Below are 72,089 nucleotides of genomic sequence, written 5' to 3'. Positions count from 1 at the left end.
ACGAGGGCTATTGAGTGTCGACAGAGGATCATCCACTCTCGGCGTCATGAGAGGAATATCCCATGTGTTCTTGCTCAGACAAATCCCTGGCTAGGGTCATTCGGGTTGAGAGAGAAAGAGTTCTCCGGGAGAATCCGATTAGAGCGAGACTTGAGTAGAAACCGTATGGGTCTGACAGCACCATGCTCGATATATGGTCTCTGGGATATTAGATGGATGAGGGACTATAGGTACATGGTAACTGAGGACAGACAGGTCCAATGGATTGGATTCCCCTGTATCGTTTGGGGACTACGGCGTAGTGGCCTAGTACGTCCGTAGTCGATGAGTCGAGTGAATTATTACAGAGATAATAATTCACTGAGTTTGAAGGAGTTCTAACAGGTATGACTCACGGCCAGCTCGATATTGGGCCTAGAGGGTCACACACATATGGTAGGCATTGCGATGAGTAGAGGTTTGGATATGAGATATCCGACGGAGCCCTTGTCTTATTGGATGCAGATCCAATACCCACTAGGGAAGGACCCATTAGGGTTTGACACGGGATCTCTATAAATAGGAGGGATTCACAGCCTCATAAGCTAGAGTCTTTGCTTGCCCTTCCTATTCTCCTCTCCCTCTCCACCTCAGAGTAGGCCTGGAGTTTTGAGGAGCGTCGTTGCAACCCTGCTGTGTGGATCACCGCTAGAGAGGAGGACGCTTGACCTCCTTCACCCTCTCCTAAGGATCTGCAAGGAAACAGGGATATACGATCTCCCTAGGTAACATAATCTCTATACGCAGTTTTGTGTTTTGCGGATTTTTGCGCACCAATCTTCGCACGATGACGAACATCTTGTTGGGAATCGGGGAATTTTGTTTTCTTGTTCTTCCGCTGCGCATATGATGTCGCCCCCCATGATTTCCCAATAGTGGTATCAGAGCTAGGTTGTTCGTGCGAATGATTGGTTTTGAACTGCGTGTATTGTGTTTAGGAAGAATTTTGACGTCAAAATCGTTGACGCAAAAGCGAGAAAGGGCAGCAACAGTTGCTGCCCTCGATCTGCATGCCTGCAGCCACCTGCAGCGGCAGCCGCAACCACAGCCAAGCAGCACAGCGCCGGCGCATGCGCAAGCGTTGTACCTGCAGCAGCCGGCCGGCGGTCTGCTTGCAGCAGGCTTGCTGCTGGCGGGGCTGGCAGCCCCCGGGCAGAGCGCCGCAAGGCAGCGGCGCATGCCGCCGCTGCTCCCGAGGGCGAAACCCCCCCACAGGGGCGGCCGCCCGGCGGTACAGCACCGTCTGCGGAGGCAGTGGCGCCCGAAGGGGGCACCCAACCGCAGCGGCATCGCCGCCAACGGGCGTGCCGCCTGCAGGCGAGGGCAGTGCCCTCGCCCCACCGCACAGGCCGCCGCCGGTAGGGTGGCGGCGGCGGCGGCAGCAGCGAAAAGGGGAAAGGGTATTAGGGTTTTCTAGGCAAAAGATAGTTTTGCCCCTCGGAATTTGAGAAATTCCAGTTTCTGTCTTTTGTCCAAATTATGAAAATACCCTTAGGAATTAAGAAATTCCCTATATGTCCCTGATTTCATAAAAATATTAATTAATTAAAAGGTTTAGTTGATTATTATTTTTATTATTATCTAGTAGTCCTACATGATGATGATTATTTATACATGTGATGTATGATGTGTGGACGGATGATCTTGGACCGTGTGATGTGTGTACTTGTGATTATTATTATTGAGGTCTGCGAACCTCCATTATATTTCTCGTTTATTGTCGGGCCTGCGTGCCTATGATTAAGTTGTAATCACATGAGGAGGCGCAGCGGGAGCGTGGATGCGATAGCGGGACCCACGAGACGGACGATCGTGATGCTTGGAGATGCATCAAGATGTCGACGGAACCGACGAGGATGAGATGGACGATCACAGGGCATGGAGATGCACCGTTGCACACATAGATCTTGATGTGAGTGATTAGGCCTACTCACTCGGGCCTAATCATATTAGGTTGTGGTCCATGATCATCTGATGTGATTTCTTATACACATACTAGATATGTATATATATTTGCATGCGATATAGATATATATTAAATATGTATATGTGTGACATGTCATATTAGGAGACCAAATTATAGAAACATCTCTCGATAATATTAAGTCGGTAAACGTGAGACAATTAGATTGACCCACGTGGCCTTCCATCGTTATGAGTAGGAACCGATTCCCGGTGTAGGTTGAGTTGGTCGAGTCCCTCGAGACTCACCTATATCGCGATTCGCTATCTTGCTTACGACATAGAGATGTCACCGGTGACTTGAGGGCATGGTATGCTTAGTCGAGTCCCTCGAGGCCATGGTGATTCGGAGGCCGAACAGGACGGGAATCACAAGGAGTTGTGATCGGCAAGAGTTGCCTACCTTTTAGGCTTAGTGTGATTGGTCGAGTCCCTCGAGGTTACACTAAGATGCTGATTGGATCCAGATCCCCACTAGAAGTCTACCGGAGACTTCCGTTTCACGTGCTGAGGGTGTCGCGTGACTCGTTAGTAAAATAGTGGGAGCATATTAAGATAGAAGTCCATATCTTGATAGTTTATTTCTTGCAAAATCTGCATGTTATTCATTTCTGCTACATCTTTATTTTCAGAAAATGTCGCTTTCAAATCCCTTACGTGGCATACTTGATGTCAACCGCCTCACTGGTCCAAATTATACGGATTGGCTCCGTAACTTGAGAATTGTTCTCACAGCGGAGAAAATTGTGTACGTCCTTGATATAGTGATGCCTACGCCCGAAGAAGGGGCAAGCGAGGATGAGATCGCTCGCTACGTGAAGTACATTGATGACTCCACTCTTGCTCAGTGTTATATGTTGGGCTCTATGACTCCAGAGTTACAGAGAAAACATGAAAAGATGGATGCCAGATCCATTCTCCTACATGTCCGCAAATTGTTGGAGGAACAGGGAAGGACTCAACGATATGAGATATCCAAGAGCCTTTTCCGCGCTAGGATGACTGAGGGGACACCGGTTCAGAACCATGTCCTAAAGATGATTGAGTGGATAGAGAAACTCACAGGTCTAGGAATGGTCCTAGAGGATAACTTGTGTGTTGACATTGTGCATCAGTCCCTGCCAGATTCCTTTTCACAGTTCATAATGACTTTTAATATGAACAAGCTTGAGGTGACTCTCCCAGAGCTCCTCAATATGTTGAGGGAGGTAGAGAGTACTATTAAGAAAGAGAAGCCAGTTCTCTACACTGGTGAGACCAGAAAGAAAAGGAAAGCAGAAAGGTCCCTTAAGAAGGGAAAGGGCAAGGGCAAACAAGATAAAGCAAAGGTTGTTAAGAAAGACCCAATAAAGGACAAAGGCCAGTGCTTCCACTGTGATAAAGATGGGCATTGGAAGAGAAACTGCAAAGAGTACCTTGCAGAAAAGGTGAAACAAAAGCTTGATGAAGGTTCAAGTACATTCATGATCAGTCTCCATTTGTCAGACTCTTATGATAACACATGGGTATTGGATACCGGTAGTGCTTATCATATATGCAATTCGTTGCAGGTTCTAGCAAAGCCTAAGAGACTAGAGAGAGGCGAGATGGACCTCAAGATGGGTAATAGAGCAAAAGTTGCTGTATTAGCTGTTGGCGAGGTTGCCCTACATCTGCCTAGTGGAGCTTTTATTGCATTAGATGCATGTTATTTTGTTCCTTCTATTATCAAAAAACATTATCTCCATTTCATGTTTAACAGTTAGTGGATATAAATTTGTTTTTGAGAACAATGGTTGTTCGATATTATTAGATGATAAGATCATCACGAAAGGAACATTGCATAATGGTTTATGTTAGACACCACTCCACATATCATGAATGTAAATGTGTCCAAAAGGAAACGAGATGAGTTGAACAGTGCATACCTGTGGCATTGTAGGCTAGGTCACATCCATGAAAGAAGGATTCAAAAGTTGCTAAATGATGGATATCTAAATCCATTCAACTATGTGTCATATGCAACTTGTGAGCCCTTGCATTCGTGGAAAACTTACCAAATCTCCATTTAGTAGAACTGGAGAGAGAGCCAATGAGTTGTTGGAACTCATACATAGTGATGTATGTGGACCCATGTCAACTCATGCCATTGGAGGTTACTCCTACTTCATTACATTTACTGATGATTTCTCAAGGTATGGATATGTGTACTTAATGAAGTACAAGTCCGAGGCCTTTGAGAAATTCAGAGAGTATAAGAATGAGGTAGAGAACCAGACTGGAAAGAGTATCAAAACTCTTCGATCAGATCGAGGAGGTGAATCCTTAAGTATAGAGTTTACTCAGTTCCTCAAGGACCATGGGATATTATCACAATGGACACCTCCTTATACACCTCAGCTCAATGGTGTCTCTGAAAGGAGAATCGTACATTATTAGATATAGTACGGTCCATGATGAGTTTCGCTGACCTACCCATCTCATTCTGGGGATATGCCCTAGAAACCGCAGCTTACCTTCTGAACAGAGTTCCAACTAAGTCAGTAGTGTCTACACCATATGAGATATGGAAATGGAAGAAGCCTGATCTTAAGGTTGTTAAGATTTGGGGCTGCCCTACCCATGTTAGAAGACACAACCCCGATAAGTTAGAATCAAGGACAGAGCGATGCAAATTTGTGGGATACCCCAAGGAAACTTGTGGGTATTATTTCTATCATCTCGAGGACCAAAAGGTCTTTGTAGCTAAGAGAGCAGTGTTCCTTGAGAAGGAACACATTCTTGACGGAGACAGTGGGAGAATGATAGAATTGAGCGAGGTTGGAGAACCAAGCTCAAGCACCACTCTATAGCCCGAGTCTGTTCAGGTACCTAATACACAAGTATCAACTTTACGCAGGTCTGATAGAGTATCTCATCCTCTTGAGAGATATGTGGGACATATTAGAGCAGAGGATGTATAGGATATTGATCCTCGGACCTCCGAGGAGGCTATTATGAGTATAGACTCCGGGAAGTGGAAAGAAGCCAAGAATTCTGAGATGGATTCTATGTACTCCAATAAGGTTTGGAACCTAGTTGATGCGCCCGAAGGTATTGTACCCATCGGTTGCAAGTGGATCTTTAAGAAAAAGATCGGAGTAGATGGAAAGGTAGAGACCTATAAAGCAAGGCTAGTGGCTAAGGGGTATCGTCAAAGGCAAGGTGTTGACTACGACGAAACTTTCTCACCCGTAGCAATGCTAAAATCCATCAGAATTCTATTGGCTATTGCAGCACACTATGATTATGAGATCTGGCAGATGGATGTGAAAACCGCATTCGTCAATGGGAACCTCGAGGAGGAGGTGTATATGATGCAACCTGAGGGATTCGTGTCCAAAAACTGCCCAGATAAGGTGTGTAGGTTGCTTAGATCTATTTATGGACTAAAGCAAGCTTCCCGAAGTTGGAACATAAGATTTGATGAGGCAATCAGACCTTATGACTTCGTTAAGAACGAAAATGAGCCTTGTGTATACAGAAAGGTAAGTGGGAGCGCTATCACCTTTTTGGTGTTATATGTGGATGACATCCTCATCATTGGGAATGACATAGGAATGCTATCCACCGTAAAGGCTTGGTTATCTAGACACTTCTCCATGAAGGACATAGGGGAAGCATATTATATCTTGGGGATTAGAATCTATAGAGATAGATCCAAGAGGATGCTTGGCTTATCCCAGTCCAGGTACATAGAAACTATTGTCAAAAGGTTTGGCATGGAAAATTCCAAGAGATGTCTCATACCGATGAGACATGGGATATCGCTTTCTACGAGTATGTCCCCAAAGACTCCAGAAGAAAGGGCGAACATAGATATGATACCTTATGCCTCAGCAATAGGGTCTATCATGTATGTCATGCTATGTACTAGGCCTGATATAGCGCATGCTCTGAGTGTCACGAGCAGGTATCAGGCGGATCCAGGCTTGGAGCACTGGAAAGTAGTAAAGTGTATCCTTAAGTACTTGAGAAGGACTAAGGATCTTTTACTAGTATATGGAGGTAATAGCCTTAAGGTTGAAGGCTACACTGACTCAAGTTTTCAGTCTGATGTCGATGATAGCAAGTCGAATTCAAGGTATTTGTACACCTTGAATGGAGGAGCAGTGTGCTGGAAGAGTTCCAAGCAAGATACCACTGCTGACTCGACCACAAAGGCGGAGTACATTGTTGCATCAGATGCAGCAAAGGAGGGAGTCTGGGTGAAGAAGTTCATCACAGATTTGGGAGTCGTGCTGGGTAGCGAGGAGCCGATCTCCTTATATTGCGATAACAACGGGGCGATTATTCAAATAAAGGAACCCGGGTCTCATCAAAAGTGTTCTGAGGAGGTTCCAACTTATCAGAGAGATCGTAACCCGAGGAGATGTAGCAGTGCAAAGAGTTCCATCCGAAGATAACATTGTAGATCCACTAACAAAGCCGTTGTCTCATATTGTATTTGAGCATCACAGGGGTCTGATGGGGATTAGACACAAAGATGATTGGCTTTAGGTCAAGTGGGAGATTGCTAGTCATAGGTGCCCAGCAAGCCAATCACATGAGTGATGGCACGTGTGACTTGATACAGAATCTTTTTGCTTATTATATTTTGGCATATATCACTTTATATCTATTGCATAAATGCAAATATATATTGTGATGTCCTTGAATTTGTGCAATGGGAATCGGATCGTGATGAGATCACGATAATGAGATCGATTCAGCCTTAAACACATATCTTAAATAATCCCGGTCATAGGTTACTCGAGAGGGACATCGTGATAACCGGATAGACTGGTGTGCTGTATACCCGTCCATATGATGGATGCAGCTGGTCTTATAGCTGCTCGTGTAGGGACACTAGGGATACAGTACAGGTGCTCATTGGAGAATGAGTTCACTGATAGATCCGCTTACGGAATGCTGGATGGTTGATGATGCCTTATTGTCAGACAGCGATTCCGTAGTCCTAGTGGTGTATCTGGTCCTTAGACTTGAGACACCAAGGATGTCCTGTATGAGTGCTCCACTCTTTGATACCAGACTTATAGGTTAGGCCGTCCCAGATCTAGTACAGCTGGTCATTGGGAGTGGTAGTCGACCTTACGAGGGCTATTGAGTGTCGATAGAGGATCATCCACTCTCGTCGTCATGAGAGGAATATCCCATGTGTTCTTGCTCAGACAAATCCCTAGCCAGGGTCATTCGGGTTGAGAGAGAAAGAGTTCTCCGGGAGAATCCGATTAGAGCGAGACTTGAGTAGAAACCGTATGGGTCTGACAGCACCATGCTCGATATATGGTCTCTGGGATATTAGATGGATGAGAGACTATAGGTACATGGTAACTGAGGACAAATAGGTCCAATGGATTGGATTCCCCTGTATCGTCTGGGGACTACGGCGTTGTGGCCTAGTACGTCCGTAGTTGATGAGTCGAGTGAATTATTATAGAGATAATAATTCACTGAGTTAGAAGGAGTTCTAACAGGTATGACTCACGGCCAGCTCGATATTGGGCCTAGAGGGTCACACACATATGGTAGGCATTACGATCTCCTTAGGTAACACAATCTACAATATACGCAGTTTCATGTTTCACAGATTTTTGCGTACGAACAACCTCTACTCATCGCAATGCCTACTCTGAGGTGGTCAAGCGTGAAGGAGGTCAAGCGTCCTCCTCTCTAGCGGTGATCCACACAGCAGGGTTGCGACGACGCTCCTCAAAACTCCAGGCCTACTCTGAGGTGGAGAGGGAGAGGAGAATAGGAAGGGCAAGCAAAGACTCTAGCCTATGAGGCTGTGAATCCCTCCTATTTATAGAGATCCCGTGTCAAAACCCTAATGGGTCCTTTCCCTAGTGGGTATTGGATCTGCATCCAATAAGACAAGGGCTCCGTCGGATATCTCATATCCGAACCTCTACTCATCGCAATGCCTACCATATGTATGTGACCCTCTAGGCCCAATATCGAGCTGGCCGTGAGTCATACCTGTTAGAACTCCTTCTAACTCAGTGAATTATTATCTCTGTAATAATTCACTCGACTCATCGACTACGGAAGTACTAGGCCACTACGCCGTAGTCCCCAGACGATACAGGGGAATCCAATCCATTGGACCTGTCTGTCCTCAGTTACCATGTACCTATAGTCCCTCATCCATCTAATATCCCAGAGACCGTATATCGAGCATGGTGCTGTCAGACCCATACGGTTTCTACTCGTGTCTCGCTCTAATCGGATTCTCCCGGAGAACTCTTTCTCTCTCAACCCGAATGACCCTGGCCAGTGATTTGTCTGAGCAAGAACACATGGGATATTCCTCTCATGATACCGAGAGTGGATGATCCTCTATCGACACTCAATAGCCCTCGTAAGGTCGACTACCACTCCCAATGACCAGCTGTACTAGATCTGGGAACAGCCAAACCTATAAGTCTGGTATCAAAGAGTGGAGCACTCATACAGGACATCCTTGGTGTCTCAAGTCTAAGAACCAGATACACCACTAGGACTATGGAATCGTTGTCTGACAATAAGGCATCATCAACCATCAAGCATTCCGTAAGCGGATCAATCAGTGAACTCATTCTCCAATGAGCACTTGTACTGTATCCCTAGTGTCCCTACACGAGCAGCTATGAGATCAGCTGCATCCATCATATGGACGGGTATACAGCACACCAGTCTATCCGGTTATCACGATGTCCCTCTCGAGTAACCTATGACCGGGATTATTTAGGATATGTGTTTAAAGGTGAATCGATCTCATTATCGTGATCTCATCACGATCCGATTCCCATTGCACAAATCCAAGGACATCACAATATATATGCATTTATGCAATAGTTATAAAGTGATATATGCCAAAATATAATAAGCAAAAAGATTCTGTATCAAGTCACACGTGCCATCACTCACGTGATTGGCTTGCTGGGCACTTATGACTAGCAATCTCCCACTTGACCTAAAGCCAATCACCTATGTGTCTGATCCTCATCAGACCCCTGTGACGCTCAAAGACAAAATGAGACAACGGCTTTGTCAGTGGATCTGCAATGTTATCTTCGGATGGAACTCTTTCCATTGCTACATCTCCTCGGGTTACGATCTCTCTTATAAGCTGGAACCTCCTCAGAACACTTCTGATAAGACCCGGGTTCCCTTATTTGAGTAATCACCCCATAGTTGTCGCAATATAAGGAAGTCGACTTGTCGCTATCTGTATCGACTCCCAAATCTGTGATGAACTTCTTCACCCAGACTCCCTCCTTTGTTGCATCTGATGCAGCAATATACTCCGCCTCTGTGGTCGAGTCAGCAGTGGTATCTTGCTTGGAACTCTTCCTGCACACTGCTCCTCCATTCAAGATGTACACATACCTTGAATTCGACTTGCTATCATCGACATCAGACTGAAAACTTGAGTCAGTGTAGCCTTCAACCTTAAGGCTATTACCTCCATATACTAGTAAAAGATCCTTAGTCCTTCTTAAGTACTTAAGGATACACTTTACTGCTTTCCAATGCTCCAAGCCTGGATCCGCCTGATACCTGCTCGTGACACTCAGAGCATGCGCTATATCAGGCCTAGTACATAGCATGACATACATGATAGACCCTATTGCTGAGGCATAAGGTATCATATTCATGTTTGCCCTTTGGAATTTTCCATGCCAAACCTTTTGACAATAGTTTCTATGTACCTGGACTGGGACAAGCCAAGCATCCTTTTGGATCTATCTCTATAGATTCTAATCCCCAAGATATAGGATGCTTCCCCTAAGTCCTTTATGGAGAAGTGTCTAGATAACCAAGTCTTTACTGTGGATAGCATTCCAACGTCATTCCCAATGATGAGGATGTCATCCACATATAACACCAAAAAGCTAATAGCGCTCCCTCTTACCTTTCTGTATACACAAGGCTCATCTTCGTTCTTAACGAAGTCATAAGATCTGATTGCCTCATCAAATCTTATGTTCCAACTTCGGGAAGCTTGCTTTAGTCCATAAATGGATCTAAGCAACCTACACACCTTATCTGGGCAGTTCTTGGACACGAATCCCTCAGGTTGCATCATATACACCTCCTCCTCCAGGTTCCCGTTGAGGAATGTGGTTTTCACATCCATCTGCCAGATCTCATAATCATAGTGTGCTGCAATAGCCAATAGAATTCTGATGGATTTTAGCATTGCTACGGGTGAGAAAGTTTCGTCGTAGTCAACACCTTGCCTTTGACGATACCCCTTAGCCACTAGCCTTGCTTTATAGGTCACTACCTTTCCATCTACTCCGATCTTTTTCTTAAAGATCCACTTGCAACCGATGGCTACAATACCTTCGGGCGCATCAACTAGGTTCCAAACCTTATTGGAGTACATAGAATCCATCTCAGAATTCATGGCTTCTTTCCACTTCCCGGAGTCTATACTCATAATAGCCTCCTCGTAGGTCTGAGGATCAATACCCTCTACATCCTCTGCTCTAATATATCCCACATATCTCTCATGAGGATGGGATACTCTATCAGACCTGCGTAAAGTTGAAACTTGTGTATTAGATACCTGAACAGACTCGGGCTGTAGAGTGGTGCTTGAGCTTGGTTCTCCAACCTCGCTCAATTCTATCATTCTCCCACTGTCTCCGTCAAGAATGTGTTCTTTCTCAAGGAACACTGCTCTCTTAGCTACAAAGACCTTTTGGTCCTCGAGATGATAGAAGTAATACCCACAAGTTTCCTTGGGGTATCCCACAAATTTACATCGCCCTGTCCTTGATTCTAACTTATCGGGGTTGTGTCTTTTAACATGGGCAGAGCAGCCCCAAATCTTAACAACCTTAAGATCAGGCTTCTTCCCTTTCCATATCTCATATGGTGTAGACACCACCGACTTAGTTGGAACTCTGTTCAGAAGGTAAGCTGCGGTTTCTAGGGCATATCCCCAGAATAAGATGGGTAGGTCAGCGAAACTCATCATGGACCGTACCATATCTAATAATGTACGATTTCTCCTTTCAGAGACACCATTGAGCTGAGGTGTATAAGGAGGTGTCCATTGGGATAATATCCCATGGTCCTTGAGGAAGTGAGTAAACTCTGTACTTAAGTACTCACCTCCTCGATCTGATCGAAGAGTTTTGATACTCTTTCCAGTCTGGTTCTCCAACTCATTCTTATACTCTCTGAATTTCTCAAAGGCCTCGGACTTGTACTTCATTAAGTACACATATCCATACCTTGAGAAATCATCAGTAAATGTAATGAAGTAGGAGTAACCTCCAATGGCATGAGTTGACATGGGTCCACATACATCACTATGTATGAGTTCCAACAACTCAGTGGCTCTCTCTCCAGTTCCACTAAATGGAGAGTTGGTCAGTTTTCCACGAATGCAAGGCTCACAAGTTGCATATGACACATAGTCGAATGGATCTAGATATCCATCATTTAGCAACTTTTGAATCCTTCTTTCATGGATGTGACCTAGCCTACAATGCCACAGGTATGCACTGTTCAACTCATCTCGTTTCCTTTTGGACACATTTATATTCATGATATGTGGAGTGGTGTCTAACATAAATAAACCATTAAGCAATGTTCCTTTCGTGATGATCTTATCATCTAATAATATCGAACAACCATTGTTCTCAAAAACAAATTTATATCCACTAACTGTTAAACATGAAATGGAGATAATGTTTTTGATAATAGAAGGAACAAAATAACATGCATCTAATGCAATAAAAGCTCCACTAGGCAGATGTAGGGCGACCTCGCCAACAGCTAATACAGCAACTTTTGCTCCATTACCCATCTTGAGGTCCATCTCGCCTCTCTCTAGTCTCCTAGGCCTTGCCAGAACCTGCAACGAATTGCATATATGATAAGCACTACCGGTATCTAATACCCATGTGTTATCATAAGAGTCTGACAAATGGAGACTGATCATGAATGTACCTGAAGCTTCATCAAGCTTTTGTTTCACCCATTCTGCAAGGTACTCTTTGCAGTTTCTCTTCCAGTGCCCATCTTTACCACAGTGGAAGCACTGGCCTTTGTCCTTTGTTGGGTCTTTCTTAGCAACCTTTGCTTTACCTTGTTTGCCCTTGCCCTTTCCCTTCTTAAGGGACCTTTCTGCTTTCCTTTTCTTTCTGGTCTCACCAGTGTAGAGAACTGGCTTCTCTTTCTTAATAGTACTCTCTGCCTCCCTCAACATATTGAGGAGCTTTGGGAGAGTCACCTCAAGCTTGTTCATATTAAAATTCATTATGAACTGTGAAAAATGAATCTGGTAGGGACTGAAGCACAATGTCCACACACAAGTTATCCTCTAGGACCATTCCTAGACCTGTGAGTTTCTCTATCCACTCAATCATCTTTAGGATATGGTTCTGAACCGGTGTCCCCTCAGTCATCCTAGCGCGGAAAAGGCTCTTGGATATCTCATATCGTTGAGTCCTTCCCTGTTCCTCAAACAATTTACGGACATGTAGGAGAATGGATCTGGCATCCATCTTTTCATGTTGTCTCTGTAACTCTGGAGTCATAGAGCCCAACATATAGCACTAAGCAAGAGTGGAGTCATCAATGTACTTCACGTAGCGAGCGATCTCATCCTCGCTTGCCCCTTCTTCGGGCGTAGGCATCACTGTATCAAGGACGTACACGATTTTGTCCGCTGTGAGAACAATTCTCAAGTTACGGAGCCAATCCGTATAATTTGGACCAGTGAGGCGGTTGACATCAAGTATGCCACGTAAGGGATTTGAAAGCGACATTTTCTGAAAATAAAGATGTAGCAAAAATGAATAACATGCAGATTTTGCAAGAAATAAACTATCAAGATATGGACTTCTATCTTAATATGCTCCCACTATTTTACTAACGAGTCACGCGACACCCTCAGCACGTGAAACGGAAGTCTCCGGCAGACTTCTAGTGGGGATCAGTATCCAATCAGCGTCTTAGTGTAACCTCGAGGGACTCGACCAATCACACTAAGCCTAAAAGGTAGGCAACTCTTGCCGATCACAACTCCTTGTGATTCCCGTCCTGTTCGGCCTCCGAATCACCATGGCCTCGAGGGACTCGACCAACCATGATGCTCGGTTAAGTCAACACCTTCGTTACAAGATGAGTCTGATTTGATGATATACCCTCGAGGGACTCGACCAAGCATATCATGCCCTCAGGTCACCGGTGACATCTCTATGTCGTAAGCAAGATAGCGAATCGCGATATAGGTGAGTCTCGAGGGACTCGACCAACTCAACCTACACCGGGATTCGGTTCCTACTCATAACGATGGAAGGCCACGTGGGTCAATCTAATTGCCTCACGTTTACCGACTTAATATTATCGAGAGATGTTTCTATGATTTGGTCTCCTAATATGACATGTCACACATATGCATATTTAATATATATCTACATCGCATGCAAATATATATACATATCTAGTATGTGTATAAGCAATCACACCAGATGATCATGGACCACAACCTAATATGATTAGGCCCGAGCCAGTAGGCCTAATCACTCACATCAAGATCTATGTGTGCAACGGTGCATCTCCATGCCTTGTGATCGTCCATCTCGTCCTCGTCGGTTCCGTCGACATCTTGATGCATCTCCATGCATCACGATCGTCCGTCTCGTGGGTCCCGCTATGGCATCCACGCTCCCGCTGCGCCTCCTCATGTGATTACAACTTAATCATAGGCACGCAGGCCCGACAATAAACGAGAAATATAATGGAGGTTCGCAGACCTCAATAATAATAATCACAAGTACACACATCACACGGTCCATGATCATCCGTCCACACATCATACATCACATGTATAAATAATCATCATCATGTAGGACTACTAGATAATAATAAAAAATAATAATCAACTAAACCTTTTAGTTAATTAATATTTTCTGAAATTAGGGATATATAGGGAATTTCTCAATTCCTAAGGGTATTTTCGTAATTTGGACAAAAGACAGAAACTGGAATTTCTCAAATTCCGACGGGCAAAACTGTCTTTTTCCCAAAACCCTAATTCCCTCTTTCTGCTGCCGCTGCCGCCGCCGCCACCCTGCTGGCGGCGGCCTGTGCGGCGAGGCGAGGGCGCTGCCCTCGCCTGCAGGCGGCACGCCCGCTGGCGGCGATGCCGCTGCAGGTGGGCGCCCCCGCGAGCGCCGCCGCCTCCGCGGGCGTTTCTGCCCGCGAGGCAGCGCCCGCAGGCGGTGCTGCCTTGCTGGCGGCCGCCCCTGCGGGGTTTTTGCTAGTGGGAGCAGCGGCCACAGGCGCCGCTGCCCTGCGGTGCCTCAGCCCTCGCTGCTGCCCCGCGGCGCCTCTGCCCGCGGGCTGCCAGCCCCGCCGGCCGCAAGCCTGCTGCAAGCAGACCGCCGGCCGGCTGCTGCAGGCACAGCGCTTGCGCATGCGCCGGCGCTGTGCTGCCTGGCTGTGGCTGCGGCTGCCGCTGCAGGTGGCTGCAGGCATGCAGATCGAGGGCAGCAACTGTTTGCTGCCCTTCCTCGCTTTTGGGTCAACGATTTTGACGTCAAAATTCTTCCTAAACACAACACACGCAGTTCAAAACCAATCATTCGCACGAACAACCTGGCTCTGATACCACTGTTGGGAAATCATAGGGGGAGCGACATCATATGCGCAGCGGAAGAACAAGAAAATAAAAATCCCCGATTCCCAAAAAGATGTTCATCGTCGTGCGAAGATTGGTGCGCAAAATCCGCAAAAACACAAAACTGCGTATAGAGATTGTGTTACCTAGGGAGATCGTATATCCCTGTTTCCTTGCAGATCCTTAGGAGAGGGTGAAGGAGGTCAAGCGTCCTCCTCTCTAGCGGTGATCCACACAGCAGGGTTGCGACGACGCTCCTCAAAACTCCAGGCCTACTCTGAGGTGGAGAGGGAGAGGAGAATAGGAAGGGCAAGCAAAGACTCTAGCCTATGAGGCTGTGAATTCCTCCTATTTATAGAGATCCCGTGTCAAAACCCTAATGGGTCCTTTCCCTAGTGGGTATTGGATCTGCATCCAATAAGACAAGGGCTCCGTCGGATATCTCATATCCGAACCTCTACTCATCACAATGCCTACCATATGTGTGTGACCCTCTAGGCCCAATATCGAGCTGGCCGTGAGTCATACCTGTTAGAACTCCTTCTAACTCAGTGAATTATTATCTCTGTAATAATTCACTCGACTCATCGACTACGGAAGTACTAGGCCACTACGCCGTAGTCCCCAGACGATACAGGGGAATCCAATCCATTGGACCTGTCTGTCCTCAGTTACCATGTACCTATAGTCCCTCATCCATCTAATATCCCAGAGACCGTATATCGAGCATGGTGCTGTCAGACCCATACGGTTTCTACTCGAGTCTCGCTCTAATCGGATTCTCCCGGAGAACTCTTTCTCTCTCAACCCGAATGACCCTGGCCAGGGATTTGTCTGAGCAAGAACACATGGGATATTCCTCTCATGATACCGAGAGTGGATGATCCTCTATCGACACTCAATAGCCCTCGTAAGGTCGACTACCACTCCCAATGACCAGCTGTACTAGATCTGGGAACAGCCAAACCTATAAGTCTGGTATCAAAGAGTGGAGCACTCATACAGGACATCCTTGGTGTCTCAAGTCTAAGAACCAGATACACCACTAGGACTACGGAATCGTTGTCTGACAATAAGGCATCATCAACCATCCAGCATTCCGTAAGCGGATCAATCAGTGAACTCATTCTCCAATGAGCACTTGTACTGTATCCCTAGTGTCCCTACACGAGCAGCTATGAGATCAGCTGCATCCATCATATGGACGGGTATACAGCACACCAGTCTATCCGGTTATCACGATGTCCCTCTCGAGTAACCTATGACCGGGATTATTTAGGATATGTGTTTAAAGGTGAATCGATCTCATTATCGTGATCTCATCACGATCCGATTCCCATTGCACAAATCCAAGGACATCACAATATATATGCATTTATGCAATAGTTATAAAGTGATATACGCCAAAATATAATAAGCAAAAAGATTCTGTATCAAGTCACACGTGCCATCACTCACGTGATTGGCTTGCTGGGCACTTATGACTAGCAATATATGCCAAAATATAATAAGCAAAAAGATTATGTATCAAGTCACGCGTGCCATCACTCACGTGATTGGCTTGCTGGGCACCTATGACTAGCAATCTCCCACTTGACCTAAAGCCAATCACCTATGTGTCTGATACCCATCAGACTCCTGTGACGCTCAAAGACAATCTGAGACAACGGCTTTGTCAGTGGATCTGCAATGTTATCTTCGGATGGAACTCTTTCCACTGCTACATCTCCTCATGTTACGATCTCTCTAATAAGCTGGAACCTCCTCAGAACACTTCTGATGAGACTCGGGTTCCCTTATTTGAGTAATCGCCCCATAGTTGTCGCAATATAAGGAAGTCGACTTCTCGCTATTCGGAACGACTCCCAAATCTGTGATGAACTTCTTCACCCAAACTCCCTCCTTTGCTGCATCTGATGCAGCAATGTACTCCACCTCTGTGGTCGAGTCAGCAGTGGTATCTTGCTTGGAACTCTTCCAGCACACTGCTCCTCCATTCAAGGTGTACACATACCCTGAATTCGACTTGCTATCATCGACATCAGACTTGAAACTTGAGTCAGTGTAGCCTTCAACCTTAAGGCTATTAACTCCATATACTAGTAAAAGATCCTTAGTCCTTCTCAAGTACTTAAGGATACACTTTACTGCTTTCCAGTGCTCCAAGCCTGGATCCACCTGATACCTGCTCGTGACACTCAGAGCATACGCTATATCCGGCCTAGTACATAGCATGGCATACATGATAGACCCTATTTCTGAGGCATAAGGTATCATATCCATGTTCGCCCTTTCTTTTGGAGTCTTTGGGGACATACTCGTAGAAAGCGATATCCCATATCTCATCGGTATGAGACCTCTCTATTGGAATTTTTCATGCCAAACCTTTTGACAATAGTTTTGATATACCTGGACTGGGACAAGCCAAGCATCCTCTTGGATCTATCTCTATAGATTCTAATCCCCAAGATATAAGATGCTTCCCCTAAGTCCTTCATGGAAAAGTGTCTAGATAACCAAGCATTTACCGTGGATAGCATTCCTACGTCATTCCCAATGATGAGGATGTCATCCACATATAACACCAAAAAGGTGATAGCGCTCCAACTTACCTTTCTGTATACACAAGGCTCATCTTCGTTATTAACGAAGTCATAAGGTCTGATTGCCTCATCAAATCTTATGTTCCAACTTCGGGAAGCTTGCTTTAGTCCATAAATAGATCTAAGCAACCTACACACCTTATCTGGGCAGTTCTTGGACACGAATCCCTCAGGTTGCATTATATACACCTCCTCCTTGAGGTTCCCATTAAGGAATGCGGTTTTCACATCCATCTGCCAGATCTCATAATCATAGTGTGCTGCAATAGCCAATAGAATTCTGATGGATTTTAGCATTGCTACGGGTGAGAAGGTTTCGTCGTAATCAACACCTTGCCTTTAACGATACCCCTTAGCCACTAGCCTTGCTTTATAGGTCTCTACCTTTCCATCTACTCCGATCTTTTTCTTAAAGATCCACTTGCAACCGATGGGTACAATACCTTCGGGTGCATCAACTAGGTTCCAAACCTTGTTGGAGTACATAGAATCCATCTCAGAATTCATGGCTTCTTGCCACTTCCTAGAGTCTATACTCATAATAGCCTTCTCGTAGGTCTGAGGATCAATATCCTCAACATCCTCTCCTCTAATATGTCCCACATATCTCTCAAGAGGATGAGATACTCTATCATACCTGCGTAAAGTTGAAAATTGTGTATTAGGTACCTGAACAGACTCGGGCTGTAGAGTGGTGCTTGAGCTTGGTTCTCCAACCTCGCTCAACTCTATCATTCTCCCACTGTCTCCGCCAAGAATGTGTTCCTTCTGAAGGAACACTACTCTCTTAGCTACAAAGACCTTTTGGTCCTCGAGATGATAGAAATAATACACACAAGTTTTCTTGGGGTGTCCCACAAATTTGCATCGCTCTGTCCTTGATTCTAACTTATCGGGGTTGTGTCTTCTAACATGGGCAGGGCAGCCCCAAATCTTAACAACCTTAAGATCAAGCTTCTTCCCTTTCCATATCTCATATGGTGTAGACACTACCGACTTAGTTGGAACTCTGTTCAGAAGGTAAGCTGCGGTTTCTAGGGCATATCCCTAGAATGAGACGGGTAGGTCAGCGAAACTCATCATGGACTGTACCATATCTAATAATGTACGATTTCTCCTTTCAGAGACACTATTGAGCTGAGGTGTATAAGGAGGTGTCCATTGGGATAATATCCCATGGTCCTTGAGGAACTGAGTAAACTCTGTACGTAAGTATTCACCTCCTCGATCTGATCGAAGAGTTTTGATACTCTTTCCAGTCTGGTTCTCCACCTCATTCTTATACTCTCTGAATTTCTCAAAGGCCTCGGACTTGTACTTCATTAAGTACACATATCCATACCTTGAGAAATCATCAGTAAATGTAATGAAGTAGGAGTAACCTCCAATGGCATGAGTTGATATGGGTCCACATACATCACTATGTATGAGTTCCAACAACTCATTGGCTCTCTCTCCAGTTCTACTAAATGGAGATTTGGTCAGTTTTCCACGAATGCAAGGCTCACAAGTTGCATATGACACATAGTCGAATGGATCTAGATATCAATCATTTAACAACTTTTGAATCCTTTTTTCATGGATGTGACCTAGCCTACAATGCCACAGGTATGCACTATTCAACTCATCTCGTTTCCTTTTGGACACATTTACATTCATGATATGTGGAGTGGTGTCTAACATAAATAAACCATTATGCAATGTTCCTTTCGTGATGATCTTATCCTCTAATAATATCGAACAACCATTGTTCTCAAAAACAAATTTATATCCACTAACTGTTAAACATGAAATGGAGATAATGTTTTTGATAATAGAAGGAACAAAATAACATGCATCTAATGCAATAAAAGCTACACTAGGCAGATGTAGAGCGACCTCGCCAACAGCTAATACAGTAACTTTTGCTCCATTTCCCATCTTGAGGTCCATCTCGCCTCTCTCTAGTCTCCTAGGCCTTGCTAGAACCTGCAACGAATTGCATATATGATAAGCACTACCGGTATCCAATACCTATGTGTTATCATAAGAGTCTGACAAATGGAGACTGATCATGAATGTACCTGAAGCTTCATGTTGGAACCCTTACAGATTCTAAACTTGGGGTTGATCTCTTTAGGGGATCGGCCTCCTTGGAACTCTATAGGGGTTCCTCCCTCCAAGTTGCTGCTCAAAGGCTGCAGAAAATATTCATCTATTGCTTATGAAAAGAGAAGGAATACATGGCTATTTATAAGGCTTCTAAACCCTAACTCCTAATATGACTCCTACTTAAGAATCTTACTTCTAACTAACTCCTAGTAGGACTCATAGTCAAGACTCTTATTCCCTTACAACTCCTAATTCTTCTCTAAGAAAACACCTCCTACTTGAATGCCCCTCTCAATTAGGACTCTCCTAGCTAGAGTCCTAACAGAATATCCCTCTCAATTAGGACTCTCCTAGCTAGAGTCCTAACAGTTTTACATGAATGTCCCTCTCAATTAGGACTCTCCAAGCTAGAGTCCTAACTGACCCGCCCTCTTCAAATCAGCCTTGTCCTCGAGACTGATGATTCGTGAATTCTGGGAATTTGATCTTCAAGTCGTCATAGTTCTCCCAAGCGGCATCTTCTATTGGTAGATTCGCCCACTTTATTAGCACTCCTTTAATGGGTCGTCGTCGTCGAGTCACGATCCGTCGATCAATAATGGCACTTGGCTGGGTCTGGAGTTCTCTTTGGGTAGTCATATTTGGTGGGTGGCTTTGGGCTGTCTCCAAGCACCTATTTAAAACTTTCATCTGGCTATTGGTTTGTGGGTGATATGTCGTACTCCTTTTCAATTTAGTACCCTGCATATGGAATAACTTTGTCCAAAATCTGCTCTTGAAGATGCAAGTATAATCTGTCACAAGCACAATGCGACCCTTATAGCATAATTCTTTTGAGTCCCGATTGTAATGAGTCATGGGGCTTAGTGCTTCCTCCAATTTTTTTATAATCTTACTAGTATCTGAATCTTCCTGCCATTCCATCTTAATATCCTCAAGGAAGTCACTGGTCGGAAGTGAAACGGTCGAAACTTCAACTTGCTCGGGTAGTTGCGAAAGCGCATCTGCAAGAACATTCTCTTTCCCTTTTTTGTAAGTTATTTCAAAATCAAATCCAAGAAGTTTTGTTACCCATTTTTGCTGCTCGGGGGAAGATATCTTCTGCTCCAAGAGATATTTTAGGCTTTTATGGTCGGTCTTGATTTGAAAGTATCGCCTGATCAAGTACAATCTCCACCTCGTTGCTGCGCGCACAATGGCGAGCATCTCCTTATCATATGTTGACATATTTTGATCGGAGGGAGATAATGCCTTGCTAGTGTATGCGAGTGGTCGACCATCTTGTATGAGAATGGCTCCAATTCTGACTCCAGATGTGTCGGCCTCAATAATGAAGGGTCGGTTGAAATCTGGTAGTTTTAGCACCGGCGTCGTCGTCATAGCTGCCTTAAGTTTGTCGAAGGCAGCGGAGGCTCTGTCCAACCATTGGAAGACATCTTTTTCTAGTAAGGAAGTAAGTGGTGCACTGATCTTTCTATAGTTTTTCACGAACTTGCGGTAGTAGCCTGTTAAACCCAGAAAGCCATGTAGCAATTTTATGTTTCTCGAGGTCGGCCAGTTTTGCATTGCTCCAATTTTGAAGGGGTCCACTGCCACACCTTCATCTGATATGATATGCCCAAGATATTCCACCTTTTGTTGAAGAAAGCAAAAATTCATGGTTGTTTTGTGTTCAAAATGTGGTTTTCCGTATGTCTTCTTCGCATGCTCGTATTTGATGATACCCGGATCAAAGGTCCAGCTTTGTAAAGATTTGTGCTCCCTTTTATCTAGCAATTCATCTACTATTGGAATAAAGTATTTGTCCTTGATGATTATGCCATTGAGAGCTCGGTAATCAACACATATTCGCCTTGTTTCGTCCTTCTTGCGTACAAGTAGCACCGGGGAAGAGTAGAGGTTGCAACTTGGCCGAATAACTCCTGTTTCGAGCATCTCTTTTATAATCCTTTCTATTTCATCCTTCTGGAGATGTGGATACTGATATGGCTGAGCATTTGCTGAAGATTTGCCTGGAAGAATCATTATACAATGATCATGCCGACAAGTAAGAGGTAGGTTGCGCGGTTCGTTAAATATATTTGAAAATTTAGCAAGCAAAGGAAGTAGATTTGGATCTTCAAATTCTGTTGGCTCTCCCTCAGTTTGCTGCTCAAGTTGTACCAAAAAGCCGCTACATGCTTTATGCAAAACATTCTCCATTTGTTGTGTGCAAATCGTTGTTATGTCGCCCCCACGTTTCCTGTGCAATGTCACCTGTTTCTCCTTACTGTAAAATTTCATAATTAGTTTCATAAAATTCTAAGAAATATCACCTAATGTTGTCAACCATTTAATTCTGAGCATGGCCTCATGATTGTTAAGAGGGAGAAGGAAGAAATCTGCAATTATATCTTGGTCCGGCAGCAATAGTTTCTCCTGCAAGCGCCTATGATCACAATTCAAAATCCGTCCGTCGGTGACCTTAACATCAAACCTGCAGCGATTCTCGATAGGTAATGATATCCGAACAGCAAGCTTACTATTTAGGAAGTTAGTAGTACTGCCCATGTCGATGAGAACAGTGATTGGTTGTTGTTTGTGAAGGCCTCCAACTTTCATCGTTTGCGGGTTTGAGTAGCCAGCTAGTGTTTGTACCGTAACTTCGGTCGGTTGTGGCTCTTCTTCTGTATCTTTTTCTTCATGTTCAAGGCTCTCTTCTGAATGTTCAATGACCTCTTCTTCTATTGGTTCAATCATAAGAAGTCCCCCTTTACTACAACGATGCTCACGGCTCCACGGCTCATCACAATGCCAACATAACCCCTTCGCATATCGCTCCCGAAGCTCTTCTCTTGTTAACCTCTTTGGTGTAGGGACTTCGTCAATAGTAGGGGGGGCTGAGGGCTTCAATATTACTGGTTGAGGAGCAACCCTAGTCCTCCGAGCTTCATGGTTCAATTGCTCCTCTTGATGTTGTGCGAAAGAGATGGCTGCCATAAGCGTATACGGTTGTTGCGCTTTAACTTCTCTTCGGATCTCCGGCTTCAAGCCCTCAATGAAGATCCTCAATAGCTATTTTTTAGACCAATCATGAGTTTGATTAGATAACCTTTCAAACCTAGTTTGGTACTCCTGAATGGTGGAAGTTTGTTGGATCTTTGCTAGTTGTCCATCAATATTCTCGTAATCGGTTGGTCTGAAGCGGATCAGCAGTCCTTCTTTGAATTGTTGCCATGAAAGGACTCCATAAGTATGTTCAAACCAGTCAAACCACTGTATAGCATCCCCTTCAAGATGTATAGCTGCAATTTTCACCATAGATGCATCCGCGGTTTTGTGGTACTGAAAATATCGCTCCGCGCGCGAGATCCAACCAATCGGGTCTCCTTCTTCCCATCTAGGGAAGTCCACCCTTATGCATGGATAGTTGGGATCGATCATAGAGCCTCTCCTCCCTTGGAAGTCATCTCTTCGAGCTTGGTGTGATTGGGCAAAGCTCTCTCCTTGATATGATTTTTTCGGGCTTAGTGGTCGGCCCAATCTGAGTTCGTTAAAGAGCGTCCGAATCTTATCCTTCATTCGCGCCTCCAAGGCTTCGAATTTAGCATTGATTGCCTCCTTAGATGCCATAGTATATGGCCCCAAATCAATGATGTTAAGATCTCTCTTTTGCTGTTGGGTTAAAGGCATGTATAGGTTGAGGGAAGTGATGGTCGAAAGTGTTGGTGGATTGGTGGATGTAGGCTGCGGTTTAGGCTTGTTTTGTGGCTGTTTTGGGTGCAGTTTGAGGGTGTGGTTTAGTAGAGTTTTAGGGCTGTGGATGAAAGTTTTGGATCTGTGGTAGATGGTAGCAAAGGTTTGACAGAAATCCGTGGAAGTTGCAGCAAGTATATGCTGTCTTGTAAGAGTAGAATTGTCGTCGAAGAAACAACGGTTTCTCGACGTAATTTCCACCAAAAACATGGGAGAATTGAGGAGGGAATTGATAGAAAAATCATAGTTTATATGACAGCAAGGATATCTAATTTAATCAAGAAAATTTCGGCAGTATAACAGCAAGGAAATTGGTGCAAGTTGCAATTACAGAATTATCGTCAAAAAAATTTCAGCGGGTTACGATGAAAATTTGCAGCAACATAAAATTGTTTTTAGAGATAAATTTCTTAATAGATCAATCTTAGATGGAAGCCAAGATGATCTATGAAGTGTATAAGAAATTTCATTCAAAAATATTGCAAATAGATGGATTAAGGCAACGATATGCAGCTGAAATTTTCTGCAGCATAGATTTTCAAGTGCAGCAGATTGGACATAAAAGATCAGTAGTTTATATTGAGAATTTTTCGATTAAACCAAAGGGAAATCTACTGTTAGGAAGTGTCAAAGATGTCATAAAAATTTCGTAGAAATTTGGATAGAAAAAGCACAGTAGCAAGATCAAACAGATGGTGCTATGCGGCTTGAATTCTGCAATTCAAGTGCAGCAGATTGGACATAAAAGATCAGTAGTTTAAATTGAGAATTTTTTGATGAAACCAAAGGGAAATCCACTGTTAAGAAGTGTCAAAGATGTCATAAAAATTTCGTAGAAATTTGGATAGAAAAAGCACAGTAGCAAGATCAAACAGATGGTGCTATGCGGCTGGAATTCTGCAATGTATCTTTCGTCGTAGAGATGAAAACTTTGTGACGAAAAGTTTATGCAGCAATATAGGAACGATTTTTTTTTTTTTTTTTTTGGATTTTCGAATAAGGATAACTAAATTACAGCAGCAGTAAGGTAGGAAACCAGAACCTGATGCAATTCACGGGGAGATTAAAGGATGATCCGTGGTGGTGGAGATGATGACGGAATTCAGTGACGATCTTTTAAGCAATTGTGGGAATTGCTTTGGATGGTTGTAGAGGGTTGATGGATGGCTGTAGAAGGGCAGCGAGACGCCAAGAACGCTGCTCTGATACCAGGTGTTAGAACCCTTACAGATTCTAAACTTGGGGTTGATCTCTTTAGGGGATCGACCTCCTTGGAACTCTATAGGGGTTCCTCCCTCCAAGTTGCTGCTCAAAGGCTGCAGAAAATATTCATCTATTGCTTATGAAAAGAGAAGGAATACATGGCTATTTATAGGGCTTCTAAACCCTAACTCCTAATAGGACTCCTACTTAAGACTCTTACTTCTAACCAACTCCTAGTAGGACTCATAGTCAAGACTCCTATTCCCTTACAACTCCTAATTCTTCTCTAAGAAAACACCTCCTACTTGAATGCCCCTCTCAATTAAGACTCTCCTAGCTAGAGTCCTAACAGAATGTCCCTCTCAATTAGGACTCTCCTAGCTAGAGTCCTAACAGTTTTACATGAATGTCCCTCTCAATTAGGACTCTCCAAGCTAGAGTCCTAACACTTCATCAAGCTTTTGTTTCGCCCTTTCTGCAAGGTACTCTTTGTAGTTTCTCTTCCAATGCCCATCTTTACCACAGTGGAAGCACTGGCCTTTGTCCTTTGCTGGGTCTTTCTTAGCAACCTTTGCTTTACCTTGTTTGCCCTTGCTCTTTCCCTTCTTAAGGGACCTTTCTGCTTTCCTTTTCTTTCTGGTCTCACCAGTGTAGAGAACTGGCTTCTCTTTCTTAATAGTACTCTTTGCCTCCCTCAACATATTGAGGAGCTCTGGGAGAGTCACCTCAAGCTTGTTCATATTAAAATTCATTATGAACTGTGAAAAGGAATCTGGTAGGGACTGAAGCACAATGTCCACACACAAGTTATCCTCTAGGACCATTCCTAGACCTGTGAGTTTCTCTATCCACTCAATCATCTTTAGGACATGGTTCTGAACCGGTGTCCCCTCAGTCATCCTAGCGTGGAAAAGACTCTTGGATATCTCATATCGTTGAGTTCTTCCCTGTTCCTCAAACAATTTGCGGACATGTAGGAGAATGGATCTGGCATCCATCTTTTCATGTTGTCTCTATAACTCTGGAGTCATAGAGCCCAATATATAGCACTGAGCAAGAGTGGAGTCATCAATGTACTTCACGTAGCGAGCGATCTCATCCTCTCTTGCCCCTTCTTCGGGCGTAGGCATCACTGTATCAAGGACGTACACGATTTTCTCCACTATGAGAACAATTCTCAAGTTACAGAGCCAATCCATATAATTTGGACCAGTGAAGCGGTTGACATCAAGTATGCCATGTAAGGGATTTAAAAGCGACATTTTCTGAAAATAAAGATGCAGCAGAAATGAATAACATGCAGATTTTGCAAGAAATAAACTATCAAGATATGGACTCCTATCTTATTATGCTCCCACTATTTTACTAACGAGTCACGCGACACCCTCAGCACGTGAAACGGAAGTCTCCGGCAGACTTCTAGTGGGGATCAGGATCCAATCAGCGTCTTAGTGTAACCTCGAGGGACTCGACCAATCACACTAAGCCTAAAAGGTAGGCAACTCTTGCCGATCACAACTCCTTGTGATTCCCGTCCTGTTCGGCCTCCGAATCACCATGGCCTCGAGGGACTCGACCAACCATGATGCTCGGTTAAGTCAACACCTTCGTTACAAGATGAGTCTGATTTGATGATATACCCTCGAGGGACTCGACCAAGTATACCATGCCCTCAGGTCACCGGTGACATCTCTATGTCGTAAGCAAGATAGCGAATCGCGATATAGGTGAGTCTCGAGGGACTCGACCAACTCAACCTACATCGGGAATCGGTTCCTACTTATAACGATGGAAGGCCACGTGGGTCAATCTAATTGCCTCACGTTTACCGACTTAATATTATCCAGAGATGTTTCTAAGATTTGGTCTCCTAATATGACATGTCACACATATACATATTTAATATATATCGACATCGCATGCAAATATATATACTTATCTAGTATGTGTATAAGCAATCACACCAGATGATCATGGACCACAACCTAATATGATTAGGCCCGAGCCAGTAGGCCTAATCACTCACATCAAGATCTATGTGTGCAACGGTGCATCTCCATGCCCTGTGATCGTCCATCTCGTCCTCGTCGATTCCGTCGACATCTTGATGCATCTCCATGCATCACGATCGTCCGTCTCGTGGGTCCCGCTATCGCATCTACGCTCCCGCTGCGCCTCCTCATGTGATTACAACTTAATCATAGGCACGCAGGCCCAACAATAAACGAGAAATATAATGGAGGCTCGTAGACCTCAATAATAATAATCACAAGTACACACATCACACGGTCCATGATCATCCGTCCACACATCATACATCACATGTATAAATAATAATCATCATGTAGGACAACTAGATAATAATAAAAATAATAATAAACTAAACCTTTTAAATAATTAATATTTTTCTGAAATCAGGGACATGTAGGGAATTTCTCAATTCCTAAGGGTATTTTCATAATTTGGACAAAAGACAGAAACTGAAATTTCTCAATTTTCGATGGGTAAAATTGTCTTTTTTCAGAAAACCCTAATGCCCTACTATCCTTTGCTGCTACTGCTGCCGCCGCCACCCTGCTGGCGGCGGCCTGTGCGGCGAGGCGAGGGCACTGCCCTCGCCTGCAAGCGGCACGCACGCTGGCGGCGCTGCCGCTGCAGGTGGGCTCCCCCGTGGGCGGTGCTGTCCCGTCGGGCGGCCGCCCCTACGGGAGGGGGGGGGGTTTCGCCCGCGGGAGCAGTGGCGACAAGCGTCGCTGCCCTGCGGCGGCAGACGCCGCGGGAGCAGCGGCGGCAGGCGTCGCTGCCCTGCGGCGGCAGACGCCGCGGGAGCAGCGGCGGCAGGCGCCGCTTCCTTGCGACGGAAGACCCCGCTGCCCTGCGGTGGCAGGCGCTGCTTCCTTGCGGCAGCAGGCGCCGCTGCCCTGCGGCGCCTCTGCCCGTGGCCTGCCAGCCCCGCCGGCAGCAAGGCTGCTGCAGGCAGGCCGCCAGCCGGCTACTGCAGACGCAACCCCTGTGCTGCTCGCCTTCGGCTGCGCTTCACGCACGCAGATCGAGGGCAGCAACTGTTGCTGCCCTTTCTCGCTTTTGCGTCAACGATTTTGACGTCAAAATTCTTCCTAAACACAACACACGCTGTTCAAAACTAATCATTCGCACGAACAACCTGGCTCTGATACCACTGTTGGGAAATCTTGGGGGGCGACATCATATGCGTAGCGGAAGAACAAGAAAACAAAAATCCCTGATTCCCAAAAAGATGTTCGTCGTCGTGCGAAGATTGGTGCGCAAAAATCCGTAAAACACAAAACTGCGTATAGAGATTGTGTTACCTAGGGAGATCGTATATCCCTGTTTCCTTGCAGATCCTTAGGAGAGGGTGAAGGAGGTCAAGCGTCCTCCTCTCTAGCGGTGATCCACACAGCAGGGTTGCGACGACGCTCCTCAAAACTCCAGGCCTACTCTGAGGTGGAGAGGGAGAGGAGAATAGGAAAGGCAAGCAAAGACTCTAGCCTATGAGGCTGTGAATCCCTCCTATTTATAGAGATCCCGTGTCAAACCCTAATGGGTCCTTCCCTACTGGGTATTGGATCTGCATCCAGTAAGACAAGGGCTCCGTCGGATATCTCATATCCGAACCTCTACTCATCACAATGCCTACCAAATGTGTGTGACCCTCTAGGCCCAATATCGAGCTGGCCGTGAGTCATACCTATCAGAACTCCTTCTAACTCAGTGAATTATAATCTCTGTAATAATTCACTCGACTCATCGACTACGGACGTACTAGGCCACTACGTCGTAGTCCCGAGACGATACAGGGGAATCCAATCCATTGGACCTATCTGTCCTCAATTACCATGTACCTATAGTCCCTCATCCATCTAATATCCCAGAGACCGTATATCGAGCATGGTGTTGTCAGACCCATACGATTTCTACTCGAGTCTCGCTCTAATCGGATTCTCCCGGAGAACTCTTTCTCTCTCAACCCGAATGACCCTGGCCAGGGATTTGTCTGAGCAAGAACACATGGGATATTCCTCTCATGACGCCGAGAGTGGATGATCCTCTATCGACACTCAATAGCCCTCGTAAGGTCGACTACCACTCCCAATGACCAGCTGTACTAGATCTGGGACAGCCAAACCTATAAGTCTGGTATCAAAGAGTGGAGCACTCATACAGGACATCCTTGGTGTCTCAAGTCTAAGGACCAGATACACCACTAGGACTACGGAATCGCTGTCTGACAATAAGGCATCATCAACCATCCAGCATTCCGTAAGCGGATCAATCAGTGAACTCATTCTTTAATGAGCACCTGTACTGTATCCCTAGTGTCCCTACACGAGCAGCTATGAGACCAACTGCATCCATCATATGGACGGGTATACAGCACACCAGTCTATCCGGTTACCACGATGTCCCTCTCGAGTAACCTATGATCGGGATTATTTAGGATGTGTTTAAAGGTGAATCAATCTCATTATCGTGATCTCATCACGATCCGATTCCCATTGCACAAATCCAAGGACATCACAATATATGTATGCATTTATGCAATAGTTATAAAGTGATATACGCCAAAATATCATAAGCAAAAAGATTCTGTATCAAGTCACACGTGTCATCACTCACGTGATTGGCTTGCGGGGCACCTATGACTAACATTACCTTCACTGCAAACGTCTCAATAGCTTACTGCCTTCTGCGATTTTACGAAGAAGTTTCTAAGTTCAAAACTTTCCGAATCTGCGTTTAGACGTAAATCGTTTTTCTGTACGATCATCATATTTCAGTTTACGTTTACGGTTTAATTTCAATCATAATTGTTTACTGCCTTCTGCGATCTTACGAACAAGTTTCTAAGTTTAGAACTTTCCAAATCTGCGTTTAGACGTAAATCGGCTTTTATCGTACGAACGTCGCTTTTCAGTTTGCGCTTGTATTCTGCTTTCCATCATAAACTGCAAACTGCCTTCGTAGATCTACTTTAACGTCTTCTCGCTTAATCTCAAGTTAAAGTAATCTTAGAATCGGCTTTCACATCGAAATCGTTTTTATCGAACGAACGCAGCTTTCGTTTTAATCGCTGAAAAATTTCCGCTGTACTAATTCACCCCCCCCCCCCCCTCTTAGTGCTCTTGATCCTAACATTCAGGTTATTCCATATATGCCTCCTCATGGATGTATCCATTTAGAAATATCATTTTGATATCCATTTGATGAACATAAAGAAAAAAAATTGATGCTAAAGTAAAAATAATTCTAATAGATATTATCCTAGCCACAGGAGCATATGTGTCAAAATAATTTATTCCTTCCTTTTGTCGAAATCTTTTAGCAACTAACCTTACTTTGAATGTTTGGAGAGTACCATTTGTATAATCCTTCCTACAAAATACTCATTTACAACTAATAGGTTTAGAGGCAAAAGGTGTTGAATCTCGAATTTTGATAATGAAACTAATTGATTGTGTTTAGATGTTTAACTGCATTTTGAGTGATGCAGGTCTACTCGATCAGGATTAGACAATTAACGTAGGAGGAATTGACGTTGAGCTGGAGGAGAACACGTTAGGATATTGGATGGTAGAAGGCTTCGGACATCGGGCATCGGGCCAAGAGCGGAATTACGCCAAGGATATCGGGGTTACGGAGGTCAACCGCCGATTGGGCAACAAGCTGCAAGAGAGGACGATGCACCGAAGAATCGGACGAAGCGCCAACCAATGACGTGTCGGGCAACAGAATGTCAATTCGTTTTGTAATAATTGTCTAGATCGGAGTAGAGTTTTGGCTTGTGTGTGCAGGATTAACTACGATAACAATGAAAACATAAAGCGAAACAAAGTGTCGGAGTCAAGCGCGAAGGATTTATTGTGAGTTCGAGAGTTCGACGAAAGTCCGAAGGTTCATCGGGAATGCTGCCGGAACTAGCTGAGAATGAGTAGAGAGCTTGCCGAAGGGTTTTTCGGAAGCTCGCCGGAAGGTTCGTTGGAAATTCGCGGAGCTAGCCGAGAAAGATCGGAGCTTGCCGAAGAAGCTCATTGGAACTCGCCAAGATCAAATCGTGAAGTCTAGGAGCTTGTCGGGAGTCCGTAGAATGGTTTCCGAGAGTTCGTCGGAAGACCGTCGGAAGTTCGCTGGAAGCTCACCGGAAAAAGTCTTGACTTGCGGACTTTGTAATAGCTTAGAAAATGTCTTTAAATTCATAGTTAGCACATTAATTAGGGTTAGGATTAGGTGTTAATCTTATAACTCGAGTAGGGACCAATTGGGCCCGAGTTCAGACTGGTTTGGGCCAAGTTTGGAGCCCAACCAGTGAGCTGAAATAGTGTAGGCGGTAGCACCGCCTAGAACCCAAGAACCAAGCGGTGGCACCGCCCAGCACCCAAGAGGTCCGGCGGTGGCACCGCCGGACTGGGCAGTGGCAACACCAGTACACTGTTAGTGTCAGACACTGATAGGCGGTGGCACCGTCACTAATAGGCGGTAGCACCGCCAGCATCGGGAACCAAATAGAATTCAATTTTTGGAGCCCAAATTTGAATCCTCTTGAGGCCTATAAATACCCCTCAATTCTCAGCTGAGAGAATGTTAGGACTCTAGCTAGGAGAGTCCTAATTAAGAGGGATATTCATGTAAAACCTAACTAAGCCAACCCCTGTTAAAGAGGTGAAGTGGCCGACTAGGGTTAGGAGGTTATTTCTTAGAGAAGAATAAGGAGTTGTAAAGGAATAAGAGTCTTGAATAGGAGTCCTATTAGGAGTTGGTTAGAAGTAGGAGTCATGAGTAGGAGTCCTATTAGGAGTTGATTAGAAGTAAGAGTCTTAAGTAAGAGTCCTATTAGGAGTTAGGGTTTAGAAGCCCTATAAATAGTCATGTATTCCACCTCTTTTCATAAGCAATAGATGAATCTTTTCTGCAACCTTTGAGCAGCAACTTGGAGTGAGACCCCTATAGAGTTCCAAGGAGGCCGATCCCCTAAGGAGATCAACCCCAAGTTTAGAATCTGCAAGGGTTCTTGTAATATCCCTCACTTTTGAAAATTATCAATAAGAAACTATATTTAATTTGAGGACCTATATGTAAATATAAAAATTTCAAGGACTAAACTGCTAAGTTACAAAATGAAAAGAAAATAAAGAAAACCGAAAATTTCGGTTTTATCCCACCGCCGCCACGCTATCTCTGTTTCTTCGAGAAACAGAGAGAAGCGGTGGGGCGTGGGGAGAAGAAGAAGAGAAGTAGAGGGAGAAGAGAAGAAGAGGGAAAAGAAGAGAGAAGGAAGAGGGAGAAGAGAAGAAAAGAAGATGAAGAGAGGGAAGATGGAGAGGAGAGGGAGAGGCAGCAGCAGCAGCTAGGGCTGCTGCACCTCTGTTTCCCGCAGGTGGAAACAGAGGAGAGGATGTGTGGGGCGTTGGGGAGGAGAAGGGAAGAAGAAGAAGAAGAAGAAGAAGAAGAAGAAGAGAGGAGGATAGCTGCGGCAAGGCTGCAGCGAGGAGGTGTGTGGCGTTGGGGAGGAAAAAAGGAAGAGGAGAAGAAGAGAAGGAGAAGAAGAGGGAAAAGAGAGGGAAGAGGGAGAGGAGCGAGAGGTGGCAGCAGCTAGGGCTGCAGCACCTCTGTTTCCTGCAGGTGGAAACAGAGGAGAGGTGTGGGGCGTTCGAAGAGGAGAAGAAGAAGAAGAGGAAAAGAAGAGGAAGAGGAAGTAGGAGAAGAGGTTGTGATACCTCTGTTTCCTGCAGAGGAAACAGAGGAGGGAAGTAGAAGAGGAGAAGAAGAGAAGGGAAAGGAGGAGCTACGGCTGCGGCGGTGGAAGCTGCAGCTGGAAGAGAAGGAGAGGAAGAGATGGTGAGGAAGAAGAGAAGAAGTAGAAGCGGGTGAAGAGGCGGCACCTCTGTTTCCTGCAGGAGGAAACAGAGGAAAGGAGGGGCTGTTCGTCGGGGAGAAGAAGGGGAGGAAGGAGAAGAAGAGAAGAAGAAGAAGAAAGGAAGGAGGAGGAAGAGGAGAAGGGAAAGAAGTAGCTGCGGCTGCGGCTGTGGCAGCTGCAGCTATGGCAGGGAAAGAGGAAGAGGAAGGAAGAAGGGAAGGGGAGGAAGAAGAGAAGGGGAAGAGAAGGGGCTGCGGCTGCTGCGATGGCAGCTGCAGTTGGAAGAGAAGAAGGAGAGGAAGATGAGCAGGGGAGGAAGAAGAGGTTGTGGCCGCGGCTGAGGCTACGACTGCAACCGTGCAGCTGGGAAAGAAGAGAAGGAAAGAAAGAAGAAGAGAAAGGAAAAGGGAAGAAGAGAGGAAGAGGAGAAGGAGAGGCAGCTGTGGCAGTGGCAGCTGCAGCTGGAAGAGAAGGAGAGGAAATAGAGTAGCGGAGGAAGAAGAGGCTGCGGTTGTGGTGGCTGCGGCCATGGTTGCGACTGCGACTGCGACTGCGACTGCGGCAGTGGCAGCTGGGAAAGAAAAGAAAGAAAAGGGGGAAAAAGGGGCTGCGAAAGGGATTGCGGCCGCAGCGGCTGCGACTGCGTATGCAGCAGTTGTGTCTGCGAAAGAAGAGGAGGAAGGAAGGTAGTGCGGTGGAAGGGGCTGCAATTGTGGCAGCGGTAGCGGCGGCGACTGTGGCAGCTGCGTTTGGGAAAGAAAAAGAAGGAATGAGAGTAAGAGAGAGCAGGTGACTGTGCCTCGATGTTCGACACGTGGTGTAGTTGCGAAGAAAGGAAGAAAACGGGAGCACAAAACGAAACAGAGAGAGGACACGGAGGAAAAGTAGAAGGATTTGGGCTAGCACCTTCTTTGGATCTTCGGATCGAAATCCTTGAAAGGAAAGTTCCCTGATCGTTTCTCCAATAATTGCTTTGATATTTCTTATTGCAAGTTCCCTGATCGTTTCTCCTATAATTGCTTTGATGTTTCTTATTGCAAGTTCCCTGATCGTTTCTCCTATAATTGCTTTGATATTTCTTATTGCAAGTTCCCTGATCGTTTCTCCTATAATTGCTTTGATATTTCTTATTGCAAGTTCCCTGATCGTTTCTCTTATAATTGCTTTGATATTTCTTATTGCAAGTTCCCTGATCGTTTCTCCTATAATTGCTTTGATATTTCTTATTGCAAGTTCCCGATTCGTTCCTCTTGAAATTGTTCTAATCTTTCCTATTGCAAGTGTCCTGATCTTTCCTTACTGCAATTTTACCGTTATATTTGTTTTGAATATGAGGAACTTTGAATTGTTCTAGCCTTTCATTTGATATATCTCCTGTTTAGATGTATCGATTCGAATCTATGCAACTTCTGATATTCTGACCCTTCTACTTTGTTATGGCTATAACTTCATGTATTGACCTCTGATTTTGGACAAAACTTATTTGATCAGAATATAGACTCATAAACCTTTGTTTTGATAGCTTATTTTAAGAATTCGGAGTAAGTTTGTCTGCCCAAACTTCTGTTTCAAATGAGCCTACAGATTCTGCAAAATAGGGATCGTAATTTCTGACCTTTCGATACTGAACTGCTTATAAGTCCCTGTTGCAAACATTGATTTACTCAAAGCTTATTTCATTGGAAACTAGACTCATAGATCTTTCTTTTGATATATGGATTGAAAGATTTGGAATCCAAACACCTGCCTATTTATCTGTTGAATCTGACATTATGAATTCTGCCAAACAGAGATTTTGTTCTACGACCCTTGTTTACCAAATTATTTGTAACTCTCTCTATTGGATAGTTCAATTCATATGAAGCCTGTCTTATCTGAAAGTATAATCCAATGATATATTTCTGAGTCAATTGGAGCACGATTGATAGTTTGAATCATTTGTTCAATGTGCCTCTTGTATTCTGCCAGAAATCGAGCTTTGGTCGATTTCTAATATTCTGATTTCATTCCTTTGGAAATTGATATCCTTTAGCTTTCTTATTCAATTGAGCTTTATAATACTGCTCTGAATTCTTGTATGCTCTTGTCCTTAAAGTTATTTGCATTCTTGAAAACTATTGTGTAACGTTTAAGCTATATCGTATTGACTTCTATAGGCACGTGTATAACCCATGATTCCGCATTTGCTTTCGATGTGTGCCTATTCTAGTTTCATTTCCTTTGGATATTTGAATTCGTCTAACCTTCTTATTGGAATTGAGCTAAATATGATTGCTTGGAATCCCTGTACACTCTTGTTTTCATTTCATTCCAAATCTGAATACATTTGTGAGAGATTTGTTCTTTGTTTCGTATTGTCTCGAAAAGGCACATGCACGTTTCGTTGTTTCACGTGTGCTTCCGATATATGCTACTTATTGTTGAAACTACCCTTTTGTACTCTGGTGTGTGGGATTGTCTGGACCTTTGCCAGAAATGATAAAGGGTATGCGCTATTTGCCCGCTATGTGGGGTCCCGTTATGTGGGATATTCTGGACCTTTGCTAGAAATGGTAAAGGGTATGCGCTTATTGCCCGCTCTGTGGGGTCCCGCTCTGTGGGATATTGTAGACTTTTGTCAGGTGGTCATTCAGAAATGGATGAATCACATTCTGACTGAGATCCCACTACACCTTCTGTATGTTTGATATGATATCCAGAGCTTTGGTTATGTGTTTCTGTACATGCTTTGGATAAGATTGATATGTTTGCAACGTCAAAGACGACGTTTGAGCTTTTGTACGGTATTTGTTATTGATATGCTCTGAAATGTTTCATCCACTGTTGATATGTTTCGAAATGTTCCATATGTCGTTGATATGCTCCGGAACATTTCATACGCCATTGATATGCTCCAATTACTCTGTGCTCCATCTGCTATGAACTGATATATTCTGAAATGTCCTATCTGCCATTGATATGCTCCAATTACTCTGTGCTCCATTTGCTATGAACTGATATGTTCTGAAATGTCCTATTTGCCATTGATATGCTCCAATTACTCTATGCTCCATTTGTTATGAATCAAATATGTTTTGAATGACATGATACATATGATTTTGTATCTAATGAGATGGTATCCTTGAGAATTCTTGTATTCTGCCTTACATTATGATACCTTACTCGTTTGATACCGTTCCTTTTGTTCTGAATATGTTTTGTCACTTGCTGAGCCGTTTTTGGCTCACTCCGTTGTTATATAAATCTTTCAGGTCAGCGTGTCACTCTTCGAGATGTTTGATTTGGGCTGAGGCAGTGGATAGCTATTCAGAATTATGGGCAAGTCTCGTTGGTTGTTATGCTATTGTTGTATAAGCATATTTTGTATGTAATGAATTGTTCTGATGATCGAAATGGATATACTGTGTAAAAGTGTTATAAGACCTCTCTTATTTGGAATTTCGGAATGTTAAGTCTAATTTATGACGATATGAACTTGTAGTGAATAGTTGGAGTTCTGATTGTATAATTTATTTAGCTTGTGGATTTATAAATGTTGTTCATGTTTGTCAAGTTGGCTTGGGTTGCCATAAATGTGAATTATCGAGTGATGTGATATATGATTTGAAAATGCACAAGTTTTATGGATGTGAATTTGATTGAATGTTTTTCAGTGTCCTCAAACGTTAGTTTGGATCCTGGATTGGTCTGTGATGAAAATTTCTTAAAAAATTATGGATATTTTGAGGGGCGTGACAGTTCTAACACCTGGTATCAGAGCAGTGTTCTTGGCATCTCGCTGCCCTTCCACTGCCATCTATCAGTCCTCCACAACCGCCCAAAGCAATTCCCACAATTGCTTAAAAGATCGTCGCCGAATTCCGCCATCATTTCCACCACTACGGATCATCCTTTGATCTCCCTGTGAATTGCAACAGGTTCTGGTTTCCTACCATACTGCTGCTGCAATTTAGTTATCCTTATTCAAAAATCCAAAAAAAAAAAAAATTGTTCCTATATTGCTGCATAAACTTTTCGTCACAAAGTTTTCATTTCTACGACGAAAGATACATTGCAGAATTCCTGCCACATAGCACCATCTGTTTGATCTTGCTACTGTACTTTTTCTATCCAAATTTCTACAAAATTTTTATGACATCTTTGACACTTCCTAACAGTAGATTTTCCTTTAGTTTCATCGAAAAATTCTCAATATAAACTACTGATCTTTTATGTCCAATCTGCTACACTTGAAAATATATGCTGCAGAAAATTTCAGCCGCATATTGATGCCTTAACCCATCTAGTTGCAATCTTTTTTGAATGAAATTTCTTATACACTTTATAGATCATCTTGGCTTCCATCTAAGATTGATTTATTAAGAAATTCATCTGTAAAAATGATTTTGTGTTGCTGCAAATTTTCGTCGTAAACCGCTGAAATTTTTCGACGAGAATTCTGCTATCGCAACATGCACCAATTTCCTTGCTGTTATACTGCCGAAATTCTCTTGATTAAATTAGACATCCTTGCTGTCATATAAACTGTTGTTTTTCTATCAATTCTCTCCTCAATTCTCTCAAGTTCTTGGCAGAAATTACATCGAGAAACCATTATTTCTTCGACGACAATTCTACTCTTACAAGACAGCACATACTTGCTGCAACTTCCACTGATTTCTATCAAACCTTTGCTGCCATCTACCACAGATTCAAAACTTTCATCCATAGCCCTAAAACTCCACTAAACCACACCTTCAAACTGCACCCAAAACAGCCACAAAACAAGCCTAAATCGTAGCCTACATCCACCGATCCACCAACCCTTTCGACCATCACTTCTCTCAACCTATACATGCCTTTAACCTGACAACAAAAGAGAGATCTTAATATCATAGATTTGGAGGCATATACTATAGCATCTAAGGAGGCAATCAATGCTAAATTCGAAGCCTTGGAGGCGCGAATGGAGGATAAGATTCGAACGCTCTTTTCCGAACTCAGATTGGGCCGACCACTAAGTCCGAAAAAATCATATCACAGAGAGAGCTTTGCCCAATCGCACCAGGCCCGAAGAGATGAGTTCCAAGGGAGGGGAGGCTCTATGACTGACCCCAACTATCCATGCATGAGATTGGACTTCCCAAGATGGGAAGAAGGAGACCCGATTGGTTGGATCTCATGCGCGGAGCGATATTTTCAGTACCACAAAATCGCGGATGCATCTATGGTGAAAATTGCAGCTGTACATCTTGAAGGGGATGCTATACAGTGGTTTGACTAGTTTGAACATACTTATGGAGTCTTTTCATAGCAACAATTCAAAGAAGGACTGCTGATCCGCTTCAGACCAACCGATTACGATAATATTGACGGACAACTAGCAAAGATCCGACAAACTTCCACCATTTAGGAGTACCAAACCATATTTGAAAGGTTATCTAATCAAACTCATGATTGGTCTCAAAATAGCTATTGAGGTCCTTCATTGAGGGCTTGAAGCCAGAGATCGGAGGAGAAGTTAAAGCGCGACAACCATATACGCTTATGGCAACCATCTCTTTCGCACGACATCAAGAGGAGCAATTGAACCATGAAGCTCAGAGGACTAGGGTTGCTCCTCAACCTGTAATATTGAAGCCCTCAGCCCTCCCTACTATCGACTAAGTCCCTACACCAAAGAGGTTAACAAGAGAAGAGCTTCGGGAGCGATATACGAAGGGGTTATGTTGGCATTGTGACGAGCCGTGGAGCCGTGAGCATCGCTGTAGTAAAGGGAGACTTCTTATGATTGAACCAATAGAAGAAGAGGTCCTTGAACATCTAGAAGAGAACCTTGAATATAAAGAAGAAGGTGCAGAAGAAGAGCCACAACCGACCGAAGTTACGGTACATACACTAGCCGACTACTCAAACCCGCAAACGATGAAAGTTGGAGGCCTTCTCAAACAACAACCGATCACTATTCTCATCGACACGGGCAGTACTAATAACTTTCTAAACAGTAAGGTTACTATCCAGATGGCCTTACCTATCGAGAATTGCAACATGTTTGACATTAAGGTCGTCGATCGATGGATTTTGAAGTATGATTGTAGGCGCCCGCAAGTGAAACTGTTGCTGATCATGAGGCCTTACCAAGAGATAATTGCATTTTTCTTCCTTCTCCCTCTTGATGATCATGAGGCCATGCTCATAATTAAATAGTTGACGACATTAGGTGATATTTCTTGAAATTTTATGCAACTAATTATGAAATTTTATAGTAAGGAGAAACAGGTGATACTGAACGGGAAACGTGGGGGCGACGTAACGACGATTTACACACAACAAATGGATAAGGTTTTGCATAAATCATGCAGCAGCTTTTTGTTACAACTTGAGCAGCAAACTAAGGGAGAGCCAATAGAATTTGAAGATCTAAACCTACTTCCTTTGCTTGCTGAATTTTCAGATATATTTGACGAACCGCACAACCTACCTCTTACCCGTCGGCATGATCATTATATAATGATTCTTTCAGGCAAACCTCCAGCAAATACTTGGTCATATCAGTATCTACATCTCCAGAAGGATGAAATAGAAAGGATTGTAAAAGAAATGCTCGAAATAGGAGTTATTCGACCAAGTTGCAACCTCTACTCTTCACTGGTGCTACTTGTACGCAAGAAGGATTGAACATGGCGAATATGCGTTGATTATCGAGCTCTCAATGGCATAACCATCAAGGATAAATACCCTATTCCAGTAGTAGATGAATTGCTAGATGAATGGGAGAAAAAATCTTTACAAAACTGGACCTTTGTTCTGGGTATCATCAAATATGAGTGTGCGAAGAAGACATACCGAAAACCACCTTTTGAACACACAACAACCACTACGAATTTTTGCTTTCTTCAATAGAAGGTGGAATATCTTGGGCATATCATATCAGAGGAAAGTGTGACAATGGACCCCTTCAAAATTGAAGCAATGCAAAACTGGCCTACCCCGAGGAACATAAAATTGCTACATGGCTTTCTGGGTTTAACAGGCTACTATCGTAAGTTCGTGAAAAACTATGGAAAGATCAATGCACCACTTACTTTCTTACTAGAAAAAGATATCTTCCAATGTTAGACAGAGCCTCCGCTACCTTCGACAAACTTAAGGCAGCCATGGTGACAACGCCGGTGCTAACACTACCAGATTTCAACTGACCCTTCATTATTAAGGCCGACGCATCTGAAGTCGGAATTGGAGCCATTCTCATGCAAGATGGTCGACCACTCACATACACTAGCAAGGCATTATCTCCCTCCCATCAAAATAAGTCAACATATGATAAGGAGATGCTCGCCATTGTGCGCGCAGCAACGAGGTGGAGACCCTACTTGATTGGTCGACGATTTCAAATTAAAACCGACCATAAAAACCTCAAGTACTTTTTGGAGCGAAAGATATCATCTCCTGAGTAGCAAAAATGGGTAACAAGACTTCTTTGATTTGATTATGAAATAACTTACAAAAAGGGGAAAGAGAATGTTCTTCCAAATGCGCTTTCGCAGCTACCCGAGCAAGCTGAAGTTTCGGCCATTTCACTTCCGACCAGCGACTTCCTTGAGGATATTAAGATGGAATGGCAGGAAGATTCAGAGACTAGTAAGATTATAAAAAAATTGGAGGAAGCACCAAGCTCTGTGGCTCATTACAATTGGGACTCAAAAGAATTACACTATAAGAGACGCATTGTGCTTATGATAAATTCTACTTGCATCTTCACGAGCATATTTTGGACAAAGTTATTCCATATGCAGGGTACTAAATTGAAAAGGAGTATGGCATATCACCCACAAATCAACGGCCAGACAAAAGTTGTAAATAGGGGCTTGGAGACGGCCCAAATCCACCCACCAAATATGACTACCCAAGGAGAACTTCAGACTCAGCCAAGTGCCATTATTGATCGACGGATCGTGACTCGACGACGACGATCCACTATTGAATTACTAATACAATGGGCAAACCTACTAACAGAAGATGCCACTTATGAGAACTATGATGACTTAAAGATCAAATTTCCAAAATTCATGAATCATCAGCCTCAAGGACAAGGCTGATTTGAAGAGGGCAGGTTTGTTAGGACTCTAGCTAAGAGAGTCCTAATTGAGAGAGACATTCATGTAAAACCTACCTAAGCCGACCCCTTTTAAAGTGGTGAAGTGGCCGGCTAGGGTTAGGAGGTTATTTCTTAGAGAAGAATAAGGAGTTGTAAAGAAATATGAGTCTTTAGTATGAGTCCTATTAAGAGTTGGTTAGAAGTAGGAGTCTTGAGTAGGAGTCCTATTAGGAGTTGATTAGAAGTAGGAGTCTTAAGTAAGAGTCCTATTAGGAGTTAGGGTTTAGAAGCCCTATAAATAGTCATGTATTCCACCTCTTTTCATAAGCAATAGATGAATCTTTTCTGCAACCTTTGAGCAGCAACTTGGAGGGAGGAACCCCTATAGAGTTCCAAGGAGGCCAATCCCCTAAAGAGATCAACCCCAAGTTTAGAATCTGCAAGGGTTCTAACAGAGAACAACCTTTGAGAAGCAAGAGATTGAGATAAAAGTCTTAGCAAAGTCTTTAGTAAGTTTTTGTTTTCAATTGCTTGAGTGTTCGCCTCCTTCTTTCTCTTTGAAAATTTGTAAGAGAGTGAACCACTTGTAAAAGGTTGTAAGAGGGGTATTTGTCCTTCCCCTTCAAAGTGATTTGCTAGTGGAAGTTGGGAGCCTCATCGAAGAAGGCTTCGCAAGTGGATGTAGGTTGCATGACCGAACCACTATAAATCGGTTTGCGTTTATCTTATTGTCATTTATATTACTACAAACCATCTTCACTTTGATGCTCTACTTCTTTGTCTCCTTACATATGCCTTCAAGTTAAAATGCAATCGAAACGGTTTCAAACGAAACGTTGCTTTTATCGTACGAAGTTTCCGAAAGTGTTTAAATCGTCGAAAGTTTATCGTACTTTACTACTGCACTAATTCACCCCCCCTCTTAGTGCCGCTCCGATCCTAACAAAAGGTAAATCGACAAGTTCCGAAATGTGGTTTAACATAATAGAATCCATCTTATCATTAATCGCATCTTTCCAAAAAGCAACATCACGAGAGGCCATAGCTTCTTTAAACGTTTTAGAATCATCTTCCACTTGTAAAATAAGAGAAATTATTTTTAAGACTCTCTCATTAGTTCCTTTTACAAACTAAAAAGAAATACTTTGAGAATTAATCTCATCTGATCTTAATGTTTTTGCTTTCCATACACAAGTGCTTCTCTTTAATTCGTGAGATTGCTCTCTAACCTCTTCTAGACTTAATTGATATCCAATCAAAGTAATATTAGGTTGCCCACCAACCTTTTGAGATGTCTCCACTAGTGACTCTTCATTAGTTGGAGGATAAACATTATTACTTGAAGTCATTAAGTATTCAAATAACTCCACGTCTTGAGATTCTATTATGATATTAGACTCCAAATTAAGAAGTTTATAAGCTTTGCTATTTGAGGTATAGCTTATAAATGTACATTTGATTTCTTTAGATCCCAACTTTATCCTTTAAGAATCATTATTCTTACAATGTGCAAGACACACCCACACTTTAAAATAACCAATGTTAGGCTATCTTCCTTTCCATAACTCATATGGAGAGATCTTATTCTTTTTAGAGGGAATTTTATTTAAAATATGACATGCAGCCAATAAAGCTTCTCCTCATAAATTATAAGATAATTTAACATGCAACAACATAGCATTAATCATCTCTAGATAAGTTCTATTTTTTTTTTTACTAATCCATTTTGCTTAGTTGTTCTAGGTGCTGAACATTTATGAATTATGTCATGTTATTTATAAAATAAGTTAAATTCATTAGGAAAGTATTCTTCTCTTCTATCACTTTTTAAAACTTTAATTTTTTTTGCCTAATTGATTTTCAACTTATGCTTGAAAAAATTAAAAACATTATTTTTATATTTCAATAAGTAAACATATATGAACCTAGACATATTATCTATAAAAGTAATTAAATATCTATTACCTCTTCTTGTTAATATGTCATATAATTTACATATATCAAAATATATTAAGTCTAACAAATTAGTATAGAATGTTACATTTCAACTATTTTTTTTTTTTTTTAAGAATTTTCATGACAGTAAAGTCAAAAGTACTTAGGTCTGCTAGGCTTGCTTCTGGCCATCCATTCAACCTTTTCATTTACTTTATGAATTAAGGTTCTTTGGTTTTGCTCATCCTCTCCTCAAAAGTGTTTTGAATGGAAATATACAAGCCTCGTACTTTTTGATACTGGAGTATGCGTTTCAAATGATATCCAATTAGATGTTCCTACCAGTTGCAAAATATGCACTGTAGCTTGGTACGAGTTCAATGGTATGGTCTGTTTGTCGATTTTATTGTAGAAAGATATGATAGTCTTTGCTCTAACACGCCAATGTTGGTCAGGTTGAGGGTTACGTTAGGTAATTAACAGACAACATAAAACTACAGATCTCATGAATATGATCTTTGCTCTCTGAGGGATATGCCATAGTCTGTTTGGTTGGATCAATTTTATATGAATATGCTGGATATGCCCACCCACGACAATGAAATGAAAATTCTTGGCTCTGATACCCATTCTATATCCATCTACATGGTGTTGTTGCATCAATTAGCCAAAGCTGTAACATTTGGGATCATTTGGATGTTTTATTATTTGTCATCAGCATCACATATTGAAACATTTTGTATTCCTTTATGTTTGTCAATTGTTGGAATGGTTTCTTTTGTTAATAAATCCCTATCATGACCATCCAAGGTCAAGTTTTTTATTGATAGATGCAATCCCGGTTGATGCAATGTGGATCTTTGTGCCTTTAATATTATTTGAGACTTGTTATTGATCTTTGTTTTTCCTTTTCTCGGGTAATTTCTATGGTCCAATTGTTACTTTACGCTAAAGTCAATATCTCTACTCTGTGCCTTTTCTTTTGTGGAAAGCACAGTTCCCTACTAGTCTAAGGTAGCCAGCTTATCAATGCGTTCTTGTCATTGCTCTCATTAGTTTTAATGAGCTGCTATTGGATGTGTGCCAAAAGTAATCTATTATTAATTTCTTGTGTCTAATCTCTCTACTACTCAGGCTCATTTTGTTTGCTGGTGTGGAGCTCTGTTGGAATATGTATCCTTCAAATTCGTACTCTTCATTCTTGCTACTCTGTATACATTTGTTCATACTGTGGGGTGTTTGGATTGCCCCATCTGAAGGTGAATTCGTTGATGAAGAACCCACAGGGAAAAAGGAGGAATGAGTGTAATGGATGAGAGCCAAATTTTAGGTAAACCGTCCAACAATATAATGTCACATTCTTGTCAGTGTTCAAATCATACATTTACGTTTACATGCAAATCAAGGAAATCAAGGAATTTTGTGAATGCTGACTCTACCATATTTTCCTCTTCTTTTTTTGAATGTTACTAATATTTTGTGACCGGTTGAATAATGTCATTATGCTTAACCATCTTTGTTCTTCTTCCATTGCCCAGAAGGTATTATTGCATGTTGCACAAGATCAAAACCACGTTTGGTCCTTTTCATGTTTGGTAGTGACAATACATGAAGATCGAGTTGTTGTAGTAACATGATCAAGAGTTATTGATAGATGAGTACAGATACATTGTAAATCTTTCACAACTTAAGAGTATAGCAACGCTATCTGTTCATTACATATTTGGTCTGTTCATTTGTTATCTGTGATTTTAGTCTCATATTTATATGAACGGTTCCTAGTGACTAAAGTTTTTCAAAATGCAGAATATTCAAAGCAAAAACAAAAAAAATTACAGTGTTTCAATATATTTGTGGAGCTGAATTAGAATCCTATCAGGAGAAGCTTAACAGTATTTGTTCACCATGATTGCTTTAGGAGCTACAGAAACCTATGATAGATCTACTAAACTAAACTTGTACAGAACTAAATCTATTGAACTTCATCACTAAATTTAGAAGATAAAGATAAGGATTCTGAGGGGATAATCGTCATAACAGAGTAGGTTAATTTGAAGCTTTGACACCAAAATGGACAAATTTTATCATCAAAATGGTTTGTCCATTACTTAAATGGCATCATTACATGAGAATTTAGACTAGATATGATCCAGGCACCCATTCACCTCAAATAAGTTCAATACGCCAAAAGCCAAAAAATCAACTAAAGTGTGATTCATGAAGAAATCTTTATAAAGACGATGACATGAAGGGCCAATATGTACAAAATGAAAGCTGATCTTAGAAGCATGAGATTCTGCTGGCTCTCTGTTCTGCTGCCTGTATGATGAGGTCTTCGATGGGCTTCAATTGCATATTCTACAAGAGGGCCAGATCCTGCGAAGCTCTTCCCAAATCGGTTTCTTGTGGTATTTAAATCTGTGTTGCTACTATCAAGCTTCCTTCGTAGTGAGTTCAATCTCTCTAATTCTTTCTCTTTAGTTTGTATCTCGGTTATGAGTCCTTCTGCTTGTACCTACAATGTAAGGAGAGTAAGTACGAGCTAAATTAGCTTGCTCACACAAAAATATGATCACATTATAAATGTTGCTAGAAATTGAAGTGATACTTAACTTGCTTTGATGTCAACTGTTCAATTATGCTGTGGAGTTGCTTCTCCAGCAGCTTCTCTCTTTGAGCTACATGAAAAAGAAACATGTAAGCATTGTGTAGTATTCTATTTGCAATAGGACCATGTACATATGCAAAAGTTGGTGGCACCTACACCATCGGTGCAATTTGCTGAAAAGGCTATGGTTATATGTTTTTCCCCTAATTGAAGCACCCATGTTCGCACTTAGAATCCCCTTATGTCTCTTATGTGCCTTAAGGGCGAAAAGACCAACATCAGGCCCTTGGTGGAATATCTAATGTTGGGGAGATTCTTCAAGAAACCACGCTAGAACGTAGCACTTACTATAAGCAGTAACTTCCAAGACAGCAAAACTAATTTGGTTCAACTATATCAACCAAGCACTCCCAGTTGTGATTGGCTAGACAAACCTCTAACCAATTTGTTTACTGGAAGACTGTATTTAAGGAGGTTCTGTATTATGTTCATTGTTCTTCTTTTCGTGTTAATTCAAAACATCCTTTCCCTCATTTCTCTTCCTTGCCTTGCAAAAATAACTCTTTTTATAAGCCATTTTCATCTTGATGTCGTGATTGGAGCTCCATGCTGCCACTGGGGAAACTCCATACTAGACTATTGCTGTTAAAAACCAAATCAGAATAGTAATCATTTATAAAAACATCGGATTTGGTTGAATATCATATGAGCTAGTTGTGTTTCATACTCAACTTCACAGAAGCATGAAATAGATAACCCTGTGATGCACATGGAGAGAATATGAAAAAGATATATAAAGACAGAAGAGCCTTAAACAACCAACCATGTGAAAGAAATATCTAAATTTTAGTTGGTACAATAAGAAACCATTGATCCTGGATAATGCGACCAGAGCAGAAAACCAATGGTTGCTAATGCGTAGAATATCATCTGAAATTTGTCTTGTGCATGTATCTGTCCCTTAAAAACATCTTATTGCAGCTATCTTATCCTACTCCCTAGATCAGCTCAACTAATAACTACAAATAGGATATTCCACATCAGCCTAAAAATGTCTTTTCCTAAGCAAGAAATTACATACTTCAAGGTAATTTTCTTTGATGATGGCAAATTATCTCAACACACTGTTCCATCATATATATTGTTGACGGTGCTTTACAAAAATGTGCTATTGTGCATGTCACTAAGGGTTAAAAAAAAAAAAGTAAACATCACAGAACATTGTGGAGGAAACCAGTGATTGAAAGTACCTGAAGTAGGCTTCTTGAAGGACTCTTGTTGAACTGATGACCACTCGCTCTCCAATCTCTGTATCGTCTCTTCCATTGGACACTAGCAAACAAAAGAATAACAACAATCATCTTATGACCATGACCATGTCAGTTAAAATTGATTAAAGCATAATAATGTTGGAACTGACCAATTCTAGTTTCTTCTCCTCTAAATCCTCTAGCTTGAAACCTTTTGATGATTCCATCTCAAATTGAGAATTTTCTGCCCTAATGGAATCAGTTGATGAAGTTTCATCTGCACTAGTTTCCTTTGCAACTAGTGCTTTTTCCAGCTCAGCTTTCAAATTCTGCTCTTCTAGGTCCATTTCCTGTTATAAATAATTAGTCAAAGCAAAAGAGCAATTTTAGCATTATGATGTGACACTGTCTAGAAAGTACCATTAAAATAATATGGATGTTCAGGAATTGGACACATGCACATATGTGGATGAGAAAATGGAGAAACTTGAAAGTAACTAATGATTGTAATCTCCGCATAAGATGGTTCTACAAACATGCTTTAGTAATACAAAAGCATTAGCTATATTCATAGTTATTAAGCAAACATTATTCCACAAATTATTCTACTCACAATGCAGATTTGGGAGATGGATCCAGATGACTTGCTATATTGAGCATGAAATAGATCACAGAAGAAACTAATTGGAAAACAGTAGAAATACTTTTAACTGCAACAGCTAACCGAGAAAAATAGGCTAACTTCTCTCGGTTCCCATAATTAATTTTGCAGGTTGACGGCAAACTTCCTGCATATTCCAAATGCCTTGCACTTCATAGTAAGAAAGCTTTTCCCAATTGCTTTAGGCTTCCAACTTGCTTGACCCACTGCCCTTGGTGGCAATTATGGGTGGGCATATGGTGATGGAGTGGATTGTATTAATGCCAATGTCTACTGGTGCATTGGTCTACACAAAGAACTCATTTCAGTCTTAGAACTTAGAACTTAGTATTATCCATGCTGGAGTTGAAACACCACAGAATTAGTCTACAATTTATCAGTTTAGATTTTGTAAAGTTCATCAAAATATACTTATCACATAGAACATACCACAAAATCCTAATTTTCAAAATATAGTAGTCAATGAAGAGCATACAATGAAAAGGAACAAATCATACAATGTTGAATTAATAATAAGGAAAAACTAGGTCGAAGTAATAGTACAATCATATTAATATGCACTTCAAACAGAAAAACTAGGCTTTTCCACTCTGAAATAATAGTAAGTCAAGCAAAACTAATGACTTGTATCTGCAGTTGATACATGTAAGGGTTTCCAAAATGGATGGCTCCACCCGTCTTGCTTCCTGACTCAACTTTGTCTATTCTCTTAAGAATCAATTAAAGAATGCAATATAAAAGATAAAAAAGACAATTGATAGTCTGGCCAACAAGCAAACACTTGGAGGAATAGAGGCAAGGAACACTAAACACATTAGAGGAACATACTCTAGTTAATTATCTTACCGTTGCTACTTGAAGAACTGTTACGCATATAAAGTTTGAATCTTGATAAGTGATATGTTACTCCATAAGAATAAGAACTATAATTTAAAGTTTATAAGTCCCAACCTCTAATTTACTCTGAAGTAGGCTGCTCTCCTGCAACTTTTCCTGAATTTTCTTTTCGCAATTTGATATAGCCTTTTCATACGCAACATTTTCTTCTTGGAGGGTCACCTCCCTCAGTTGTGCCTACAGAAGCATACAATGTCGTATTAATATGTAATCGAAAAGCAAACAATGAAAAGGAACAAATCAATAACACATTTGGCAAATTTTAAATCCAGCACATCAACTGTAGCAACAAGCAGTACAATCAGCAGCTCAAGAAGCCAAAATAAGAACGAAGACACAAAACAATGATGAAGCAGTAATATTATCGTAAGATCTGATTCCATATACTTCCATATACCCCAAGATCTATATAAAGTCGATCCCTTTCTAGGAAATACCCTAAGAATAATAGATCGTAGGTGCGCAATCGATCTATAAATCTTTGATGAGCAGAATAAGAGAGGCTACCTGTTCTCGGGTTGTGGAGTGGGCGTTCAATTGGAGGGCGAGGGCGGCGTTGGAAGCGAGGGAGTGGGCGTGGAGGTCAGGAAGACGCTGCGAGATGTGAGCAGGCGGGATTCTCAGCCGCAGATCCTGGATCGACCGCCTCAGCGCTGCCGCCTTCCCGTCGAGCTCCACCGCGTACCTTTGCTGCTCCTCTGTGAACATCACCGGAAGCCGCCCCTCCCCCTCGCCGCCGCCGTCGCTCGGCCCGCCCCCTCCCACCACGTCCGCCGCCCACGCCAACAACCCCGCCATCGCCTCTCTCTCTCTCTCTCTCTCTCTCTCGCAAAATGGTCTCCTCCCATACGTATAACAATTGGGTGGAATTCGAGTCCGGTTATCTTTTGATTCGACCCGACTAAGCTCACATTGCGTCGAAGTCGAGTCCAGTTATCTTTTGCTTCGACCCGACTAAGCTCACATTGGGTCGAATTCGAGTATATAATTAGGCCTCTCGGATCCATACTCGACGCGAAACAGTCGTGAAACTAGTGACCTAATTTTGTGGTTCCGTACATGATGATCAGAGATAGTTGCGACAATTAAAGCAAATCATCCATCGTTCAAATCGCGGAACGAGGGAGGGATATATTTGAGAAAGTATAACTCTCAGTGACTCCCGTGGATAAAAGAGATGAAACCAAATTAACGGCGACAGAGGCGAAACACCGTTCGACGATGAAGACAGAGAGACCGAGATGTGAGCGGAGGAGGCGGCGGCAGCCAAAGGGGCGAGGATAACGGCGATATGGATCCGGCGACGGGGCCGTCTGCGTCCGTTGCAAAAAGAACGGAAGCGAAAAAGGACGGAGAGAGGCAGCAGCTGAGAGAAAGAAGGGGTCCGAACACGCGTCGTAAACTTACCCAGCAGGAGTAGGGTGAGAAAGTGGTCAAAATTTTTCTATTTTGGGAGGACAACCCTCAAATTTGGGAGGTAACAAATACCTTATGTGTTCTAGGGGAAAGACAGAACTCCAAATGTCCAGGTACGCTTACCGAATTCTAGTGCAATAAAAAAGTCCCCTCCCGAAATGAAGGTGATTTTAGCCCAAGTAACTCAAGTTAGACTTCTGTATTTTTGACTCGCGGTGACAGGAACAACCTTGTGGTGGGCTCTAAACAGATGTTTGATAAAATGTCATGATCTTCTTAAATTTCACATCATAAATATTACTAGAGGTGCCCAGAACAATTACTTATTCTTAATAGCTGTTATTTTTCGAATTATTAACGATGTTGGATGAACCCTAAATTAATCAAATAATTTTGCACATTATTGTTCTAACCAATGATTAAATAGTCCCAATTAGTCCTCATGTAACTCTTATATTGTATGTGAATATTTTATTTTGATCAGCAGCGTGCTTAATTAAATGTCTGAGATTCGTATCAGCGTGAAACACACTGCACTGAGGCCTAAAACCATTGAAATGCTTTACCATCTTCAAAATTTTAACATACAATCTCTAGCGACGATGAAGACTACTATTTCAATGGACAACGCAAAGCCTGCAGCCTCATCATAGCATGCAAACCTAACTTGAAACACGACGATCCCATATGGATATTTTCGAGCACAAAAGTATCTAAATTGTTATATGAATAACCTGTTAACATATTATGTTGCAAAGTGTATATTTGGACATGCACTTAGTTGCATTGCAAGAAGTACATTAAGCAACATGCGATGACATTCCTACAAAGGAACAATATTGTCATTACACTATCCGCTTCTGATGTAACAATCAGATTTATATTACACAACCACAAGAAACCATTGTACAGTTATTGTCATGAAAACAGTAATGCAAATAAAGACAATAGGGTAACAACGATTCACGACAGCCAGATTTGGCAATGCCAGAAAACAACAATAATTGATTTGGAGAATAATCTAAAATCTCCACAAGAGTTCGTATCTTCAAGTGAAATAAATAAAAGAAATCTATGAAAAGTCCAATGCATCTATATCATAGGTGAAACCATGCACAAAATACAGCAGAGCACACAAATTATGCTTCCCATAAGTTCAGCACTAGAAACTATAAACATAAGCATCAGTTTATTATCATGGTAAAATGCAGCACCTGAAACTTGTGGGGGCTCCAGCCATTGCTCCATGTTAACAAAGCTAATAGAAAGACATTAGTGTCCGGTGCATCACAAAAGAGTCATTGCATTAGGCAGGCCAACAGTGCCACAGCAAAGTTTCTGATCTTGGTGAGAGATTGATGGTGAGAAGCACAAAAGCAGAAAATCCAAGTGAGGGAGATCCCACGGAGATGCTGTGCTACTTAGTAGAAATAGATCATGAGAAGACAAAAGCAGAAACCTGAGGCACTGAATGAGATCCCATGGGTGCTGCCCGTGCCACTTAGCAGAAACAGACAGTGAGAGAGATGTCATGGGTGCTGCTCTTGCCACTTAGCACAAATACAGACAGTGAAGAGAAAGCAGAGAGCCTGAGGCAGTGAGGAGAGACATCCCATGAGTGTTCTTGTTCTAGAATCACAACTCAAACAAAGAAAAAAAGGGACATGCCTATGTTAAAGGCCATAAAAAAACATTAATCTGACTGTATTAAAGCATTGATTGATCTACTACCACAACCAAGTATGATTTTCAAGATTTAAAATAGAGACAAAAACATGAAAATGAACTAGAAAAATAACCTCTCCAAATGCCAGCAAGCTGAGGAGAGTGCTCCAACCAAAAGGTGAAGAATCCAAAGCTCCAGAGTCCACATTTAACCACTTTAAGCCAACTAATTATCGTAGGACATCGAATCTACGGTCTAACCAGTCAAGGTCATATTGAAATAGATAATTTCTGTTGGATTTATCAGACACATGGTGTACTCTAGCTCCTGCTCCTACTCCTGCTCCGGCTCCTCCGCCCATCCCTGCAATATCTCTTTGAGATCAACACTGTTGTAACTTACATAATATAGCATTGTAGTGCATACAGGATAAGTGACAAAAATCCAATGAAATAACTACAAACTGTTGCCCACCCATTGGCATAAGGAGAGTCTTGACGACGATATGCTGGTGAACGGCTGCAGTTCTTGCCAAGGCGAGGTGAATAACTATGGCGTCGATCCCTGTCGGGACTCCTGAAATCAATGATGGTCAATGACACAAGTCCATAGAGAACTTATGACAATAGCCTAATTTTAACTAGAAACCAAAATGTTGCTCTACCTGTTACTATAAGGAGAATCTTGACGGCGAGGTGCAGGTGATCGACTACGAGATGAATAGCTGCGACGAAGAGGGGATCTTCTCCCTCGTGGACTGCGACTTCTGTCAACACAATAAAGATTCAAAATGAAGTTAAAAGATATAAAAGTTAGCTATGTGGTAAATACATATTTTAAGTAGTATGCAATATATATATAATTAATACATAAATACACATACATAGTCCATGACTTCTTTCAACACAATAAAGATTCAAAATCAGTGATTTCAATAGGCGCTCAGGCGAGGCCCGAGCACCTCGCTTCATGTCCCGGCGCCTCGCTTCAAAGAGGCACTGCCTGGGCATTCGCCCGAGACTAGGCGTCAGGCGCTTCGGGCGAGCGCCCGAATTAAACCAAGCGACCGAACTAGTGTTTTACATCTAGTTCAATATCCGATGCTTTAGTTGGTTCAATCAAACCAACTAAAGCACCGATATCAGCCTCCCAGCATCCCTCTCGCGACTTCCCCAATCCTAACCTTGCTTGTGATTCTACCGCTGACATTTCCTCTCTACTGCCATTGTCTCTCTTCGTTGTCGCTGCTTGCCGTTGCTGTCACTGCTCGTCGCCGCTACTATTGCTGCCACTATCGTCGCTCGTCGCTCCTGCTGCCGCTACTCGCTGCTACCACTACTGCTTCTCTCAGTCAGTAGTCTCAGACTTACTCTTACACTGTGCCCTCGCTACTGCTGTCGCTGCTCACCACTATCATCGCTCCCGCTCTCGCTGCCTCTACTGTTACTCTTCCTCCCTCTTCTCACATCGACTCGATAATATACTGTTAATAGTATATTAATAGTATACTGTTAACTATATACTAGTAATAATATTTTTTTATTTATTAGATTAATAATATATTATTTTGATTTTAATACTACTAATTTTTATTTATTTGAAATTATTATTATTGTTTCAAAATTTTGAGATTTTTTGTTAATATGATATTGTGATTCTATAAGATTTTTTAATTTAATACCATATTTTTTTATTTAAATAATTATATTTATTAATTATATTATATATTTTTATATTTTAGCACCTCGCTTCACTCGAGCGAGCGCCTAGCGCCTTATGCGTTTTTGGACATTTACACCTTTTGACGCCTAGCACTTTTTAAATCACTATTCAAAATGAAATTAAAAGATATAAAAGTTAGCTATGTGGTAAATACATATTTAGTTAGTAGTATGCAATATATATATATATATATATATATAGAGAGATTGTACCCAAACAAAATTATCCCTGATAGTTAGGGTGCCCTAGACAGTCCTTATCCATCCCCCTTAAACCAAGGAAAAGTTGCAAAGAGGATAATAATTAATTAATATTAGGCAAAATCATACCCACGACCATAGCTAGGGCTCCGCCGATAGCGAGGTGGGCTAGGGCTTCGACGCCTTCCACTACCCATGCCACCTGGACCAATCCGCAATCTACACTCTCGGGCAAAGTGACCAGGTTCACCACATTCGTAACAATTCATGTCCCCACCACCTCGTCCATATCCACCACGACCACCACCGCCACCCTTGGAATTATGAGAAAGCTCCACACGCCACCCGTGCTTCCCTATGATAAAGGCCAAAAAAGAATTTTATTACAAAGAATGACAAAGAATCAAGATATAGTTAGAACCTAGGTAAAATAAGACTTGTAGTTGTGGCAAAAAAGAATGTAAGATAACTCTCTAAAAAGGAAAGATGAAGATATATTCAAAAATTCAGAAAATTGTTCTTGCTCCTTCAATTTCAAAAATACAAAACAACTAAAGTTCAAATACTAGATGATAAAACCATTTTATCTCCTAAGAAAATTTTCAAGTGGCTGAAAAAAAGAGCTGGAAAAGATCATATTGATGAAAATACATAAAAATAAGGGATTCTGCCTAACTCTAGAAGATGTTCACCATCCATGTGATTATTAAGACAAAGCAAACATGGTGACAGCTCAAAGCTAGATGCTTAAACCATTATCTCATAAATATTTTTTCAAGTGAGTGAAAAAATGTAGCTGAAAAAAGACTAGCCCATAGCAACAAAAATAAATAACAAAAATGGATTATGCATACTTATAAAAGATATGCACGATTCATGTGGTTATTAAGAACCACATGAATGGTTCTAACAGTCAATCGTTAGATCATCTAAAAAACTGTTACAAGATCAAATTTCAAAAACAAGAGCTAAAAATGGTTCTAACTAGCCCTTATCCGAAGTAAACTCCGGTACCACTTCGATCATATGCTCTCTCATGTTAGTAATGTCTTCCAGATATATGTATCAATTATCCATACACAACATTAAAAGAACATGTAAAACTATATCCCTAAATCACCTCTCGTCTCTTGCCCTGAAAGCTGCATTTGAGAACATTAAAGGTAGAATGAATAACAGTTAAAAAAGCAACTAGGGTAGAAAGGATCCTGGTCATTATAAACCTATGACAATGAAATAGGGACAGAGAATGTCTTGCCCATCACTATGCTGAGGTCTAACGACTGATTGGCATTAAACCTGGAATGATTAACAAGGTCGATGCTACAACTACAAAAACCAAGGTGAGTGAAGGGGGAAAAAATGCAGCACTTAATATGAACCCAAACCCAGCATTGTCTACGTGCTGTCATATGGCCAACCACATGTCACTAGGCGAAAAACAACAGGCTACCATGACAGGTCATTGTTGTTTGCTAATGCAGTGGCGGGAAGAAGCCGCCACCAACACTGGAGGTCTAGAATCTCAGGAACAAACCACCAGTCTTATTTCCAAGTGATAGCACACATTAGCAATGACTTTCTACTTCTCTATTCTTTCTTGCCTCCATATTTTATAAGTGCAGATTCAGCTGCTTACCTGCTTCTCACTTATTCTTCTCTAGTTAGTGGACTAGCTACAGTGGTTCTCTTTCAATGGGCATCCACTGCTACCCTGCTGTCTTCTCCATCAACCACTAAATTCCATATGTGGCTGCAAACCTCTCCTTGGTGCAACCCTATCTCTTAGTGACACGACCGACTCTTTCACCAGGCTCCTAGGCAATTCATACAACAACCACTAAATTCTTAGGAAGCAAACCTCCGAACTGGTGCAAGCTCTCTCACCTAAGGTCTTTGTCACTGTGGAGGTCATTCTGAAACCATTGATGGATCTGCCTATAAGAAATATGCAGTAACTCCTAGAGATACTAAGCCTCCCTATCTCTTGCATCCTCTCCAAGAATTGAATATGTTCAAACTATTACAAATCAAAAATAATATAGTAAAAAGTAACATAATTATCAAGATATGTAAACTGTTATAAATACTAAAATAAAAACAAGAACAGATATACTAAATTTAAATATTAAAAATAAATAAACTAACAATTAAAAACATATAATATTATAAATAATATAATATATGAAAAGATATAAAATAATATGGATTAAAATAACATTTTTATAAAATTAAATTAATAGAAATTTATAACGAGTAAAAAATTTGCCCATAAGTGAAATTATTTCAGTAATACATTATATTAGTTATCGTAATCAATTTTATCTTGATGTTGATTGTGAAATAATAAATCAAACAAGCCAAAGGACCTAATTATTTTTTATTCCGCTCTCAAAGCACGCAAACCAAGGATGCCAAAGAATTTAATAATCTGATTTCAAAAGAAGTGGATTTTGATTTTGATTTTGATTCCAATTCCATTTCAATGCTGAACATAATGCCACCCAACGTTTTCTTTAGATGTGCTAGTGAAGGTACATTTTCATAAACATGGCAAGACTTCTAACACTTTGTTTCCCGGCCTGAGGATGTAGATCCACTAAATTGTTGAGGAAAAAAGACATAAGCTAAAGATGGAGAAGATTTGATATTCAGGTGTTTCAAATACTATAGATGACCACCTTTCATTGACATCTCACAGACTATACAAGGCTAACTATAACCCGTCGATACAACGGCCTAATATAATCTAACATGCTTACCTATAGGGTCAGATATCTTAGACCTGAAAAAATTTAAATCAAACACTCATTATGTAAAATACAAAAGAACAAAATAAACCAACCCAAAATTCATGGTATAAATCATCTCTATGCAATTTAAAAATATCAATCTATTTTCATTCGAGAAGCAATAAATGCATAACTACATACAATAATTAAAAATTGCACAAACATCTGTACCATCTAAATCTCGAATGGCATCTAAGGCATCTCGCCGGTCATCAAATTCAACAAATCCATAACCAGGAGGCCTTCGAGCAACCCAAACACTGCACATGCTCAAATAATGTAGTTCAGAATATCATATCATGCCACATTTTGGACCAAGCAAAACACAATGATAAAAGGTCATGCATTCATCATTGAAAAATATAGGCTTCACATCTTTTCATAAGCTCGACAGCACAATTTATAAAGATTATCCACATGGTCCATGAGACTAAGATAAAAGAAGTGCAAGCATTCAATTTAAATTACAAAAGGAGATCAAAAAATTAAAGTTGAGACAAAGTACTGAACTACATAAATGAACTACAATCGTAGTAAAAAAAAGAACTCAGATATATGCAACAGACATCTTTTAATACACAATATACATTAAGTGCATAGAGCATGAAAAGTCTGTCGACAACTGGAATCAATCTTCAATTGTAAATATCAACCTTCAGAATTTTTTTTTTGAACGGGTTGAACTGGCATCAGTTCATTAACAGCAAAATCATGACAGGTACAATTGATTCTGATTAGTCAGTGTCCTGTTTGTTTCATTTTCTTGCATTGTTTGCTCACAAATTTTTGGTTTCATACATAAACTAGTGCTGATTGTCTTTCCTAATATGAGATTGCATATAGAGAAACAATGAACCTCTCACTATCTACCCTGAAGCCGGTCAATACATAGATTCTCAAGAAATCAAAAATGAAATTTAAAAAAAATTGATGTCTAAACAACAAGGAGATAACAAGACATACAAGCGACTCAAGTTCAGAAAAGCAATTATTTTGTTAAAAGAGGTACCAATAAAAGTATATTGATAAGAACAATTAAACAATCAGAGATCACAGACACCAGGCTATAAAAGTTAAGATATAACTTACAAAAAATTACTGACATACAAGAACACTATACATCTCATCGGATAGTCTACCTTCGAAGTACACCAAATGCTCGAAATTCATCTTCTAGATCTCTTTCAGTCACTCGTGAATCCAAGTTCCCAACATAAACTCGAGACATTTCGCGAAATAATTGTTCACCTAATCCAAAAAAAAATAGAAGAGAATGTATAAGATAAAAAGTAGCTAGGCGATTAACAAGTTAAGGAATAAAAAAAGAGAAAATTACAGATTCTAAAGAATGACCAGTTTTTCATTTATAGGTCAATAACACAGTGATATATGAAAGAAATTGTAATAAAATGTTTTGATAACACAGACAATAATGGTTGGATGAGATAAAATGTGATAAAATTGTTAAAAGGAATTTAAAAAGAGTGATAACCCCATACAAAACTAAATCAAGATATGTACCTGAACCTGATTTTTAAAATAAAGTTTGAAATATGTAAATGCTACTTTTAGTTTATGTACAAAATACCAAACAAATAAGGAAGACAAACACATGGAACTAGAGAATGAGGACAGGGAAAGAGAGACAGAAAACAAGACTCACAGGCAATAAAATGAACATGGAGATTCTGAAAGAACAAAGGAAAATAGAAGGGTAGGTAATCTTTAATGTAAAGTGTTATGATGCTAAACACATACACAAATCAAATGAAGCATGTCTAGCCAAATCCTCATTTATATTCAAGAATTTTAACTAAAAGGCAGTGTTTTTCTGTCAAACGTTGTTAAAAAATAACAATAGCAAGACATCAACATCTCTTCCATGGTTGTTGGAGGATAGTTAATCAAGGGGATTTTGTTAGAATAAACACAAGTTATACATTAAAGCTTGTTAGTTTTATTAAAACTTACAAATATCCAGAATATTAATCCCAGTAGAACTCAGCAATCATTTACTAAAGTATTCATCAACTAACATAATCCTTGTAAAACCTAAGATAAGCTATCCCAACAAAACAATTAAACATCAATAAGCACCGAGCAGAAGTATAGACCATATCTGCTTACCACCTGTTTGACACTATACCTCTAAAAGTGAAACCACTTCAGGTATCAATACCTTAAAAGCATAAGAAAGGACATACATCCTGCATCCTCAAAAGATCTAGTGATAGTATCTTAAATTGGAGAACGCATGTGCCTCCAAGACCATATTCTGTTATAATTTGCCCAATCAATATTCTCTTAGCAGTGTAAACACTTCAATTTTTTATTCTAACACAAATGAAGCATGTCCTATAATTCAAAGATGTCAAAACAGTCTAGGGGTGTTTAAACGATTCACAACTGTACATTTTTTCAAGCAGAAATCAGGAGAATAAAATAGGCCCGTGATGAACAGAGGCAAACAAAGTTGAAGTCTTGCAACAAGATATACAGCTCAATGTTCAGCCCTTTCTTTCCAACGATTCATTCATAAAAAATAGTCATAATTTGTAGTGTTCAACTTTTTGGAGATTCAAACAAACGCTTCAAACAACAATAAAAAAACCCGCCAAAAAATCTTCTTTACATTACATGAAAGATCCCACTTATCGCATGAAGACTAAATCACAATATAATCAACAAATAAGAACAAAAGTATGCAGCAATAACCACCCATAACCCCCAAGAAATCCCTTTCCTGACACCCTTTCTCTTTTTTCCCTACTTCATCTGGACGAGGAATCCCAACACCACAGTTCGAAAGAAACAACAACATAACCACGATAACAGGTAGAAAAAAACCAAAACGAACGGAAAGACGGCAACAGTAACGCTACGCCTTCCAAATCCATGCCAAGAGAACGCGGTGGAAGAAAAAACAAAGGCGAGTAGGGAAAGAGATGGAAAGAGCACTCGGATTACCTCGACGGGTTGCAGGCAGAATCTATCGCAGGGAGGGCCCAGGAGTTAGGGTTTAATGGGCGGCGGCCGAGCGATAAAACGGGAGCGAGGGATCGAGGGATAACTATATATATATAGACGAATCGGGTATGTTGATGTCAGCACTTAACGGATCGGATTCTAGTAGGATCCGAAATGGTTCATGAGTCGGGTCAGGTGAGGAATGGGCTTCCGGACGAGCCATTCAGCATTTGAATTGGGGTAAAGGTTAGGGTTTAATTGAGATCCAAACACAAACATAAGTGTGAGCACAAAAAGAGAATGAAAACGGGTTTTGCATGATGGAAACATCACAAACTTAGTTATGCATTCCATTCTGGATCGATGGATTGCAATAAAAAAGAAAAGGAAATCGAACTCTCAATAGATTTCTTTTAAAAAAAAAATTTATCATAAGGATGAAAGAAAAGAAAATCCCAAATTGTTTTTTTGTCACCTTATTGACTTTCATTTTAGAAAAAAATATTTATAATATATCCATATATTTTATATTTGGTGAACTTAAATAATTTTTTTTTCTTTTTTTTTTCTCACGAAACATCATGACTTTTCTCCTTTTTTAGAGAAATATACCCATATACAAGTTCTTCGCTGTCTCTTTTATGTGGAAAGGAGTCAAATTTATAGTTTGAGAGACAAATTGATATTACGAAAGAAAGCGTCATACATTTGAAAAGGCGCAGTAGTTTATTTAAACTTATAGATTAATTTTATTTAGTGTGTGAGTTTTTTATATAATATGATTTAACTTTAATCATTATTATTAAATATTTTATTTAATAATAATGTAACCATTTTCATTAAGTTCATCATTCATTATAATTAATTTTATTATTCATTATGATTTAAATATTTCGATATTTATTATTAAATATTTTATTTAATATCATTAAAATTCTTCATTATGGTTCAAACGTTATAAATTTGAATTAATTCTTGAACGTTATGAGTTAATGATAATAAATGTTCTTGATGGGACAACATCTATATAAACGAGAATTTTGGTCCATGGGCTCAAAATCTCTTTGAAGTCTAAAGGATTTCATACACCATCTAAAGTGATAGTTATAAGAAATGTCAAAGTTCAAAAAGAAATTATTATTGAAATTCTTGATAACAATGATTGGAGGTACGCTATTTCGTTTTCATATTAGTTTTATTATGTTTCTATTATAATGATTTAGAAACATATTTTAGTATCAAAAATATCTAATATTTGGCAAGTAGAGACCTTTGACCTCTACCTTGATATAAAAGAGTTTTTATTTTTTATACCATAAATATGGCTTTATTTTGGTTTCTTTTTTAAACTTCTTGATATATTTCATGTTGAAAATCATAAAAATATAACTTTTAAATATTTGGAGTTAGTAAAATGCTCCTATTATGTATGCATATTTGGTTATATTGATTTATGCTTATGAGTCCATTTTATATGTCCAAAATGTTTAATGATCCATATAATCTTTAATTAATTAGAAATTAGTCATAATATTTTTAATTAATTAAAATTATATATAAAGTTAAAATAAGGATCATATAAGTAATTAAACATGACTGATTATATTTAATATAATAATTATTATCTCATAGGATCTTTTATTATATTTAATATAATTAATCAGGATAAAATATCAAATTATTTTTATAATTTACCCATAGAGATTATGAATTGGAATATAATTTAATAGTTTTATCATAAAGACGATTTGAATCTATTTGAATTAATAATTTAGCCTATAGGTAATTTTTTTGTCATGAAATTCATATTTTTTTGACATATTTCTAAAACATGTAATTTTAACTATTAAACTTCAAATTTTGACATAAACATGTTTAATTTTATATAGTTTTTGTTAATTTCTCTGATATTCGATGTGACATTCCTGAACTTAGGGGTGATAACTATAAGATATGGAAGGAAAGGGTTCTCCTCCATTTATGGTGGATGAATATTGATTATGCTATTAGGAAAAATGAACCACATATGATCACTAATACCAGCACTCTAACTGAGATCGTGTTATATGAGCGATGAGAGTGATCCAATCTGCTCAGCGTGATGTTTATCAAAACTAAGATAACTACTAGCATACGTGGTTCTGTTGACCAGCATGAAAAAGCCTGAGACTTGCTACAAGCTATCGATGAGCAATTCATCACTTCGGAAAAGGCACTAACAAGTACCCTAATAATGAAATTTTCATCCCTTAGACTCACCAACATAAAGGGTGTGTATGAGTATATAATGCAAATGCGAGATATTATGGCTCAACTTAAGAAACTCGAGGTTAATATATCATAATCTTTCATAGTGCACTATATTCTGAACACCCTTCCACATTAATATAGGTCTTTTAAGATTTCATACCATACACATAAGGACAAATGGTCAATCAATGAATTAATGACCATGTGTATTCAAGAAGAAGAGAGGCTAGTGATGGAACTGGGTGAGAGTGCATTGATGGTAACCACTCGTGGGAAGAACAAAACTAATAAAAATCAAGCCAATCAGAATGTTTATCAATAAGGAAAAGGTAAAATACCACCCCAAGCTTATTGAATCTCGAATTTTGATGATGAAACCAATCAATATGTGTTTATGTTTTAATCTACGTTTTGAGTGATGTAGGATGGTTCAATCAGGATGAGATAATTAAAGTAGGAAAAATCATGTTGTGTTGGAGGAAAACATGTCAGAAGATTAGATGTCGGGCTGGAGGAACGGTCGACGTATCGACAGAAGGCTTCGGGCTATGGATTCGGGCATCGGGCCAAGAAGAGCGGATATTGCATCAAGGATATCAGAGTTGCGGAGTCAACTAGCCGATTAGGCAATACACCGCAAGAGAGGACGATACGTCGAAGAATCGGACGAAGCGTCGAGGGACCAATGACATGCCGAACAACTTAATTAATGCTTAGTATCAATTGTCTAGATAGAAGTGTGTTTTACATGTGCAGGATTAACTACGATAGCAAGGCATGAAGCAAAATGAAGTCCCGGAGTCAAAGACGCAACTTTGGAGTTCGAGAGTTCGTTGGAAGTTCGAACGTTCGTCGGAAGTTCTTATTAGGATCGGAGCAGCACTAAGAGAGGGGGGTCAAGAGTTCTTATTAGGAATGTTCGTCGGGTGTGAATTAGTGTAGTGGATTAAAAACTCGTAAGTTTGAAATCGATTTCATAAATGTGTAGAGATTTCAATTCGACGAAGGATGACTTAGCTAAAATAGCTCGAGTAAAGGTAGTCAAGAGTACGGAGATGAAAACCGAACGATTTACAACTAAGTAGAGAAATAGTTTAGAAAATTAAACACTCATATATTCAAGGAACACCACGATGTATAGTGGTTCGGTTAAATGACTTACATCCACTTTCAAAGCCTTATTCGATGAGGCTCCCAACTTCCACTAACAAATCACTTTGAAGGGGAAGGACCAAATACCCCTCTTACAACCTTCTTACAAGTGATTCACACTCTTACATATTTTTTTCAAAGAGAAAGAGGGAGGTGAACACTTAAGCTATTGAAAACAAGACTTTACTAGAGTTTTTTCTCACTTTCTAACTTCTCAAAAATGTGTAATCTCTGCTGGGAATTGAGGGGTATTTATAGGCCCCAAGAGGATTCAAATTTGGGCTCCAAATTTGAATTACTTTTGGGTTTCCCGGTGCTGGTGGTGCCACCTCCTGTTAGTGTCTGACACTGACAGTGTACTAGCGGTGCCACCGCCGGACCTCTCGGGTTCTGGGCAGTGCCACCGCTTGGACTATTCCAACTCACTGGTTGGGCTCCAAACTTGGCCCAAACCAGTCCAAACTCGGGCCCAGTTGGTCCCTAACCGGGTTATAGGATTAACCCTTAATCCTAACCCAAATTATATGCAAACTATGAAATTAAGACATGGCCCTAAGCAAATTTTTAACAAGCAACGTCGAGTTTCCTTCCGATGAACTTTCCGGTGAACTTCTGGTGGACTTCCGATACACCCTCAGATTTCTTCCAGCGGATTCCTAGTAGGCTCCTGGTCTTGTGGCGAGTTCAACAAGTCTTTGGCAAGTATCCGAACCTTCTTAGTGATCTCCACGAACCTCCAACGATCTTTCCGGTGGACTTCCGAAAACTTCGGTAAGTCCATGATTCTTTCTCGGTTGGTTCTAGTAGCACTTCCGATGATTCTTCGGACTTTCGGCGGACTCTCGAACACCCATCGAACTTGATTCCGGTAAACTTGCTTATATCTTCAAGCTATCATAGTTAATCCTGCACACTTAACTCAATAATATAGATTAGATCAATTAACCCATCAATTGACTTTATCATCAAAATCCGAGATTCAACAATCTCCCCCTTTTTGATGATGACAATCAATTGATGACGGAGTTAATCATAACTTCCCCTATCTATATGTCATATTATGAGAAGATAAAAACACTTGAATTCAATCTCTTTGAATTCAACCCTAAACCGATAAGTTCTATCTGTTGAACTTATCGTTATTCTTAATAAGCATGAGCAAATACGAAACTTCGTATTTCTCATAATTTCAAGGTATCAAAATTATTTTTAAGCCGAATGATAAAAGACAATTATCATTTCGACAAGAAATAATAATAATTTAAAATTTTAACATGGATCTCATGATATAAATGCAAGGCATGATTTCATATGATCATGAGATGATTGCTTATCATATATATATATATATATAAATAAATAAGAAACAACAACCAATCAAAAAACTTTCATATGTGATATGCTCAAAAAAGTTTTATGATTCTTTTAAGGAATATAACACATATAAGATATTTTTCATTGCATTATACAGCATATAAGCTATTGTAATACAATACATATAAGTCATGCTAATTTCATATTTGCACAAGTCATCAATCTTTTGCACATTCTTCTCCCCCTTTGTCATCAACAAAAAGGAGATGAGTTTTCAAGCATAAAACTCATGATCATTAAAGCCATTCATAAAATATCCCATAAGAAAAAAAATCTTGAAAAAGAGATGTCAAAATTGACATAGCTTTAACTTGGTATTAAGATCGATCATTCAAGGAAGACATCAAATTATCCAAAATAACATGAAGGTACCATCAAAATATTGATAAAATTTCGGAAAGAAACATCCAACATCATATACTAGGATAATGTCAAACGCATGTCAAGGTAGCATAGAGGTTTACAATAATAAGAAATGTTTAACACAACGATTATTCCTTAGGAGGAATTCTAGAGTTCCTATACATGGCATTTATCTTCTGGTTCATCTGTCGTAGTTCTCTCAAAATTTCAACTTATTGTAATTGGATTTGCTCTTATTGTGATTTGAGTTGCTCTTGTTGTGATTTGATTTGATTTAATTCTACCATGATGGGATCTTCAGAAGATGAAGCAGGAGCTGGTTCTGAAGGTGCTGCACCAAAGGGACTAGGAGGAGGAGAATTATTTCCCTTAAAAATGGGTGTTTCAAGGTGTTCTACTAGTGGGGGAATTGGATCAGTCCTTCTTGAGTAGGTTTCTGTTGATAGTGTTAAATCGATCGACCTGGATTATTTCTTCATCGGGTGAGACACAAATATTATAGGCAAGCATTAATCGAGTGACTAACCTCCCATACGGTAAGATTGAGTCTTTAGCTATTATGTCCCGCATATGTTGCCAGATTAAGTATCCAAAATAATTATTTTGGCCGGTCATAATCCAATACATAGTACTTAACTCTATTTGACTAATCTTATCATAATGAAATTGTTTAGGAAGTAGGATGCTTATCATGATGTGATGAAGAAATTTAGAGTTAAAGGGCAATATGTGCTCATAACTTTTGGGAATTATGCCTAGGTTCGGATTTGCAAAAATAGTTTCTAAGGCTTCGGAGTCAGTTGCTCCGATTGCATTGATATCCCATTTACTTCTAAAATAACAACCCTATCCTTTTCGACAATTCCAATTAACTCATATATAGTGCTATCAAATATTCGAATTTGTGTTCCTAAGAGGTAGGTAGTTAAGCTATCATTGTCCACACTTAAGTTTATGTAAAATAACCTAACCAACCTAGGATAAATCGATTCATCGATTTATAGGATAGATAAGACATCTAAATTTACAAACCATCTAATGGGTTCTAGGTTTCCAAGTTCATCTAGATAAACATATTTGCCCTTATGTATTGTTTTTGTTTCGAAATTTGGATACATAAGGGCTACTTCATTAGATTTAAAGAGGATTTAGTCATAGGAATCTCCTTCCACCCTTTTCTCTTTGGTTCTTAATAATCTCTTAGGAGCCATATCTAATCATGATGATAGATTAAGAAAGAACTTCAAAGAATAGGCCAAATAATGAGAGGAAGAAAAAAAAAATTTTAGATCTTACCTTATATATGTTTCCTTGGGAGGTAGAGAGCTTGATCCAAGAAGAACCCCTCTCTTAGGCTTTTAGAGACTTAGAATGAGGTTGAGAGAGGTTTAGAGGGCTTTGTGAGAGTGCTAGGTGTTAGGATCGAGAGCACTAAGAGGGGGGGGGGGGTGAATTAGTGCAGCGGAAATCTTACAGTAATTTAAAAACGAAAGCTGCGTTCGTTCGATAAAAAACGATTTTGATATAAAAGCAGAATCACAGTGCAGTTTGCGTCTAAGCGCAGTTTTGCGTCTAAGCGCAGTTTGCTTCTAAGCACAGTTTGCGTCTAAGCGCAGTTTGCGTCTAAGCGCAGTTTGCGTCTAAACTCAGTTTTACGTCCAAACGCAGTTTTACGTCTAAACGCAGTTTTACGTCTAAACGCAGTTTTACGTCTAAACACAGTTTTACGTCTAAACGCAGTTTTGCGTCTAAACACAGTTTTACGTCTAAACGCAGTTTTACGTCTAAACGCAATTTTACGTCTAAACGCAGTTTTACATCTAAACGCAGTTTTACGTCTAAACGCAGTTTTACGTCTAAACGCAGTTTTGCGTCTAAACGCAGTTTTACGTCTAAACGTAACTTTACGTCTAAATGTAGTTTTGAACCTTGAAAAGCGTTTTACGTAGAAAGCAGTTTGCAGTTATAAATGGAATCCGAATGTAAGCGTAAACTGCAGTGTGAAGATCGTACGAAAACACGATTTACGTTTGAATGCAGATTCTGAAAGATCAGAGCTTAGAAACTCGTTCGTAAAGGCGCAGAGGGCAGTAGCAATGTAGGAGGTTTGCAGTAATGATAAAGTGCTCAAGGTAAAAGCAAACCAGAGATTTAGAGTGGTTCGGTCAGTCTTGACCTACTCCACTTTTGGCTTCCTCCTCCGACGAGGTCACCGACGTCAACTAGCTGCCTTCCTTCAATGGGCGAAGGCTAACTGCCCTTTTACAGTTTCTCTCCTTTTGACAGGCTTAGGAGACAACCTTTACAGATCCTTTCTCTCCTCTCTTTACAACTCAAGACTTAAAGAACAGAAGGAGGAGAACTTTAGGACTTTACACAAATTTGAGCTCTTAGAATCACTGAAAAGATCAAGAATTCGGTATGGATCTGTATCTTTTCAGTGCTGAATGGGTGGGGTATTTATAGGCCCCAACCCAGTTCAAATTTGGAGCTCAAAACGATCAAATCGATCAAATCCCAGAATTCTGGGATCAGGCGGTTGCACCTCTTGACTGGAGAGGTGGCACCGCCTGGCAGAGCTCGACGACTGAGCTCAGGCGATTGCACCTCTCTGCCAGAGCTCGAAGACTGAGCTTGATGGTTGCACCGCCTGGCAGAGCTCGAAGACTGAGCTCGGTGGTTGCACCGCCTAGCAGAGCTCGAAGTCTGAGCTCGGTGGTTGCATCACCTGGCAAAGCTCGAAACTGAGCTCAGGCTGATGCACCTCTCTGCCAGAGCTCGAAGACTGAGCTCGGTGGTTGCATCACCTGGCAGAGCTCGAGACTGAGCTCAGGCTGATGCACCTCTCTGCCAGAGCTCGAAGACTGAGCTCGGTGGTTGCATCACCTGGCAGAGCTCGAGACTTGAGCTCTGGCGGTGCTACCTCTTGACAGAGGAGGTTGCACCGCCCAGTCTAGCTTGAAGACTGAGCTCTAGGCGGTTGCACCTCTTGGCTGGGGCGGTTGCACCGCCCAGCCTCGCAGCCCTGGCGGTTGCACCTCCTGGCTGGGGCGGTTGCACCGCCTGGTGCAATCAGGGTCCGAATGGTTCGCTCCATTCGGCCCAATTTGAATCTTTTCAGGGGCCCAATTGCCCCAAGATTAAGCTAATGGGATCACCTCCCATTTTCAACCTTAATCATCGTGCTAACTACGATTAACTCTAAGACAACTTCTGCAGCTTTGCTCCGATGCGTCAATCGCTTCTTCCGGCGAGTTCCCGGCGAACTTCCGTCGATCATCCGATAACCCTCGGTGATCCTTCTGCGGACATCCGGCATACTCCTGGACTTTGCGACGATCCACTTGGCGAGTTCCGACGAGCTTCGCTTGGCAAGCTTCTGGACTTCTCGGATCTGTTCTCGCTGAACCTCCGACGACCGTCCGAACTTCCGTCGAACTCTCGAACTCCCAACGTGATCATGATCTTGACTCCGGCGCAACACTTGCTGCTTGTCTTACTCTCATCGTAGTTAATCCTGCACACTTATCTCAACACATAGATTAGATAACAAATGACAATTGACTTCATCATCAAAATCTGAGATTCAACACTAGGGAGGGTGCTCTCAAGTTGGGGGCAGTTCCACCGTCGACCCTAATCCCCCCCTCTTTATAAGGGGGTTCTCAAGCGGTGCCATCGCCAACCGAGCGATGCCACCGCCTGGGGACCGAGCGATGCCACCGCTTGGGGACCGAGCGCCCCAGCGGTGCTACCACCAGTTCTAGCAGTGCCACCGTTGGCACATTAATTTTTTTTTTTTTTTTTAGAAGTTTTAATATGTTTGATTTAAGATAGGATAGTGTCTTGGATTACTCTTTAAGATATCATTTAAAATCCAAAAGAAAGAAGTCAAATCCACAAAATTCAAAAAGAGGATAATTTTTTTTCGAAAAATATATACAATCAAGCTCATTCACAAGGACAATTCAACATGCCTAATTCCCTTCTAATAAAGTCAAATTGATCTTTATTTAAGGCTTTTATGAAAATATCCACTAATTGATGCTTTATATCAATAAATTCTAGAATGACATTATTATTATTGACATGATCTCGTATAAAGTGATGCTTAATGTCAATATACTTAATTCTAGAGTGTTGAATTGGATTTTTAGTTAGACAAATAGCACTTGTATTATCACATTTTGTGGGAATGTTCTTTAAGTAAATTCCATAGCCTGCCAATGTATTTTTCATCCAAATAACTTGTGCACAGCATGCACTTGCAGCTATATATTCGGCTTCCGCCGTAGATAGTGCAACCAAATTTTGTTTCTTAGAAGTCCAAGAAACAAGTGCATATCCTAAAAATTGACATGTTCCGAATGTGTTTTTTCTATATATCCTACATCCGCCAAAATCGGTATCTGCGTAAGCAATGAAATCAAAATTATTAGATTTTGGATACCATAATCCTAAATTAGGAGTTCCTTTAAGATGTCTACAGATTCTTTTAACACTTTTAAGATGAAACAATTTAGGATTAGCTTGAAACCTAGCACAAAGTCCTACACTTTTGTAAAATTATTTAAAATAAGAAAGGAACTAAGCCTTTCATACCAAGCTCTAGGAGCTTGTTTTAAGCCATAGAGAGCCTTAGTCAATTTAAATACATGATTAAGAAGAAGAAAAATTTCAAATCCGGGAGGTTGTTCAACATACACTTCTTTGGAAAGAAAACTATTCAAGCAAGCATTTTTGACATCCATTTGAAATAGTTTAAAATCATTACTACTAGCATAGGCAAGGAGTATCCTAATGGCTTCTAATCTTGCCATAGGAGCGAAGGTATCTTCGTAGTCGATACCTTCTTCTTGGTTGAAAACTTTGGCCACCAGTCTAGCCTTATTTCTAACCACGATACCGCATTCATCTTGCTTGTTTCTAAAGATCCATTTAGTACTAATGACTAAATGGTCACTAGGTCTAGGAACAAGCTTCTATATCTTATTCCTCTCAAATTGGTTCAATTTCTCTTGCATTGCAATAACCCATAAATCATCTTTTAAGGCTTTATCAATGTATATAGGTTCAATTTGAGGCGTTAGTACAAAAATTCTTGAAGGAAGAATGAGTTTGAACCCCTTTTGATGTATCTCTTATAATTAGCTCCTTTGGATGAGTATCTACATACTTCCATTCCTTGGGTAAGAAAATTTCGGAAGAAGATGCATCCAAGTTGCTATTTTGAAGAGGGGGTTCATTTAAATTCAAATTATCAAAACCAAGATAATCATCAAAATTATTTTTCTTTAACTTAGAAATTTCATTAAAAACTACATGAATAGACTCTTCTATAACTAAGGTTCTTTTGTTAAAAATACAAAAAGCCTTAGAAATGAAATAGTAACCAAGAAAGATACATTCATCGGATTTAGCATCAAATTTTCCTAAGGCATCCTTTTTATTCAAAATAAAGCATTTACAATCGAAAACTTTAAAATAAGAAACATTAGGTTTTTTATTATTCCATAATTCATACAGAGTTTTTGATAGAGATGGTCATATTAGAACCCTATTTATGATATAGCAAGCCGTATTAACGACTTCGGCCCAAAAATACTTAGGCAGACTGTGTCCATTTAACATGGTTCTTGCCATTTCTTGTAAATTTTTATTTTTTCTTTCAACTACCCCATTTTGTTGAGGATTTCTCGGAGTGGAGAAGTTGTGGTTATATCCATTGGATTCACAAAAACTTTGGAAGTCATGATTTTAAAATTCGCCACCGTGATCACTCCAGATTGATGAAATCATGAAGCCTTTTTCGTTTTGAGTAAGTTTACAAAATTTAAAGAAACATTTGAAATAATCATTTTTGTGAGCCAAGAAATAGGTCCAAGTGTATCTACTATAGTTATCTACAATTACGAAGGCATATTTGCTTTCTCCTAGACTCGTTGTGTCAATTAGTCCAAATAAATCCAAATGGATCAATTGCAATGGTCTAGTGGTGCTAATTTAATTTTTTTGGTTTGAAACTAGTTTTTATTTGTTTTCCTAATTGACAAGCATCACACACTTTGTCCTTAACAAACTTCATATTGGGAATCCCTCGTATTAACTCTCTAGATGAAATCTTAGATATTAGTTTCATACTTGCATGGCCTAATCTCCTATGCCAAAGCCAAGCATCATCATTTAAAGTGGAAAAACACATTTCATTACTAAGTTTATCAAGGTTGATGGTGTAGATATTATTTTGTTTTAAGGCAATCATTGATATGTTATTATTTGGTTTTTCAATAATGCACACATTAGATTCAAATCTAACGATATAACCTTTATCACATAATTGACTAATGCTTAAGAGATTATATTTTAATCCATCAACTAGTAACACATCATCAATTGAAAAACTTGATTTGTTACCTATGGTTCCCTTGCCAATGATTTTACTTTTGTTGTTGTCTCTTACGGTGATATACCCTTCTTCTTTGTTAGTGAGCATAAAGAAATGAGATGGATATCTGGTCATGTGCCTTGAGCATCCACTATCAAGATACCATCTCTTGCTCCTAGCTTGTGAGTTTGTCTACAAAAAAGGATGGTTTTTAGGTATTCATTTGATTTTGGGTGCCTCAAAAATTGATCTACTAATTTTATCATTCATCATTGAATTATTTATAGTTCATTTAGAAACCCATATCAACTTATGTGGACTAATTTTCTTAAATGGATATTTGTAAACAACATGTCCGGATTTACAACAAAAGTTATATTTCAAATAAGGTGAAATATATAATACGGGTCCTTTAATAAAGGTGGTAGGATTTTGGTGAGATCCTCTCATAAAACCAATTCCACTTCTATTTACGACGTGACCTTTATTTGCAAGGATCCTGTCCAAGCCTTTACTGACCTTAAACTTGTTTAAGGTATCCTTAAGTAGCAAATTCTCATTTTGTATTACTTCTAAGTGTTCACACTTAGAGCATGGAGGAGTTTGAAGACTATCAAGCTTATTTTGTAGTAAGGCATGCTATTTCTTTAATAGATTGAACTTCTTACTAATAGTTCTACACTCATCAAATAATTCATGAAAAGCGAAAGAAAGTTCATCGAAAGATAAATCTTCATTAATTAAATCACAAACCTCTCCTCCTAAAGCCATTAGCGCGAAGTTTGCCTCCTCTTTGTTGCTAGCTTCTTCATTCTCGGAATCACTTGAGTCGTCCAAAGTCGCTTTTAAAGCTTTCTTCTTCTTCGGTTGCTTCTTCTTGGCTTGGGGGCATTTATTTTTAAAGTGCCCCAACTTCTTGCATTCGTAACATATTACTTGGTCTTTTTTATGTTCAAGTTTGTTTTCGGTATCATTTTTAAATTTATTCTTTCTTATAAATTTTTTAAATTTTCGAGTTAAAAGTGTAATGTCATCGTCACTGTCCTCATCACTTGATGTTCCTTTCAAGTGGTCTTCTTGTGTTCTAAGTGCCATATCCTTCCTGTTCTTTGGAAGAGGGTTCTCGAGCTCTTCATGAGCATGACATGTCATTTCGTAGGTCATTAGAGACCCAATAAGTTCTTCGAGAGGAAATGTTTTAAGGTCCTTGGCCTCTTGAATGGTCGTAACTTTTGGATCCCAACTCTTTGGAAGAGATCTTAAAATTTTAGTTACTAGTTCAAAGTTAAAAAAACATTTACCAAGAGCTTTGAGTCCATTGATGACATCCGTGAAACGGGTGTACATGTCTCCGATGGACTCACTTGGTTTCATCCAAAAAAGTTTGTAAGAATGCATAAGAATATTGATTTTGGACTCTTTCACTTGGCTAGTGCCTTCATGAGTGACCTCAAGAGTTCTCCAAATATCAAAAGTCGAATCACAAATTGAAACGCGATTAAATTCATTTTTGTTAAGTGCACAAAACAAGGCATTCATAGCCTTTGCGTTTAAAGCAAAAACCTTCTTCTTCGATTCATCCCATTCGCTCATAGGAAGAGAAGATTTTTTAAATCCATTTTCGATAATATTTTAAAGCTCAAAATCTATGGAAATAAGGAAGATCCTTATATGAGTCTTCTAATAGATGTAATCTGACCCATTAAACATAAGCGGACATATAATAGAGTGACCCTCTTGCATGCCGGAGTAAGCCATCTCTCTTGGGTATTAAACCAAATATGAGAGTGAGCCTTGCTCTGATACCAATTGTTAGGATCGGAGTGGTACTAAGAGGGGGGGGGGGGGGGGGGTGAATTAGTGTAGCGGATTAAAACTCATAAGTTCGAAATCAATTTCGTAAATGTGTAGAGATTTCGATTTGACGAAGGATGACTTAGCTAAAATAGCTCGAGTAAAGGTAGTAAAGAGTAGGGAGATGAAAATCGAACAATTTGCAACTAAGTAGAGAAATGGTTCAGAAAATTAAACACTCACACATTCAAGGAACACCACGGTGTATAGTGGTTTAGTCAAATGACCTACATCCACTTTCAAAGCCTTCTTCGATGAGGCTCCCAACTTCCATTAGCAAATCACTTTGAAGGGAAAATACCAAATATCCCTCTTACAATCTTCTTACAAGTGGTTCACACTCTTACAGATTTTTTTCAAAGAGA

General features: G+C 40.6%; 2 protein-coding genes across 3 annotated transcripts; both read right to left on the bottom strand.

Annotated features, from left to right (window-relative positions):
• Window positions 1–44,366: 44,366 nt before the first annotated feature.
• On the bottom strand, window positions 44,367–48,416 carry LOC135678978 (uncharacterized). The gene is made up of 6 exons (XM_065192281.1): window positions 48,091–48,416; window positions 47,638–47,760; window positions 46,196–46,375; window positions 46,026–46,107; window positions 44,781–44,845; window positions 44,367–44,682 (listed from the first exon to the last, which is right to left on the bottom strand). The coding sequence occupies exons 1-6, from the start codon at window positions 48,379–48,381 to the stop codon at window positions 44,383–44,385; spliced, it is 1,041 nt and encodes a 346-aa protein (XP_065048353.1). The 5' UTR covers window positions 48,382–48,416; the 3' UTR covers window positions 44,367–44,382.
• Window positions 48,417–50,138: 1,722 nt separating this feature from the next.
• Window positions 50,139–58,432, bottom strand: LOC103973734 (serine/arginine-rich splicing factor RSZ21A). 2 transcript variants are annotated; one of them, XR_670852.3, is made up of 8 exons: window positions 58,347–58,432; window positions 56,519–56,627; window positions 55,551–55,639; window positions 52,717–52,942; window positions 51,330–51,431; window positions 51,140–51,241; window positions 50,799–51,028; window positions 50,139–50,588 (listed from the first exon to the last, which is right to left on the bottom strand). XR_670852.3 is itself a non-coding variant. In XM_009388379.3 (7 exons), the coding sequence occupies exons 2-7, from the start codon at window positions 56,605–56,607 to the stop codon at window positions 50,986–50,988; spliced, it is 651 nt and encodes a 216-aa protein (XP_009386654.2). In that variant the 5' UTR covers window positions 56,608–56,627; window positions 58,347–58,432; the 3' UTR covers window positions 50,673–50,985. The 2 variants fall into 2 exon arrangements, 1 of the variants encoding a protein (XP_009386654.2); XM_009388379.3 differs by lacking the exon at window positions 50,139–50,588 and having other exon boundaries at window positions 50,673–51,028.
• Window positions 58,433–72,089: the final 13,657 nt, after the last annotated feature.

This window comes from Musa acuminata, chromosome BXJ1-7, assembly GCF_036884655.1.
Source record: "Musa acuminata AAA Group cultivar baxijiao chromosome BXJ1-7, Cavendish_Baxijiao_AAA, whole genome shotgun sequence".
In the NCBI taxonomy this organism is placed as follows: domain Eukaryota; kingdom Viridiplantae; phylum Streptophyta; class Magnoliopsida; order Zingiberales; family Musaceae; genus Musa; species Musa acuminata.
This window is presented reverse-complemented; position numbering and strand designations above follow the sequence as displayed.

Bases quoted from the DNA above. Each gene is read 5' to 3' on its own strand.
- LOC135678978 (XM_065192281.1), bottom strand. From the start codon at position 48,381: ATGGCGGGGTTGTTGGCGTGGGCGGCGGACGTGGTGGGAGGGGGCGGG. The intron at 46,376-47,637 runs GTTGGGACTTAT...TATTTATAACAG, and splicing joins TACTTCAGAGTAAATTAGAG to GAAATGGACCTAGAAGAGCA. The intron at 46,108-46,195 runs GTCAGTTCCAAC...TTTGTTTGCTAG, and splicing joins AGGAGAAGAAACTAGAATTG to TGTCCAATGGAAGAGACGAT.
- LOC103973734 (XM_009388379.3), bottom strand. From the start codon at position 56,607: ATGTCTCGAGTTTATGTTGGGAACTTGGATTCACGAGTGACTGAAAGA. The intron at 52,943-55,550 runs GTACAGATGTTT...CCTTTATCATAG, and splicing joins TGCCATTCGAGATTTAGATG to GGAAGCACGGGTGGCGTGTG. The intron at 51,029-51,139 runs GTGGGCAACAGT...GAGATATTGCAG, and splicing joins GACTCTCCTTATGCCAATGG to GGATGGGCGGAGGAGCCGGA.